The sequence below is a fragment of the Coenobita brevimanus genome, chromosome 25 (assembly GCF_032717465.1).
Source record: "Coenobita brevimanus isolate Jiangsu-jjx chromosome 25, ASM3271746v2, whole genome shotgun sequence".
Classification (NCBI taxonomy): domain Eukaryota; kingdom Metazoa; phylum Arthropoda; class Malacostraca; order Decapoda; family Coenobitidae; genus Coenobita; species Coenobita brevimanus.
This window is the reverse complement of record NC_136978.1, coordinates 34,564,183-34,636,271: the sequence shown is the minus strand read 5'-3', so window position 1 is coordinate 34,636,271 and position 72,089 is coordinate 34,564,183.

Here is a 72,089-nt window from a genome sequence, read left to right as displayed (position 1 = left end):
CTGCTTGAGAGCGTTTAGGAGTAATAAACAAAATAAATCCCTTACGAAAAGATCCAAAGGAGCTTTCTTAACCGACGAGAATACTGCCAAACTGCATGTCCCAAAACATCGAAGAATAGGCATCTGTCATGTAGTACGGGACTGCATGTAGTTAAAATTTAAACATCAAATGATTCGGCATTTCTCTTTTTTCTTGTATACAACTTTTTTAACACATAATACTACGCTTGGTATTGTATATTTTCCGGTGAGAACGATGGTCCTGTACCTTGACATTATGAATATTTTTTGTAGACTGATTTAGAGAAGTGTGAATGTATGTGATCTGCATTGCCTAAGAGAGAGAGAGAGAGAGAGAGAGAGAGAGAGAGAGAGAGAGAGAGAGAGAGAAAGAGAGAGAGAGTTTGTTATTGAGACAGATGGCTGATATGATAGTATGGGAATGAATGTAAGTACAGCTGTGGTTATGTATCTGTATATTTATATTTACCTTCCACTTGACAAGTTCAGAGGAGGGTGTTGTTATCACTGGGAACAGTTGGTGACCGCCCATAGAGTTGGGTGGCAAGATGGCTGGCTGAGGGTTGAAATTTTGTTTCAGGGCCAGAATTCAGAATGTATTCACTATAGAGTCATGAAATTTCACAGAGTTATATGTCTTTCAGTGAACTGGCGCCTTTTGATAGGCAGAACAGTATGTCTTAACCCCTCCAGTCCGGCAGATGTTTTCGCCAGCGCTCCCCACACCTGGGCATTCCCAAAAGAAATTTGCACAATCGTCTATCTATAAACCTTCATATCTCTGTTAATGCTTAACCAATTGCAACAGATAAGGTTTCACATTCTCAACAATCATTGGACTTCAAGTTGATGGCATCAGATGGCCCGTGAATTGCAGACAGGGAGAGTGAGTGAGTGGGGAATGAGGGCAATTTTGGGTGTTTTTTTGCCAGTGTCCGTATGCGTGGCGGAGGTTTGGTGACACAGCAAAGGCTTACACTAGCCCTCCACACTGATATCACTGCGATGACACTTCCAGGACACAAAAAATACACTACAAACACTGTTTTCGTGAATATTTTTCCATAATCTGTCATACTGGGTGCATGAAGGCCGGTCACAGTAGCAACGACCTTGAACTCACGCTGCTTGTCTTCCCTGTTACAGACAGACAGACAGACACTCTCTCTTTCTCTCTCTCTCTCTCTCTCTCTCTCTCTCTCACACACACACACACACACACACACACACACACACACACACACACACACACAGTGAATTATCAGGAGTTCACCTAATTGCAAGGTCCTGCACTCACCCTTCGTGGTGCCTTTGGGAAAGGATGGCCAATGTTTCCTGTTTGCACGGACAGTGCCACACGATCCAATTTGGTGTTCTTGCAGGTACTTTGCAAGACTTGGTGCCGTGTAATAATTATCAGTGTAAAGGATGTGATTGCCACAGAAGTACCTGTCCATTAGTTTCTTGACCACAGAGCCAGAGAAACCATGGGGATCATCCTTCGACAACACTGCATCACTCGCTGTATACACAATGAAATCAAGCACGTACCCAGTTTTGCAATCACACAAGACAAAGAACTTTATTCCGAAACGATGTCTCTTTGATGGAGAGTACTGAATGAAGGCAAGACATCCCATGAACAAAACAAGCTACTCATTGATAACAACCTTCTGAAATGGCCTGAAAAAGGATCGAAAACTTTCCTTCATCATCTCCAGAATCGAGTGAATTTTCCACAGCCTATTGTTCAGATGTGGGCCCATGTTCGTGGAAAAATATAAGTACAGTGGGGCACCAATTTTCGCGCCTAATTGGGTCCAAAAATAATGCGCGAAGGTGGAATTAGCGAAAGTTGGGGCATTGTCTTTATGGCAAAAAGGTTAATTGGTTCCCGGTTATCCTAAAGTAACATCAGATTTTCATTTTCACTTGCAATACAGTACATCAAATCACTATTGTACATTGCATTGTGAGATACAAACAATAAAAACTGTACAGTACACATTATATGAGGAGAAACATACCACAGAGACCATTATTATACTGCCGTTTCTTCACTCCAACACGATACTCTCTTTTAGCCTTGGCCTTTCCTCCCAACTTTGAATGTCCCGGCCACTTTTTATCACCACCACTGCCTCCCGGCCCTCCCCCCACACCACCAGGCCCTTTCCCCACACTACCAGGTATAGTAGAGGCCATTGAACCGTGAGAATCCAACACAATGGAGCTAGCACGCTCGTATACAATGGCGGGAATGGGTGGACAGAGTGTTGACATGACGTCATTCAAGATGGCGGTGGGTTGCGGGTGGGCGGTGCAGGAAATTCAAAGTTCAAAATATTGTCCCAAACCCAAAATTTGTGCGCGAAAATCGATTTTTTTCAAGCGAAAGTGGAAGTTAGGGAATATTTGGTGCATGCCGCGAAAGTGGATTCCGCGAATCCTGCTGTAGCGAAAGTTGGTGCACTACTGTACCTCACAATGTCAAGACAGCGGTCACGTGGCATATACTTACCGAATACTGGCATCTCAGCAATATCGTCCACGAGCCAATAATCATGTATGTTATGTTTTCTGACATGAGGGATCAACATTGTCAGTGCTAACCAAACATACATTTCGCTATCACTCGTTGCAGTCCATTCCTTTTTTTTTACACTCTCTCTCAAGTACGAGGTTTCAGCCCAATTGCAGCAGAAATCCCTGAAACTGTTCACTTCTTTCACAATGAACTCCAACACTGCTGTTGTGAAAAAAGCAAGGAAGAAGTCCACTGCAGGAGAAGTTCCATTGCAGGGAAATTCTGGCTGCACACCTGCATTTGTGTCATCAAGCACAGGTACTTCAGGCTGAAACCCCATCCCTTCGTCCCACACAAAGGTTTCTAACGTACCTATCTGTGGCTCGTGTCATGTCTGCCATGCACGTGACCCGCCCCATGCCCTGCCACGGCTCCTAGCATGGCAGCATGGTGGCGATGCTGGTGATGGTAATCGTGGTGGTGATGGTGTTGGTGGAAGGCGTCGGTGGGCACATGCCTCCCGGCGTGCACCTGCACCAGCATAACCAGATGGGCCAAATTGTGGTGAAGTGGTACATGGTGAGGCAGGCCAATGTGGTGAGGCACATGGTGAGGCCTGTAGTGATGCAGGCCAACGCAGTGAGGCCTGTAATGATGCATGCCGGCATGGTGTGGCACATGGTGAGACCTGAAGTGAGGCAGGTCAGCACTGTGATGCAGGGGATGAGGCAGGTCGGCATGGTGAGGCAGGTGGTGAGGCAGGTTGGCATGGTAAGGCACGTGGTGAAGCCTGAAGTGAGGCAAGTTGGCGTGATGATACACATGGTGAGGCCTGAAGTGAGGCAGGGCAGCATGATGCTGCACCTGGTGAGGCAGGTCAGCGTGGTGAGGCATTTTGTGAGGCCTGGAGTGATGCAGGTCTGTGTGGTGGTGCACTTGGTGATGCATAAAATGATGCAGGGCGTGTGAGTATAGGTGATGGTGATGGTGTATGGGTGGAAAATTCCACCCTATACTGCTTTCATGCCCATCGGCTCAGCCTGCAGCGTTTTCTCCTCCTGCCAGCCTCCTCACTTCCTTCACTTTCTACCTCCCCCGCCACTTTCTCCACTGTGCATATATCACCCTCTGCAGGATCATCAACTGCATCTGACCTTTCATCATCAGAAAAGGCTGATGACCTTGCAGATGGAAAATATCGCCGCACAGTGGAGAATTCACAGTCACTCTCTTCCTCTGATGCATATTTTTCCATACTCAGCATGGCTAAATCTGGTTCTTCAGAGGAGGAGTCACTTTTCTCACTCACAGTCGGTGATAATGGTACATCTAACTCCCTCCCTATTGCGCTATCACTTAGGCCTTTCCTCCGAGAGCCTTTGGACTTCATAGGAGTGGAAGTCAGAGGGTGTGGGCGGTCGATCGAGAGTCGGGACACAGGAATATCTTTATGCGTAGGCCTATCCATGACGGAGGTACGCAGGCAACTGGAGCGTGACTGAGATGCATGTGGGGGGTTGCCAGCGGGTGTGGGTGGTGAAAATAATCAGCTGAGTATTCAAACAATTGTGCGAATTACTAGATCATGTATACATGACCCCCAGACGGCCCTGGAAAGACATATATACATGTCACCCGGACGAGATGGGTTAAATAGTTTATATATATATATATATATATATATATATATATATATATATATATAAAAGAACAAAAAATATTTTTTTGAGAGATTTCAGTGCAACCTGTGCAAGGAATCTGAAGGATCCAAGTTGTGTCCTGAAGGCATTCTCCTTATGGCAACCTTAAAACTGAAAGATTAGGGGGGAGGGGGGGAGGGCATTATCTGCTTCGTTAGGTGTGCAATGAGGTGGGTTGCATGTGTCTGGCTGAGTGGGGGGTTTCAGTAGTATAGTGTTGCCTAGGTTTTATTTATTTTTACACTGACTTGTGCTGGAGACGTCTTCACGTGGAAATACCGATATTACTGGATGGCCCCACTGACCAAGTACAACTACCTCTCTCTCTCTCTCTCTCTCTCTGAGGTAGGCTGATATGATGCAGGATAAGGGCAATTTCAGTCTGCAGGCCATTGTGTTCATGTTCAGATATGTAATAAGGCCTTTTTGAAACAAACTGTCAAAACTGGATAGGATGTTAAACTGACCAGGGTGTAATGTCTTATTATCAGTACGGAGTAACAGAGGTGTAAAATGACTCTACACAAAGAGATGTGGTGATGGAGAGGGATGCCTACATGTGGTGGCACTGATATAATTGGGCAGCTCCATTGACTGGTTATATAAACGTCCCTCATCTCCCTCCCTATCCCCCCAAAACTTGGTGGTGGACTGCAGAAGGCCAACTTCAGTGTCCACCGTCACTTTTAGTTGAGTCTAGAGTTAAAACAACAACTACTACTATTTCTACTACTACTACTACTACTACTACTTCTACTCCTGCTACTGCTACTACTGCTACTACTACTACTACTGCTACTACTACTACTACTACTACAGTGACTACTACTACTACTACTACTACTACTACTACTACTACTGCTATTACTACTACTATGACTACTACTGATGTTGCTGCTATTGTACTTAAACAAGATGGTATAATGTATTTACATAATATGTACAAAAAGTGAAGGACCTCGCCCAACAGACCACCATCGACTGGAAGTGCCCAATATCTTTCTGTATTGCACACATGCACTCATCAGCTGGTGACTGTCAGGCGAGGAACGCGGTTTAATGTAGGGGACATCTATATTAGAAATAGATCAGTGGGATGGAGGACCTATTTCAAATATGTCAACTGTCAACCCTAATTAATATTTACAGTCAATAAAAAACCAAAACCATGAAGTAAAAGAGTCACATCACTCTGATCAGTCCGGTCTCTCTCAAGATAGCCATCAATTTGTCAGTCATAACAATGTCCTCATCACCCAGGAAGGTGGAAAGGGTGAGGGGGACGTCTGCTGCACCACTGTAATCTATAAGTGAAACGCGTTCACGAATAAATCGCCGACAGTGCAGGATGATGTGACAGATAGATAACACCACATCACATATATCACTGTCCGGTGGGAATTGTCTTTCCATATAAGGTTTCATGTGCGTAAGCATGGTGGCATTAAGCCGTAAGTGAGCCAACACTTTTTCTTCAAGGCAACTGTTATGATTTGCAATGTCCCAGTCACCCAGGTACGGCTTACACGTTCAAATATTTAGTCTGGTCCACTGACCTTGCCACAGAAGATTTATTGATTTCTTTCCGAGAGAGAGACTTGACCGTAGATCATGAGGAACGTCCCAAGTCTCCTTGAGCTCTACAGTCGACTTTGCAAGTAAGTCAGCCTGCTCATTGCCGTAGATACGACAATCACCAGGCACTCAGATCAGTGTGAATGACTTGTTGCATGAATGCAACTTATTAACAATGCGGCCCTGGATCTCGTGAGAGTCCGTAGTGCAAGATGCAATTGCCTGAAGGGCTGATTTTAAGTCCGAAAAAATTTTGAGTCATGCCTAGAACTGAGAGCATAGTCTATGGCTTTGTCAATAGCAAAGAGTTCGGAGGTAAACACAGATGTATAAGTCGGCAACCGATACCTGAGGGCACATTCAGTCGACTACACACTTGCACCCACACATTCACTCGACTTTGAGCCATCGGTGTACAAGTGGTGGGACCCCAAGTGACGAACGATGATATTACGAAACAAGTGGTGAACCTCCACCTCAGGCGCCTTGGTCTTAGGTGCTGGGAGCCATGTTACATCAACAGTAAAGCCGGTTGGCTCCCAAGGCACTATATTTTTAATCACCAACTTGTCACAGTCATTGGGGTCCGCACCGAGCTCCTGAGTCAGTACGTGGAGCCGAACGGCAAGTGGCCAACGCACCCCCCATAAGATGGTGATATTGACGCAGAGGGGTACAGGCCACATTGCCGATATTACTTTTTCTATATGTTCTTAGTCCATAGGACAAGGCCAGGTGGTCACGGCAAACACGGAGGGGAGGCACATTCACCTCCACTTCCATTCGAGCTAAACAGGTAAACCAGACGGCTCCAAGACACATTCACAAACATTTATTCTGCAACACATCCAATCCTTTCAACGTGACATCGGATGCTGAACCATACACCTGTGTGCCACAGTCTAGCTTCAAACGAATAATGGACTTATACACCACTAATAAAGATTTTCTGTCGGCACCCCATGTAGTGCCCACTAGGTACTTGAGAACATTTACTGATTTATCACAATGAGCAATCAAATTATTAACATGAATTTTGAAGTTCCAATGACGGTCAAAATGTATTCCCAAAAACTATACAGAATTTTGAAAAGGTACCGCCTATTTATCCAAAGTTAAACACAAATTAGGTACGTTATGATTAGTGAAGACTACAGTGGCACTCTTAGGAACAGAAAACTTAAATCCCCACTGCAAGGTCCATTGGTGGACGGAATCAAGGGCTGCTTGAATCCGCCCAGCCGAAAAATGTGCATTATGGGAAGAGTGCCATATTGCACAATCGTCAGCATGGAATGAGTATTCAAGATTCCTCGGGATGGGAGCTGATGACAGAATATCATTGATCATAGTACTAAATAAAGTGGGACTAAGCACACTTCCCTGCAGCACCCCGTTTTCCTGGATAAATATATCCAATGTTACCTTACGGGGTAATTTGACAGAGAAAGTCCTGTCCCTTAAGAAATTTGAAATAAAAATAGGCAAATTTCCTCTTAAACAATAAGCATACAGTTTCATTAGTATATGTTGCCATGTCATGTTATAGACTTTATGGATGTCCAAGAATACCCCTATCATGAATTCTTTATTGGCAAATGCCTCTGTAATACAATGCTCGAAATTCATTAAATGAGCTAGTGAACTTGTATATTTATGGAAGCCACACTGTTGATCATTTAACAAATTCTTCGACTCTAAAACAAAAAGAAGCCTATTATTAACCATACGTTCCATGACCTTACATAGCCAAGAAGTAAGCACAATAGGATATAATGAAATGGGATTCATAAGACGACCAGTCTCTTTGGGTATCGGTATGACGTGCGCAAAGTGCCATGAGTTTGGGAATGTTCGAGACGGCCAAATCTCATTGTACAATGCTAACATCTTAATCAGATTGTCCTGATTAAGATGCTGGATCATACCGTACGTGATGGTGTCTGGTCCAGGGCTGGTGTCTTTACAGGATTTAAGGGCAAGGAGCAGTTCATCACTTGGTTGTATGTGGAGCCTGTGTCTTATGTGGCAAAGTCCATTATCTGTAGCTCAGCCATGCGTTTATGATGTTGAAAATGCGGATCCCAGTTGGCTGAGTTACTGACATGAGAAAAACTCCTGGCAAGGATTTTAGCAACGTCCACGGGATCGTCATAGATGTTACTATCAGCCTGCAGGATTGTGATAGGGATTTTTTGGCCTTTATTATTTAATATTTTAATAGTGGACCAGACATTATGTAATGGTGTAGTACGATTCACTGTGGACACAAAAGTCCACCAGGAGTCACTTTTGGCCCTTCTTATTATTCTCCTTGCCTCAATCCGTGCTTGTTTGAATGCAATGAATTTTTCCTCAGTAGGGTATAAAAAATCCTGTATCTCCTATTGTGTTTCCTTAATGCTTGTCGGCAATCCAGCGTCCACCAATGTGCTCTATGCTTCGCATGAACTGTAGAAGTCTTGGGAATAGCAGCCTCAACTGCGTGTATCATGGAATTAGTTACATTTTCGACCTTAACATCTATGGTCTCCCCAGATATATCTAAATTGGCGATCCTTGAGAAGGATCCCCAATCTGCTTTCTTATAGTTAGATTTTGGGGGTGGAGGGTCCGAAACGATGTCGCATGTATAAGAAAGACAGATGGGTAAATGATCACTTCCCAGGGACTCGTCATAAGGGTCCCATAGGAAATCTTGATGTATACCAGGGGAGGCCAGAGATGAGTCAATGGCCGAAAAGTTACCAATACAATCATCTACACGAGTCGCTCTACCATCGTTCAGAAGAGAGGTTGGACTGTAGTATTAGGTCGACTACTTGCTCACCACGACCATCGATCCTCAAGCTGCCCCCATTGATAGTGATGGGCGTTAAAGTCGCCCAACACTAACTTATTCCCAGGAAGATGTTCAAATAGTGAATTTAAAGCATCACTATCAATGAGACCATGTGCAGGACAGTATAGAGAGCAAATAGACGGATACGTGTTATTAAATATTACTCTGCACGCGACAGCTTCCAGAGAAGAATTTAGAACCACTTCCATTTGTAGGTGTGATTTGTGGGTGTATATGGCAGCTCTGTGACCTTCATATCTTCTATACGAGTGGTAATGTTTGAACTGTGGATGATCAGGATGATCCTCCGGGGGCGTCTCCTGTAAACAAACAATGTCTGGCCTGTGTATTGAATACAAGATTGTTATATTTTGTAATTTATTCCCAACACCTCTACAATTCCACTGTAATATAGTGAATGCAGCAGTTTAAGGTTTACGAGGGTGGCCAGTGCTCTTAGTCTTTTTATGTTGCCCTCTGACAGGCGAGCGACTACCGGGGGACCTATCCCAGTGATTGGTGACGGAAACCTCCATTTTTTCATCAACAACGAGGGTCCCAGATTCCACCGAGGAAGAGCTACCTTTTCTTTCCCTCACTGGGGCAGGAGCAGGAAGAACATGAGGTCGTGACTTGTTAAGTGTGATCATATTACTCTTACTAGAGTTGTCAGGCTTCTATTTAGGCTTGACTGACTGAGAGGCAGCAGCAGCCTGAGAGTAGGAAGTTGCAACAGGGATGTCATTTTGAGAGGTGGATTGGACAGGAGCTCAGATGGAGAGTTAGAGTGTGTGGCAAAGAGGAACAGGTTCAGGGTCAGTCTGTGTTTCAACAGAACTCATCACGGGACGGGACATTACCGCCAAAGCATAGGACCTATTCGGCAAGCGAGTTGCATGCAACTCCTTCACCTTTTTCCTAGTTTCGTAGTAGGAAATGCCCTCAGTTGCTTTCACTAAGCAGACCTCTTTCTCCTCCTTCCACTTGGGACAGTCCCTAGAGGAAGAGTGGAGTGTGCGTCCTTGCAGTGAAAACAACATACCATCTCTGATGTGCAGTGTTCAGCATCATGTCCCGTGTTGCACATTTGCCACACACTGACTGGGAAGCCCGACAAGTCTTATCACTGTGCCCATATAATTGACACCTTAAGCAACGAAGTGGATTGGGGATATAAGGCCTTAAGTTAACAATTTCGTAGCCAACTTTGACTTGGTCTGAAGTGAAACTTTGCCAAAAGTCAAGACGATAGTAGCAGTCTTCATCCTCACGCCTTCAGAATATCTGGTAATGAGCCGGGCATTGATTACGTCCAGTTGAGCAAGTTCCCGTATGATCTCGTCCTCTTCCATAACCATGAGATCCCTGCAAGTGATGACACCTTTGCAGGAATTCATGGCGTGCGGGATCTTTGGCTCAACGTAATTTTCATGAAACTTAAACAGTTTCATCAAGTCTTTTACCTGGGAGGAGTTGACAGTTTTTACCCGAAGGTCTCGATTACCAAGTTTTTTCACCTGTTCCACCTCCCCAGCCCAGTGATCAATCACTTTCTTAATGATGAAAGGATTGAGACTGCTCAAGGGAGTGGAGCCGAGAGCATGTAGGAAAACAAACTGCGCATTATTAACAGGGATGTCCAGTGGGATGCGTGCCTGAGGCCTTTCTGTCCGGGGGCAGTCAGTCCGTATGACAGTCTGGGTGTCGTCAGGACCACCTACCCCCCTGAAGGAGGGGAAGGCAGCAGGGGCGTCCACCATAGTAACCACCCCACCTAATGGAGGGAGTGGGAAGAAGAAGAAAAAATGAGCAAGGGACAAACAACCCGGGACCAGACACCTAAGGCTGAAATTGCCCTCTCAAATCACTCCAGGGAGGCCCGACTTTGTTAGTTCACGCCCCAGAGCAATCAGTGGGGGGGACCCTCCGTGGGCAGCAAGCAAAGGTTATCTCAGTATATCAGAACAGACACCTACTGTTCCAGACTAACAGGGGAGGTAACTGAGTACTAGCTAATCCTAGACGTCACCAGAAGGGTGAAAAAAAAAGCTAATGCCGGTGAGGCAGCCCTACAAAGCTAGAGAAGAGCGCAACAAAAAGTACGTCCGCACCGTCCATGACCATGCATAAAAGTCCCCCCTCACTGATGGCCCTCCGACATGGGTATCCCTGTCCTCCTGCTGAGTCCGAGGGGGATTTCACCCTGCTGGTACAGTCCACCAGATTTACAGGCTATAAAAGCCCCCCACCATGTCAAGGTGGTTCCTGTGGGGGGACTGCTACTACTACTACTACTGCACTACTACTACTACTGCACTACTACTACTACTACTACTACTACTGCACTACTACTACTACTACTACTACTGCACTACTACTACTACTACTGCTTTTTTTTTTTCGATAATAATCACCTCCATCCATTGGTGAATTATATTGTGAAGATCAAAACTAACCTTGCTAATACAGTTCACCATTTGGAGTTGTAATGTGAAGGTTAACACTAACCCTCATATTACAATCCATTGGCCCCAAGCACGCCAACGGCTGTGGTTACCAACCATCTACAGTACTATTACTATTATTATTTTACTTATTTTTATTGATATTACATTGTAAATAAAGACATTAAACTATTGGAGTCACTGGTCTATGCAACTCGCGACCACTGTAGCTTCGTAATCCATACCCGCCAGAGAGACAGGCCTGAGGGCTGATGATCTTGTGCCTCTGAGACATAGCAGAGCAGACCTCATGAGGGAGAATGAGAGTCGGCATCTCATCCAGGCCATAACAGAACTCTGCGGTTGACGTTTCTTCTCAGAAAGAACCTCTGCCAGTCTCGAATAGAATCTCACTGCCTCTGGACCCATCCCACCTGATGTCGTGAACACAAGGGGAGTGAATCGACCGTGGTCCACATGTTGGATCCTTTCTTGATAATTTCTATTTTTTTCTTGCTCATTCCTCTTGTGTGCAGCTTCGAGAGACAGTTCACGATGACATGCTGCCATGGGATCGAATATCCTGATGTCGAAGAACGCCCTCTGCCCACGTATCCAGAAACCTCGAGCACTGACATCCACTCTTGCATCATTTGATGTGTTTGCTGTTCTGTGGGTGAAGTGCTCACCGTCCAGGGGTAGCAGAGCTGGCTCAATCGTGACATCATGGCATATTTCCTGCAGCATTTTGGCAGTGAGGTCGCGTACTTCATCGTGTCGGATGCAAACAAAGACTCCCTTCTTGCATACCATTGCATGGTTTGCATCAAAGGCAGTGCCACAAGCACAGTGTTGAGGTAGGTTCTCTATTGGCCACCCATATCTCAAGGCTATGGCATCAATAAATTCTTGTTTGTTGAAGTGGAAGCCTTTTGCCTTGAGAGGCAGGGTTGTGAGCCAGTTCGATGCCCCAACCTCCTGTGCAATTTCAACTCTTCTGCACTGGTCCGGTGTTAGATGTTTGATTATGTGCTGCAGTTGGTCTTTTTGTCTTGCTTCGCGCTCCTTGCTTATGTGTGTCTTTATGTCTTTCTGCCTTTGGTGGTCGATTTTACTCGTCTCAACCTGGGCGCAGATCTTCTATGACAAGGATTCGGTGAGCCCGAGTGAATTTTTGTGTTCATAGCTTGCCATGGCTACTGGATTTATAATGCCAAGGCCTCCCATCCTGGGTGGTAGTGCTAGAAGGTCCCTCTCTTCTGGTGTGGGGATGTGGCCATTGGTTAGAGATGGGAGGAATGAATCCCTGATTGCATCCTCCAGTGGTTGTAGCAGCAACTCGATGTCTGGTATGGTCCTCATCACGAAGGTCCACTTGTGCATTACACCATAGGTAAATGCACTGTATGCTGCATGGGGTTCTGTTTTTACGTGGCTGGATAGTGTATGAATTTCTTCTACCCATGTCTTTACCTTGTCACTCACATATTTGTCTTTGAATTCCTTGGTTCCAATCACAGCCCCTAGATGCCTCTGACCTTCCTTAGTGACTATCAAGTTTGTGCCTCTAAATGCTTCTTGTGCATCTTGATAGTAAGCTGGTTTCACGATCAAGATGGACTTACTGGCATTAGGGTAGTAACCTATTTCAGGGCCATGAGATGTTACAAGGTCCCACCATTTCCTCACATCCTCAACCTTGCCAGCACCCGTGAGATCATCTGCATAGGCTACCTGTTTTACATTGGTGGCCTCGTATTTGATCTGTTGTTGCAACACTGTCATCGCCAGGGCGTACATAGCCATGGCAACGGGGTCCCCCTGGGTAGTTCCTTCTGTGGACTGGATTACACCGACGTTGTGAGCCGCTGTCTTACCCACAATGTAGAGGTCTTCTGGTTCTTTGTAGGTGTTTTCCACATATTGGGCAAATGCTGGACATTTAACCTTGATATTGTGCAGCATTGCCTCCCGGTTGATGGAATTAAATGCATTTGAGGCATCAACTAATAATACTGCCTCACAGTTCTCTTTCTCAAATATTTTCCTCATGGAGTGAACTGCTGCCTCACCTCCTGCCGGCTGGCCTGCACACACCTGGAGGTTGCCAACTGCCTGCTTCACATCATCTTTCACCACCTCCATGATGCATTTTCCTATAATCCGTCTTAAGACTTCACCCACCCCGATGGGCCTGCATCCAGTATTCTTATCAAGGGGGATTAGTCTGCAAGCCGTCAGTGCTTCAATGTTACTGCACTGACTAGAAGCCAGCTTCCTCGCCAGTGAGGCAATGGTGTTACATAGGTCTGTTGCTGCCTCCCCAAACTTGATGTTACTGAGGATTACTCGCCAAGATTTTGCATCCAGGCCTGACGGTCCTGCCCCTCCCTGTGTGTGCATTGCCTTCTGCTACACCATATCTCCAGTTATCCTGTCATATATGATGGGACTGGGAGGAGTGTAGTTGCCGTCAAGCTTTGACTGGGCACTTGCTTGTCGTGCAGTTGGATGTTTTTCTTTTAGTTGTTGCATTGTTCCATCTGTCAGGTCAAGTACTCCGTTTGGTGATTCAGCTGACAGGGATTTTGTTGCCATCGAGACCTTCCCCTGTCTCATCTTGCTGCCAAAAATCCTTGCCACATCGTTGGTATTCTGATTTCTTCTGCCTCGGTTGTTTATTCTCATCTGCAAGGCCCTTGCTTCCCCAAGTAGGTTGTCGATTTCACCTCTTTTCCATGTTTCAACCCGCCTTTGGATGGCCTTAATATTTTCTGCAAAGCTAGCTCTCGGGCGGGTCTTGTTGAGGAAGAGATGTGGTATTAGTGCAAGGACCTTAAGAGAGAATGAGGCAATGCGTGAGTTATTGTTGTAGTTGGCTATCAGGCGAGTGATTTCCTTGATCATGTCAGTTGTAGCATTGCATTTGGGAGGTTCAAAAAGGTTACTTTAGGACCATCCAACTATTTCATTATATGTGGTGTTCACCAAGGTTACTGCATTTTCTCGGGATTTGCCCATCCAGTATGTGGGACGACCTTCTCGCACAGACCTTTGAGGCTGTTCTGCTTCCTCGTTGTTTGTCACTACCGTTCTGAGGACGTATAATACCTGGATGATTCTCTCCTTCATGCACTCCTCTATGGTGGTCTTCATCCTGAGTTTCATTTCTATTATAAACCTCCTGATGTTCCTCACCCCCAGCTTCACTACTATTCACTTCCCCATGGTGATTTAACCCACCCAGCGCTTCCATATCTCTTGCATCTTGGCGTCCATCCCTATCCCTCGCTTCACCATGGTGTCTTTCACCACCACGCATGTCCGTGTGATCGTGCATATTGTCAGTGACCGCCCCATCAATTTCCATGTCACCAATCTGTCGCCCGCCATGTTGGAAGCGGTCAAGTGCCGCTTCTGGTGGGCTGTGATTCCCTAACACATTCATACAGAAAGGTCCCATCCTACAGTACAGTATGTACACGGTAACCTATTTGCACATGAGCACCTGATAGCCTACACTTATGCTGCCTACTGGAGCACTGACAACAATACTGTGGGGTGGCCATGGTGTTAAAGTTTTTATACTGTGGTACAGTATTAATAATAATAATTATGGCTACTTTTTGTAGTACGTTTAAATGAGAATTAAATATAATGTTACTAGAACAACTATTTTACTATACGAATTTTAAATTAAGGTTTGATATAAGTGAAGAATGTGCTTGTTTTACTTCTGTGTTTGTAGATAATATGATTAAGTTATGAAGCAGTTTGCTCGTTTTTCCCTAGTTTTGCATATCAGTTAATATCTAATTGTTCTGTTTTATACTAATAATCGACTGAACTGATAATGATATGTATTTAAAGTTTGATATGAAGTAAAACAACGCTTCTTTGTTCAAGGGTTAAGTAGGTGGCCAATTGGTGTGGTGCAATAATGTGGAGCCTTGTTTATTAGTAATGGGTCTTCAGGCGTAAAGGTGTAGGGGTGAGGGTGGTGTGTGGCGTAGCGGCAGTGTGTGTGTGTGTGTGTGTGTTTAGTTTAGTGATATTGGGTCTTCGGACGCTATGGTATAGGGGTGAGTGTGATGTGGTGTGTGGCGTTGGGACAGTGTGTGTGCGTGTGTGTGTGTTGGTGTTGTGACATGTGATGTGTGATGTGTGGTTGTGGTGTGGTAAGATAGAGGCACCTTTGTTTACTAAGGCACATTGGCATTAACAAGGTTTGTTTAGTATTTCTTTTGAATATAAAAGAGAATTTTGAAAGGATTGAGTAAGTAGTTCTAGTGTGTAATTTTATGGAGTTTACATTAGTCCTATTATACAGATATTATATTAAAAATACTCTTATTACTATTGTATTTAATAATAATAGTGTGCTTAAAACTAGGGCACTATGTTTAAATTTGTTATTTAATTGAAGTTATATTTATTAATTTTATATATTAAAATTAAAGTTTTAATTACTACTGTTCTGATATTTTTATAATTATTATTATTATTATTATCATTATTATTATTATATTATATTATTAATAATTTTATTATCATTTTTATTATTATTATTATTATTATTATTATCATCATCATCATCATCATCATCATTATTATTAATGTATGATCCTTGAATCATTTGCATTTGTTAGGGTTTATGATGAAATTTCGACGAGGAAAATAAATCTGACAAGTTGTTTCTTACCCCCCAAAAAAAAATCTGAATAAAAGAGTGTTAGATTCAAAATCTATTCATTCCGAGATGCCTGCATTAACAAACTGTGTTGAAAAGACTGGGGGTCATAGGTAGAGGAAATGCAGATTGAGGAAGACAGAGTTCACGTATTGCTTACATGAATGACTCGACCCTTATTCTCGTAGCTTAAGGAAGCTCCCTAACTCGTTTTTCTAAGCGATTCACTTTGTTTTTTGTACGTTTATATCGTCTTTTGTTTAGCAGAAATCATTCTAATATTGCCATACTCTGCATCAGTAATATACAAATTATTTTAACCAGCTGGACCCGAAAATAAATCGCTGAGGAGGAGGTGCTGGGGAGTGTTCTTACTGAATTAGAATACATGCCTCGGTAAGTCTTGTATTTGCGTGCGGCCACACTTCCCCTCGAACATTGTCGAAAACATTGCTCGTGACATGTTAGAGTCATGCCTCGAACATGTTAGCAACAAGTCACAGACATGTTATGGGCAATGTCACGAGAAAGTCACTGACATGTTCGAAACAAAGGCGAATTAGTCGTGTGGTCCAGACTTGTGAGAGACAGTACCCAGTAACATGGCGATGAGGGATGACCCCTTACTTGCCGCAGCCGCAACGGTTGTATTATGTGCACAGCAGGGACAAAAAATACGTGCTCGTCAGGGATTTTGGGTGCATCCATCACGTAAGGCAAACCCTTATGGTGATGGACATGATTTTGTAAATTACCTCGTTAGAAATGACATTGGCTGTTACCGGTGCAAATAGGGGATACTTCAGAATTTTTTAATTTCTTCAGGATGTCAAAAGCAGATTTTGAAATGGTATCGGTCGCAGGTAATGGTCTATACTTCTGTGTTAGATTCATGTCCGCAGCTCAAAGTCTCGTCCACACCGGTGCTACCAACATGATTCCAGCAGAGTTGCCAACATGTTCGAGACGCTTGTTTTTCATACATGTCTGTAACATTGTTCCAGGCACAGTTAGAAACATGTTGCCAACACGTTTCGAGCAAGTGTGGCCGTACGCTTAGAGAGCTGGTGCTGCGCGTCCACTGTAGTGGAGGATTGATACAAGCAGACAGTTCAGAAGAGCAATGACCAATGAAATATCGATAGTGAAGAGATAAAAGTGCAGCTAATTGGATGATATCGCAATTTGCTTGTAATATAATATACACAGGATCATAAAAACATTCCGTAGGAGGGGACAGATGATATCTTAAATGATCAGCATAACTCTGGGTGTTACAGGTTGATTGATCTGTTATCATATGAAAGCGCATATGATAACAATACTGACTACCTTTTTTACTCAAACCTGATCTAAAACTGCCATCCCCTCCATCTTCAATTCTGAGTTGTAAGAATCAATTGGCACTTGAATATGATGCTAGTCACGAAGAAGTGTTGTGAAAGCATGTATAGTTCAATATTGCCTTTTTCAGCGTATGAACTTTGTGAAATATGGTACAAAGGACGAAAATCTTGACCAAGATTTTGTAAAAAAAAATAGCAAATGTAACAAGCAAGTGATATTACCTCCACATGAGAGCAGGTTTACCAACGTGGGGGAGAATCACTGAGCTTTTGCAATAAACATTGTCTGTATGCACCCGTACTTATTTAATCGCGTGTATACTTACTAAAAAATATTTGAAAACAGCTTGGTACAACAGATTTCTTATTGATCTCAATGGCATTTATCTTGTCGGGATGACTGAGAAGCATTTGTAAGTAATGCCAGGTAAACATATGCTTTACTTTAAGCGGCAGATGCACAATACGAAATAATTTCTTCTTCAAAGTCTTCTATTTTTTTTCTAGTTATTTTAAGGATGGTAAATTAACGTTTCTTGTTAAATTTCCTCCCCTGTTGTTTTTAGCCAACCTCCTTCCGCTGCATCAACTGTTTCACGAGTTTAACGGCGGATATTTCCAACATACGTCTCGGTCACATTTTAGTCCCGCTTCCTAACCTTTCATTTTAACATAACCAAACCAAACCTAACCTAACCTAACCTAGCCTAGCAATTTATCCTAACTTAACTATGTTTAGAGTAAGTATTAGCAAGTTAACAGTTGGTGAGGCATGAGGAACATAACAAAAGCAAGGGGCAAAATCTACAGATAATAAATGCTTACGACCATGGAAAAAGAAAAATACAGAAAACAAACTGGAGTACCGGAATAGCAATTGAATTTGTAGGGTCCTTCTGCTGCATAGAGTAATACATACATTTACCTAATTCCATGATAGGTCATGAGCTCATCTCTATGGTACTTGCAATTGAAGCATTATCAATTCTTATATTTGCTGATTAGATGGTCAGTCTTCAAAATTCCTGTTGGTTGTCTCATACTTAAAGACGATTAAAGTCTGTTATGTTTTCTGTAGTACTCCTCCAAAGATATATGACGTAACACCATCTTCTGAAGTTGTGAGAAACAGATCAAGTCGGTTTTCTATTATAAGGAAAGGTTCACATATTATAGTTTGGACTCAAACTCCTGAACCACCCTCGTCACCGCAACTTGCTCCCTCTCCCCGCCCCAACAGCACTTCACGCCATCCGTACCAGCAACAAGTTACTACCAATCAGAGCAAGAACTGGTCCTTATAAGAATAGCCCTATTCCAACATTATCCGAATTATTTACTAACACTAGCTAACTACGTCTCCACCTCTCTCTCTCTCTCTCTCTCTCTCTCTCTCTCTCTCTCTCTCTCTCTCTCTCTCTCTCTCTCGTAAATCTAGTTATTATTGTTTTTCTGAAAATTTGACTCTATCATTTGCTCTTAAGGCAGTGCTCGTGTTTTACTAATGTCATGTATTGTATTTTCTGCAATATGGCTGCCATGCCTGAAGGATCGGTGAATGATTATTATTGTTATTATTATTATTATTATTACTACTATAATTATTATTATTATTAATTATTATTATTATTATTAATTATTATTATTATTATTATTATTATTATTATTATTGTCTTACTCTGTGGTAGGAGGAGGCGCCCACCTTCCGCTCACTCGATGTAGTAGTGCTTAGGATGTCTGCCCTTTTCTCTCTTCCTTCCTCTTCAGTCTTTCTTTCCTTCATTCTTTCCTCTTCCCTCTGCCTACGGATGACTTTACACTCCTTCTTCTGTCTTTCCTTCTTTCTGACTTTTCCTTTGCCCATGGGTGACTCTACACTGAGTGACAAGCCAAATGGATTCCTGTACACCCGAAAACCGTTTACGACACTGAGTGGTAACCATATAAGCAAAATATGGCGCCTAGTGGTTTAGTGTGTAAAGAAAGGTGCTCCAATTGGATTGAGTAGGTGCAGGTTTATGTCCAAGGGATGGTTGGGGTTTATTGCTCACATAAAGCCACTCAGGGATGAGTGAACCTGATCATTCTCATCTTAAATGTCAGGACCATTTTGCCTAGCCATGGACTCCTACGCTTCTCATGGGACAACATAGGATTGGATGATGGATGGGTGGATGGATTATTGTTATTATTATTATTATTATTATTATTATTATTATTATTATTATTATCATCATCTACCTATTGCCAGACGCCTCAATCCCGTTTGGGGTGGCCACAAACAAATCGCCTCCAAGTCGCCCTGTCCCCCGCCATTTCACTGCCCTGCTCCCAACTCACACCCCCCTCTCTCATATACCTCTCCACCCCATCCCTCCATCTCATCCTCGGCATCCCCCTCCCTCTTCCCCCCTCCACCTCACTCACATACACTCTCTTCGTCAGTCTTTCACCCTCCATCCTCTCCACATGGCCAAACCACCTCAGTGTGTTCCTCATAACGCTTCCTATCACATCCACATCCACACCACAACGCTTCTTTATATCCTCATTCGTCAGCCTGTCTCTCCATGTGACTCCACAGGCTCCTCTTAAATAACTCATTTCCACTGCTCTCACTCTTGACTTGTGTCCTTCCAACAACGTCCAAGCTTCACTTCCATACGTTAGAGTTGGTATCACAATACTGTCATGTAGTAACTTTTTCACTTCCATGCTCACTTCCCTGTTTCTTATCACTGCTTTCAAGGAACCAGCAACCTTTCTTCCCTGCTGTACCCTTTCAAGCACTTCACCCTCCAAACCTCCATCCTTACTCATCACACTACCCAAGTACTTAAACGTACTCACATTTTCCAATTCCTCACCATCCAACCTCGCTGTACATTCACTGACTTCACCTCTCTCAAAGACCATCACTTTACTCTTCCCTACATTCACCTTTAGATTCCGTTTCTTACACACTCTCCCAAACTCATCCACCAACCCTTGCAGCTCCCCTTCATCTTCACTCAAGAACACAGTATCATCTGCAAACAACAGTACAGGGAGTTTCCAAACACTATCCTCTCTCACCAGGGCCACTCCAACATCCACTACCCTACCTTGTACCTCTTTTATTACCCCATCCATGTACAGATTGAACAACCATGGAGACATGACACATCCCTGTTTCAACCCAACTTTGAAAGAGAAAAATTCACTTAGTTCACCATCCACACGCACTGCAGCTTTCGCACCATCGTACATACTCTTCACAGCATTCAACAACTTCCCATCTACTCCATATATTCTTAATACTTTCCACAATCCTTGTCCATCCACCCTGTCATATGCTTTCTCCAAATCCATGAAAGCCGCATACAACTTCTTTCCCTTCTCTAGAAACTTTTCCACTAAAGATCTAAGAATGAATATCTGATCTACACAACCTCTTCCCTTCCTAAAGCCTCCCTGTTCTTCTCCAACTAATTTCTCTGTTCTTTCTCTAACTCTGTCAATAAGTATCCTACCATACACTTTTCCTATTATATTAAGAAGACAAATGCCCCTATGATTACCACACACTTCTTTTTCCCCTTTTCCTTTGTACAAGGGAATAATTATACCTGACTTCCAATCCTCCGGGAGTCTACCTTCCTCCCTGGCCAATCTGCACATCTTCCACATCCATTCTACTACTATCTCTCCCCCATGCTTCAGCATTTCACCACACACTCCATCAATTCCTGGGGCTTTCCCCGATTTAACTTTCTTCATTGCTTCCACAACTTCAGTCCTACTGATTTCTTCCTGTCTTCTCACCTCCCTCCTTCTCCCAGCCATTCCCCAGCCACTTATACTCGCATTACTTCCATCCTCTATGTTCAACAATTCCTTAAAATGTTCTCTCCATCTGCTCACTTTTTCTCCCGTCTCCACTAGTAATCTACCATTTTTATCTTTCACTCCCCTCCTACTATAATAATAATAATAATAATAATTATTATTATTATTATTATTATTATTATTATTATTATTATTTAATAATAATAATAATAATAATAATAATAATATTATTATTATTATTATTATTATTGTTTATTATCATTATTATTACACGAACAGACAGGTAAAAAGCTAGGTAGATAGATATATAAATAGATATTCCAACTATTTTACCATAATACTGAATGTTTTTTTCTTTCTCATTGCTGATTTGGTTGGGATAATAAATGTTAAGTAAATATAGAGGTGTTAAATGCGTGGATATACTGGCAGGGAAGGGGTTCTAATGAGCCGCCTACTTCGACTAGAACACAGCCCTTCATGTCATTGAATTCGGCTGAGCTGATAGTTACCGTTTCAAACCTGTTCCTACGTTATTTAAACTACTAATGTGAATGAAAAATAAAACAAAAAATACAATGCATGAGAATAGGCAAAGGAATTTAATGAGAATTGTAATTTACCATCATTATTACTGTATCTCTATTGTACAGTGGTAGAGTGTGCGTTTTTGTACATGGGAGAACGAGGGTTCGCGCCCCACCAGGGTAATAAACTTTGGGAGTGTTCACCCGGCCGCGTACTGCTTTGACTGACATAAGGAGTGCTGTGGTTGAGCCAGTGTCGCATTCTTTCATTCCCCGAATTCTTTCATTCCCCGAACTGCATCTCTCTGGAACTCGCTTCCCCAGAGTTGTTTTCCTCCAAATTTCAACCCACAACTGTTCAGATCTAACCGTTACAGATATTTTATGAACAGAAGACACCAGTAATCTGGTGTATGGATTATTTTTTTTTACTCATTTGCTTTTCCTTCCTCCGTTCTGTTATTTATAATATATATATATATATATATATATATATATATATATATATATATATATATATATATATATATATATATATATATATATATATGCTTCCACCCAGCTGGCTTGCGTGGGCCGATTGCACTTGCTTCACAGACTACACACACATCCAAAGCCACTCCAACATTACAGTGACACAAGTACTTCTAACCCTACATACAATCTCTACCAGACAGTCAAAGCCACTTGGTAGAGATACATAGGCTGTATCATCCCCACTTCGGTCGGAATAGGCCGGTCCTGCAGTGGACACTCAAACGGCTGATGATGATAATGATTATCTCTATTACAGAGACAAATAAATGATCAAAATTATAGATTGTAGAAGTATAGCTAATTTCTTGTGGGGATAATGGTTTTAATTCTTTCCCTGGACGACACCAAGGAATAATACAAATGATCTGGTGCGTCATTCTGTCTCTGCCTTTTATTTATTTTTTTTTTTTTCCCATATCGACATGATTTTTATTTACCTTAGGAGGCCATTTTCTTCGACGGAAGTGGTTTGTTATTGCCTTCATTAACATCTTACCTGCCAGAGAGCTTCGCCATATGGAAAAAAATCGGCTGCAGGCAACAGAAATGAACGCCTCTCCTAAAAGGTTAAATAAAAAAAATCGGCGAGGTAAAGATGTTAACGGAAAGGAACAGGTTTTAACAGGTGTAATTAATGTAGACTGCTGTTATTGTTGCTTTTGTTGTTAATGTTGATGTTCATGTTATTGATGATATTTATGTTGCTGGTGATGTTATTGTTGTTGATGTTGATGATGTTCATGGCGTTTATGTCCCTGCTGATGTTATTGTTGATATTATTGTTGACGATATTGTTATTGTTTTTTTTCGTTGTCGTTGTTGTTGCTGGTGGACCCAGGCTCATCTGCACGTGTTCTTGGTGAACTGCAGCTTCATTTTGTGTAATCCGTCATTCTTCTTTCAGGGGATAGGAAGGTAGGTCAGTGACGATTATAATACACTGCATAATAGCCAGTGACGATAACCGTGGACATAAATTCTCTCTCTCTCTCTCTCTCTCTCTCTCTCTCTCTCTCTCTCTCTCTCTCTCTCTCTCTCTCTCTCTCTTGGCAGACACGGGACATTCAGAAATGTTTATTCTAACTGGGTATATCTGGTTTAATGATGCTGTATCATCACCACCTTCATTATCATCAACAAAATGACAGGCGCAGCAAAACGTCAGTGTGTGTGTGTGTGTGTGTGTGTGTGTGTCGCTAGGTGGACGGGAGGGAAGACCACGTGTCGTTGCATGTTGTATAAATAACAGGTTGCACTCAGCCACACTCACTCTCAGGAGCAGCTGTAGCGAGGAAAGTCGGGGTTTGGTGAAATACACACAGGAAGGTACGTGTGTGTGTGTGTGTGTGTGTGTGTGTGTGTGTACGCTGATTTTTTTTTTTTTCATTTTAACGCCGCTTATAATTTCACACCTCCATCTAGAATGCTGACTTTTATCAAATAACTGACAGAAAAACATGGCCCTAGTATCAAAGAAGTGCTGTGGAAAGAATGCATAGCCACTTTATTGTCTTTTTCTATCGATGACTCTTGTGAATTATTCTGCGAAAGAGTTAAACATCTGCTCCAAGTTAAAGTGAAAAAAATATGGCAAATACAAACTGTTACTTAACCTCACTCACTCCTTCTCGGTTTATATAAATACGTGACTCGTTTATATTCACCCATATGTTATTAATACATTTTTTGTCTATGTCAGTATTATAATGAATGACATGGGAGGCAACATCAGTGTGCCAAATGTTAAGAAAAAAAAAAACAGAAAAAATGGTAAGAGAAAGCTGTTATAAAGGTTCCTAAGATGACGAGAATACAACTCTTAGGCCCGTTTTCTCGTCACTTAAGGAAACCTCGTGACACCTTTTCCTTAGCGATTTGTATTTTGATACGTCATTATAATTTTGTACGCTCTTGAAACAGAGTATGGTCATACTGGAAGGGTTTATGTTTCCCAGAAGGAGGCAGTAAGGTGTAATAAACTAAATCGCTTAGGAAAAGTATTAGGGAGCTTCCTTAATCAGCAAGAATACCGGCCTTAAACTTGTTCACTTTGATAACCTTTTTAATATGAATGCCTCTTTTCCCTTTTGTTCTCTTTCGTTTTATTCTGCAACAAGGAGAGCATGTTTCCACCCCTGTTTGTTTGTTGTTTCTCTGTTAGCAGGATTACTCAAAAACGAAAAGACAGATTTGGACCAAATGTGGTGGGTAGATAGCCCATGTTCAAGGGAACGATCGATTAAATTATGTGACCGATCCGGATCGCATTACAGATTCTGGATCCGGAAAACCCTAGTCAGTGATAAGGAAACCTAATCCGTTATGAAAAGTGGTTTGGAAATAACGTTGCCCTTGTCGGAGACATGCGCTCCGCTGAGTGCACATCTAGTTACTCCTCGAATGAGGTTGTGTTTTCACCCCTGTCCGTTTGTTTGTTTGATTGTTGGTTGGTTTGTGAGCAAGATTGCACAAAAACTAGTGGACGGATTTCCATGACATAGGCAGAAGAATGGGCCTTGGCCCAGAAGACTCCACTAAATTTTGGTGCAGATCCGGGTAAAGGTGCGGATCCAGGATTAATATATTTTTTTTCAATTTCTTTAACATTGCGAGATAGGACGCTTTTATGTTGGGCCTTGGCGGAGGTATGCGCTCTACTGAGTGCCATTCTAGATCATTTCTGTTATTCCTCTACGGCTTTGCTCAGCTTTGAAGAAACTACAAGAACTAGGGAGGTTAGATGCAGTTTACTAACCTCTTCAGTACTAAAGGAACTCCCAAGAAGAAAAAATAGTCTGATGCCTAGAGTGAAAAAAGACAGCCTCATCCACAATAACAACTTCCGTTCTCCACAGACTCTTGCCATTTTTAGACGATACTGTGATAGTAAACCATATAATTGTTTATAAACGCGGATTTTAGTGAAGACCTGGAACACTATAATAACATTTACTATCACCTTCGATACAAAGGAAAGTTCTTCAGCTTTATCAAATCGTCTGGAGCAGCAAAAAGAAATATGATTATAGTAAATATACCGGCCCTCATCAGATAAAAAAAATGTTGATTGGATAATTCTGCGTGGGCAGTACTGACATCTGAGTGAGTGCATCATGCAACATAAATAATTCACAGTATACACCTACATTTAATAATCAGGCATCATCTGTCGGTAGCTCAGTCGGTAGAGAGGTGGCCTGCAGTCCTACCAGACTCAGGTTTAAATCCCCGCTGGAGCAGGGAACAGGCTAAGGATTTGAATTTAGTAAAAACAGACTTTATTTATCTACCAGAGGACCCGTCGATATGTAAAAATACCCTCGCTAATACCAATACACCACTCCTGTGAAGAGTATGTACAAAGAAGTTAGGGCTACGGTGCGAGTGGATGGTGAGCTGAGTGCTTTCATTTATCTAAATTTGGGACTGTAACGTGGACGTGTGATGTTTCCATGGCTGTTTAATATATACATGGATGGGGTTGTGAAGGAGGTGCAAGGTAGGACAGTTAATGTGGAGATGGCTCTAATGAATGAGGGTGAGATGTGGAATATTCCAGTGTTGCTGTTTGCTGATGATACAGTATCGTTGAGTGAAGATAAATGGGAGTTGCAAGGTATGATGAATGAATTTGGGACACTGTGTAGGAAGAGGAATCTGAAAATTAATGTAAACAAGAGTAAAGTTATGGTGTTTGAGAAGAATGAAGTCACAGAATGCACAGTGAGGTTGGATGGTGAGGATATGGAGAATGTGAGTGCATTCAAGAACTTGGGTAGTGTGATGAATAAGAATGGAAATTTCAGGGATGAAGTGCTTGAAAGGGTGCAGAAGGGATGAAGATTGTTGGTTCAATGGAGGCAATGATGAGAAATAGGGAGGTGAGTATGGAAGTTAAGAAGTCACTACATGATAGTTCTGTGATCCCTACCCTGACGTATGGAAGCGAGGCATGGACCTTGCTAGAGGGGAACAAGCTAAGAGTGAGAGCAGTGGAAATTAGTTACTTGAGAGGAGCATGTGGAGTGACATGGAGGGACTGGTTGACGAATGAAGAAATGAAGGAACGTTATGGGGTGCATGTGGATGTTGCTGAGAAAATTAGGAGAAATACAGAGGTGGTTTCTACATGTGGAGAGAATGGAATATGAAAGACTGACTAAGAGGGTATATGTAGGTGAAGTGAAGGGATGGAGAGGGAGGGGAAGAACTAGGAGGAGGTGAAGGGATGGAGTTGAGAGATACAGTTGGAGAAATTTCCGCGAGGGACTCCGCGTAGAAGGCAGCAGGAGCGGCAAATAAATTGAATTGGTAACAGTGTTGGGGGTAAAGGAGGGGTGGGACGTGTGGGGAAGGTGAGGGATTGGGGGGGGCGTAGTGGGGGTAGCTGTGCGGTGGGAGGGGTGGGACGTGAGGGATGGGGGGGGTAGTAGGAGTACCTGTGTGTTGGGAGGGATGGGGGTGGGAATGGCGAAGTGTTAGAGGAAGGCTTAGCGGCCATTTAATGTCGTAACATAATTTGTTTTTATTTTAAATGAATGTATTTTTATGACAGGGGAACAAACGAAGTAGCAACAAGCTGTAAAGTGATGGTTCATGACATGATAAGAAAGTGGTCAATTCAGTGATCATGCAAAGCTGATATAAACACACAGACATCACCAACACGTAACCTTATATAATGACTCGCCCCCCTTTGGTATCTATAACATCCGTATTGTAACACAGACTAATATCAGACGTTTACCTCAGATACGTCTCAGAAAAGTTGCTCAAACATTCTTAATAGTAACGTAGATATGTAGTGAATGGAAAATAAAATATGTATAATATTCCATTTCTTCGTTGTTTCACTCAAAAATTAGTATTTTTTACCCCAAAAGGCATTAAAGTATGTCAGATTTTAAGACAAATGCATATTTGTTATCTGTAAATGTGAATTTGACATATTTCCTAAATCGTAAGCACATGCCGGCTGCTTGTCAAAAAATAATTTAAGCATAAACCAGACCTAGACTTTTTCGGGTCAATCAATAGCGTCTGCGTGTGTGTGTGTTGTGCAGTGTATAATACTGGGTCTCTCGCTGTCTAACTCTCTCAGTTTATCTCACAGAGACTCATAAATAGGCTTAGAATAATCATGCATTTGCATCTGTGCATTTGCATATGCATATTCTAGCCACTTATGAGCGTAAGTGCATATTTCTACTTTTTTGTTTATTTATACAGCATATTCTTTGAAATTTCCTGGGTATTATAACTTCTTCAACTTTTAATAATATTTAAAGTCATAATATCCATCAGATCATAATGAATTACACTCTGCTTAATTTGCTGTGGTTGGGAAGGCCGTGACTTGATGGTCAGTAGACAACAGCTGAATGAGATGGATTTGTGTATCACCACTTGACTCACCAGAGTCTGAGACGCACGTATGGCCTGTGACTAATATATATATATATATATATATATATATATATATATATATATATATATATATATATATATATATATATATATATATATTGCCAGACGCCTCAATCCCGTTTGGGGTGGCCACAAACAAATCGCCTCCAAGTCGCCCTGTCCCCCGCCATTTCACTCCCCTGCTCCCAACTCACACCCCCCTCTCTCATATACCTCTCCACCCCATCTCTCCATCTCATCCTCGGCCTCCCCCTCCCTCTTTCCCCCTCCACCTCACTCACATACACTCTCTTCGTCAGTCTTTCACCCTCCATCCTCTCCACATGGCCAAACCACCTCAGTGTGTTCCTCATAACGCTTCCTATCACATCCACATCAACACCACAACGCTCCTTTATATCCTCATTCGTCAGCCTGTCTCTCCATGTAACTCCACAGGCTCCTCTTAAATAACTCATTTCCACGGCTCTCATTCTTGACTTGTGTCCTTCCAGCAACGTCCACGCTTCACTTCCGTACGTTAGAGTTGGTATCACAATACTGTCATGTAGTAACTTTTTCACTTCCATGCTCACTTCCCTGTTTCTTATCACTGCTTTCAAAGAACCAGCAACCTTTCTTCCCTGCTGTACCCTTTCAAGCACTTCACCCTCCAAACCTCCATCCTTCCTCATCACACTACCCAAATACTTAAACGTACTCACATTTTCCAATTCCTCACCATCCAACCTCGCTGTACATTCACTGACTTCACCTCTCTCAAAGACCATCACTTTACTCTTCCCTACATTCACCTTTAGATTCCGTTTCCTACACACTCTCTCAAACTCATCCACCAAGCCTTGCAGCTCTCCTTCGTCTTCACTCAACAACACGGTATCATCTGCAAACAACAGTACAGGGAGTTTCCAAACACTATCCTCTCTCACCAGGGCCACTCCAACATCCACTACCCTACCTTGTACCTCTTTTATTACCCCATCCATGTACAGATTGAACAACCATGGAGACATGACACATCCCTGTTTCAACCCAACTTTCAAAGAGAAAAATTCACTTAGTTCACCATCCACACGCACTGCAGCCTTCGCACCATCGTACATACTCTTCACAGCATTCAACAACTTCCCATCTATTCCATATATTCTTAACACTTTCCACAATCCTAGTCTATCCACCCTATCATATGCTTTCTCCAAATCCATGAAAGCCGCATACAACTTCTTTCCCTTCTCTAGAAACTTTTCCACTAAAGATCTGAGAATGAATATCTGATCTACACAACCTCTTCCCTTCCTAAAGCCTCCCTGTTCTTCTCCAACTAATTTCTCTGTTCTTTCTCTAACTCTGTCAATAAGTATCCTACCATACACTTTTCCTATTATACTAAGAAGACAAATGCCCCTATGATTACCACACACTTCTTTTTCCCCTTTTCCTTTGTACAAGGGAATAATTATACCTGACTTCCAATCCTCCGGGACTCTACCTTCCTCCCAGGCCAATCTGCACATCTTCCACATCCATTCTACTACTATCTCTCCCCCATGCTTCAACATTTCACCACACACTCCATCAATTCCTGGGGCTTTCCCTGATTTAACTTTCTTCATTGCTTCCACAACTTCTATCCTACTGATTTCTTCCTGTCTTCTCACCTCCCTCCTTCTCCCAGCCATTCCCCAGCCACTTATACTTGCATTACTTCCATCCTCCACGTTCAACAATTCCTTAAAGTGTTCTCTCCATCTGCTCACTTTTTCTCCCTTCTCCACTAGTAATCTACCATTTTTATCTTTCACTCCCCTGCTAACTTCACTTCCACCCTGTCTTACACTTTTCACCTCTTTCCAGAACATTTTCTTACAGTCCCTCCACTTTACACTCAAATTCCTTCCAAATTCTTCATCCACGCTCTTCTTACTCTCTCTTACTAATCTTTTCACCTCTCTCTTCCTTTCTACATATAACTCTCTCTTCCGCCTCTCAACTTCTTCCACGTCCCTATTTCTCATCCATTCATTGTATGCTTTCTTCTTTTGTGCCACAGCCCGTTTCACCTCTTCAGTCCACCACGCTGTTCCTTGCACCCCCCTCCGTCTTCTCTTCCTTCCACACACCACATCACATGCTGCACATGTTTCTTCTGTAAATATTCTACACACACCTTCCACGTCCCCCATCTGCTCCAACTCATATTTGCCTAATCGTTCCTCCACTTCTCTCTTATACTCTGCCTTTTTCTCATCCTCTTGTAACCTTTCCACTCTCCTTGCAACTACTCCTTCCTCTCGTCTTTCCCTTCTTCTATTCCTCCATCTTACTTGAACTTTAACTCTGGACACAAAGTAGTGGTCAGAAAGTCCACTCCCCCAAACCTCTATAAACTCTTGCATCCATTATACATCTTCGCATCCTTTCATCCACACACACATAATCAATCATTGCCTTCCTTTCACTCAATTCACCATCCACCCTTCTCATCACTCGCCATGTATACCTGTGGATCATTTTATGCCTGAAGAGGGTATTGGCTATCACCAACCCCCTCCCAGCACAAATGTCCACTAACGCACTTCCATTCTCATCTATCTCAGCAGGCACACCCCACTCACCAACTATTCCATCCACCTTCACATTCCCAACTTTACCATTCATATCACCCATCAAAAACACTCTATCATTCCTTCCAAACTTTTCCATGCATACTTCTACATTTGTCCAGAACTCTTCTCTCACTCTTCTAGCACGATCTTGCGTTGGCGCATACACACACACAATCGCCCACATTTGTATTCCAACTTTCAACTTTACCCACACAATCCTTGATCCAACTGATCCATACTGTCTTATGCTCCTCTTCCATCTTTTACTCACAACTATACACACTCCTTCCTTTGCCCTCTCATTCCCACCTACTCCTGCACATATACCCCATCCGTACTCCCATTCTCTCACACTTTCTCCTCTCCATTTTGTTTCAGTTATTCCACATACATCCACTTTCGCATCCTGAAGCACCTGGACAATCTCTCTCTCTTTCACCTCATCATTTGCTCCTCTTACATTCCACGTTCCAATTGCAATGTCCTTTGTCCGGTCCTTGGTCGTCAACGTTTGGTCAGTCCTTGTCCGAGGCTTATTGTTTGTTTTTTTAGTTAGTTGTTTTCCGGGGAGGGGCACTAACCCTCCGCCAACCCTTTTAGTCGCCTTTTACGACAAGCAGGGATACTGGGGGAGTATTCTTGACAGACCCCCCTACCCCCAGGGGGGGCGTTGGTGGAGGATTAGTGCCCCTCCCTGTAAAACAATTAACTCTAAGCCCTTGGCCACCCGTTTGGGATAAATGGCGTCTGGCAATGAATGAATGAATATATATATATAAAACGTGGTAGCTGGGGGCGCTCACCATCCACTCACTCGATATAGTGCTGCTCTCGGGTGTCTACCCTTTCCTGTCTTCCCTCCATTCCTTCTTTCCTATTCTGTCATTCTTTACTTCATTCTTTCCTTGTCCTTCTGCCTACGGGTGACTCTACACTTACGCTTTTGTCTGTCTTTCCTTCATTCTTTCCTCTTCCTTCTGCCTATGGGTGACTCTACACTGAGCGACAAGCCTAATGGTTTCCTGTACACCAGGAAGCCATTTAGTACACCGGGTGGTAACCATATAACCAGATTGTGGCGCCTGGTGGTTTAGTGCGTAATTGCAGCGCTCCAATCGATTGAGCAGGTGAAGGGACGCATGGCTCAATCGGTAGAGAGGTGGCCTACCGTTCTAACGGACCCAGGTTCAAATCCCCGCTGGGGCACAGAACAGTTTAAGGATTTGAATTTCATTAAATCAAGCTTTACTGATCTACCAGAAGACCCGCCGACATGTAAAAATACCCCCGCTAATACCAATACACCAGTCCTGTATGAGACAGCCCTAGCGTGTATTGAATATGGACGGTGGGTGTTAGCGCCGAAGTGGTGACATGAAGAGGTGTATGGTATGTAGGAGGACTGTTGGGCCTTGATAGCAGGCTGTGAAGCCTAGGCCCAGAGTCGAACACATAAAAAAAAAAAAATCAAAGGGATGGTTGGGGTTATTGCTCACGTAATGCCACTCAGGGAAGAGTGAGGTTGGTAACTCTAATTTTTAATGTCAGGACCAAATTGACTAGCCCGGGCTTCTACGCTTCTCATGGGGCAAAGTAGGATTGGATATTGGATGGATATATATATATATATTCGTTGCCTTAGTCCCCGGTGGGGTCGGCCTCTCTTATATGTTGTCATCAGTATCTTCTGTCCGCTGCGTCCTCTTCATCCAGGCTTAACTGCCTCATTTCTTTCTCAATTCCATTTCTCTATCTAATCCTTTGTTTTCCCGTCGTTCTTCTCCCTTCCACCTGACTCCTCCATGCCACTTTCACAGGATCAACTTCCTCCATCCTGGTCACATGCCATACCACCTCAAACGTGCCTCTCTTGCCTTCTCCACAACTGACACAACTCCAGCCTCTGCTCTGATATCATCATTCCTCCTCCTGTCTCTGTGGCACTACCATCAGACATCGCAGCATCGTCATCTCTGTCCTCTCCAGCTGTTTCTCTTCGTTCTTCCTCAACGCCCTGGCTTCTGCGCCATACAGCAATATACTAGAAACTTTTGGAAGATGGCTTCAGGTCATTCCTCCATCCACTTCACACACCACAACGGGGGGCACGTTCCCCAGTTTGGAAAGCACTGGTTTACAAGAACATTGCCAACCAAGTGCTAACCCAACGTAGTCATTGGTAATGACATTCTATCAGTGACGTTTTTTGGCTCTTCGTTCAGTTAATAATATTTGTTTATCCAGACAAATGTTAGAACGCATAGTACTAGATTGATGCATGAAGTTTATCAGAAACTCAGTAGAATAGTATAGTTGGGTTGAGAGACACTTCTTGTTTAAATGTAATGGGACAAAGAAGTCCTTCCTTCCACCTAATTCCCAGAAAGAATTATTATTCAGCTATATCCACCTCAACTGTGAGTTGTATGAGACAATAAGTATGTGATGTTTTCTCTTAGTGTGTGTGGAAGGAGTGGGTGGAGAGGAGAACTGCCTACCAAAATTTAATGCGTTTGGGTGAGTGTGCGTAATTCGCCGGGTTGGTCAGGGTAACGTGACTGGCGTGATCGTCAGCTCATTACCCTCCAGGAAGAGAGCTGAGAGCTCATATAGTCCGATCTAGGGCAAGGCTGTGACCTTCACACACGCACACAACCATTCCCTCCCTCAAGAGGAACAGTAACCTCCCACTTCGTTAGTGAAACTTTCGCAACCGATCCGGCGCGAACCCCCGTCTTACTAGATGGAAAGGCGAATGCATTACCACTACGCCAGTTTTATGTCTGTGTGTGTGTGTGTGTGTGTGTGGTTAAAACAATTGTGTGGAGGGGGCGACCGCTATTGCTAGCATATTTGTAGATATTACATCCAAAAATTCGTAAAACGTTAGGTGCATGCACAATTTGTAGCAATGCAAGTCTTACATAGTGCTGGTAATTTTGTGTGAGTGTCGTGTGTATTTTGTCATATATATCACCGTCTTTCATAGCGACATTATGTCCGTATTCACTTTAGATGACAACTGGAAAACAGACTGATTGTATCTTATTCCTGCCAACCGAAAGGTTACCAGTGACTGTATGTAAGGTAATCTACTGAGTGTGTCAGAGAGAGAGAGAGAGATTATGCACGTTTAATAGGCATACTGGTATAATCACGCACGTATACGCACATAATCATGAAGTTATATAGGCCTATTAAGATATGAGGGATTGGCTCTAAGAAAGTGTTGACTGGAGTTTGCTTAAATTTATAGTCTAGTATGAAGGCCAGGCTCATCCATCAGTAAGCAGGGTAAGTGCCTGTACGACTATGGAAGGATAACAAATTATGCCGTCAGTCTAAAAGATGTATTTTCCTTATTCTGTCAGCGTTCGGTCTTAAGATAATAGTAGCTGCCTTAAACAAATATAAAGTGGACTATTACAGGATGTTAGATTCGGTATTCAGTACAAGTTGCAATGAAAGTTACAGTAGGCCCTATCTTTGTTAAGGAACTTGCATGAGAAGCAGTTGAAATCAGTTCTAAATATTTGTAAATTCTCGGTCAACAATAGAAAGCTTTCCGATGAGGGGACGGAATGACGGAGGCGAAGGATAAGGTTACGTATTGACGATACGTGTTTGCTTAGGTAATGAACTTATACATCACATACTGAACCATCATTAGCAACGTGTTGCCACTACCTTTTATTATTAATAGAAAAATCGTATTGGAACGATTATCTACGCCGAGTCTGTTGACAAAGTTAATGGCTACGTAACCTCTCCCTAACACTCACCTACCCCAACCACAACACTTCCTCTCCCCCATCACTCACCCTCTCCGCAACTCCCACCCCTTGCTTCACCCCCAGCACTGTTACCAGATCATTTCTGTCCGTCCATGCTGCTGCCATCTACACAGTGTCCCGCGCGGAAATTCTCCAACTGTACATAAGGGAGGGGGGAGTTAGTTGGGGGGAGGGCAGTCAAATGGTGGGCAACAGAGCGACTTGGAGGCGTTTTGTCTGCGGCCACCCTTTGCGGGATTAGGGCGTCGGACTGTAGATACAGAGATAGATAAATAGGAAGCATGCAGGGACAGGTTCATGCAAACACATCAATTTCCTGCAGGTAACATCTTCACATCTGTGTTACTTATTTCCTTTTAGCTGATGGCCTCCTTGTGACAGGCTTATGGTAAAACTTGTATGCAGGTGCGAAATGGCTCTGCTCTGAGCGTAATGTTACTGTCGCGGGAAAACTTTATCCTCAGACATTCTTGTTCATAAATCTACTTAATACAGGCAGGAACAGCAGGCTGGGTCTCCTCTATGGACACAACAACAGGCAGTTTCTTTTTTGACGCCAGCAACATCATGTCATCTAAATTTAAGACATATTCCCAAGAAACCGTCCAGCCCTATCAAGTTCAGAAGCATTTCAATGTAGTTAATGTTTGTATTTAACTACAAATAAGTAAATGAATAAAAGCCTGTGTACAGAAGTAGGCAAATAATACTCGTCTTGACTTAATGGCTACGTGGAAGACTGTGATCCCGCGGGGCTCTGGTTTGATTCCCTTCCTCTGACCGCTATTAATTTGCCATCTTTCGTTTCAGACATTACATTCTGACTCGGATTTTGCTTATATGTCAGGGCTCAAGCTCCTTTTCTGTCAGTAATCACTTACTGGACACTGAAAGTCAAATAGTGCTACCTCAACGTCAGTAATTCAAGTAAGTATATAACTAAATAAAGCGTATATTAGCACGAGTTGGTGCGGAATAACACTATAAGAAAAATCAAATGAATGAAAAAATCTTGGAAGAAAAACAGTTATCATGTGATATAATGAGGACGGCGAATTTGAGGAAGTGCTGCTACGCTGAATGCATGGAGAGAGAGAGAGAGAGAGAGAGAGAGAGAGAGAGAGAGAGAGAGACAGACAGACAGACAGACAGACAGACAGACAGAGACTGAGAAAGAGACAGAGAGAGAGAGAGAGGGGGGGGGGGATGATGGACAGGTGCTATACGTGCAGGGAATTAGGTATATCACATATCGACAGGGATGAGGAAACCATGGCATTAATTGGCATGGCTTGGAGAAGCAGCGGGGAACTAAGTAAATATTGGGCCGAATTTCTAATAATAATAATCGACTTTTTTCATTCTAAATATGAGTAATATTTTAAATTACGTCACGGAGCGCATTCAGGACAGTTCATTATGATTTGCGAGTGGAGAATGTGACCTAATTTCTACTTTCAAATTTCTGTGTAATTATTACCGCACCTCTTAAATTCTTGTCTGCCAGAGTATGAGAATGAAGCGAAGACTGTCCAACAGCAGCTTGGTTATGGGTGCTCGCTCGTTGCTCGTGTTGATGTGGCTGGGTGGGGTGTCGGTGCAGTATATGTCTTTCAAGACGGGAGCCAGCGTGTCCTCCATCTACCGCTGGATCCACCAGTGGCAGGATCAAACCTCATTTACAAGACACTGCCACGTCAAGCTGAATAAGCCAAGTTCCCCGAGGACTGGTGCGATTTACACCCCGCGATTGATATGGCCACACTTTCCTCAACCCCACTATTTTTTTAGACCCAGGGGTGGGATGATTGGACATATGTACGGTCGATTAACTCTCGTAACTTAGATATGTTTTTACAAGAAGAACTAAGCAAGGGAAGATTTTGCCCCCGTTTACTTGAATGACCTGTAGAATAACCTGCTGTAATTTTCGTCTCTTAACTTAGATTTATTTATGAAGTTAGAACTTGACAAAGAAGATTCTACAGCCTGCTTGTCCTTCCTACATTACAAAACCAGGGTTACGACAAGGAATTGAACATAAGTGTGCTTGTGTATCCCGATCCATTCCTTCCTGACAAGTGAGACAGGAACACAGCCAGACACTGCCTTCGTTTCACAATCAAATGGATAAAATGGGAGAATTATATCTACAGTACATACCGTAGCTGTGCTCGCTGTGAAAAAGATACAGTTTTTACCTAAAGACGGTCAAGATTGGGCTGAAGCAGATGTGTATATTTACTAGGATGAGAACTGTAATCTGTGGGTCTAATAATTGTCGCAGCCAGCCCTTGCTGTTCAGACACACATTTAAATGGGCACTCCGTCTGCACCACGCTATCCAGTCTTAGGTCTGTACTCGCACCGATCAAGAGAGTTCTCTAGCACCTCTACATTAGCTATTCATTCTTTGATTATGCTGGTTTATAACCTTTTGTATGTTGTTTATGTAAAGTGAGGTGATATTAAAAGGATTTACATAACATAGAAGAGGAAAGTAATGTGATATAAACAAAATAGGTCGTTTCTGAAAAGGTTTTAGGGAGTTTCATTACCCAGTGAGGATATGGGCCTTAGTTATAACTTGCTGGGATCCAGGGTGGTGTGATGAATGTTTGGAAAATTTATATTTTTTAATCGAGTTCCGCTATGGTCACTGAGTGTGAAAAGTGGACTTCATGCTTGTGTCGTGGAATAGGAAGATACAAACCTACCCACGTATTCCTAGCGTATCACGGGAGGTGACCAAAAGTGGGGAGCAGGATCAATTCATCTTTGGTAGGATCTGCCATGACTGCAACTTTTGTGTAAATTTACCTTCAAACTGTGTCTCTTTTGATCAATATTGTAATATGAAAGAATGTGTAGGTGGAATGCAGTGTGTGAGAAACCTTTGTATAAAATTAAACATACAATTCTTTAGCAGTTAATCCTTCAATTTACCATGTTTAAGGTTGCAGGTCCGGATTCTAATGTTCATAATTTCCCAACACACTCCTGATACTTTTACCAGTGACTTCTTGTGCATGGATTTCATCAATATAATTTACTGTTAAGAAGCGGGATTTGCCAGTTAGGTGCTTGAGAAGCTTCTCGGCATTTCGCGTACAGTAGTTCCGGTATCGGTACGAGTCAGAGTTGCCAGTTTGCCTGCTGTTTGTGAGCGTAGTTATTTCATAAGTTATGCATTAATTCTTATGCTCTTTTTCTTTACAATGTTTTATTTAAGTGATTGCTTGTTAAATTATGTAATTGAAGTTTGTATGCTAAATAATTTACAGTGTTATGTAATGTAGGACAGCTTTCTGGTTGTCTCTGAATTGGCAACTGTTGATGTTTGTATGCTAAATAATTTACAGTGTTATGTAATGTAGGACAGCTTTTTGGTTGTCTCTGAATTGGCAACTGTTGCCCGTCGAGAGTATACTCGAAGTTTCGAGAGTAATACAATCTTATATAAAGATGGAGAGAGAAACTAGAGCAGATTGGACTTTGATGCATGGTCGCGGAGGGTGTGGGCATGTTTTCAGCTACTCTCTCCTCTAGTTTTCAGGGCTGCCTCACCGGCATCAGCTTTTTTTTTTTTTTTTCACCCTTCTGGTGACGTCTAGGATTAGCTAGTTCTCAAATACCTCCCCTCCCTGTTAGTTTTGAGCAGTCGGTGTCTGTTCTAATAAACTTTGCTTATTGCCCATGGAGGGTCCCCCCCACTGATCGCTCAGGGACGTGAATTGACACGGTCGGGCCTCCCTGGAGTGGTTTCAGAGGGCAACCTCAGACATAGGTGTTTGGTCCCAGGTTGATTAGCCCTTGCTTGTTTTCTCTCCTCCTTCCCACTTCCCCTGTTAGGGAGGAGTAGTACTATGGCAGATGCCCCTACTGCCTCCACCCCCTTCAGGGGGGGAGGTGGTCCTGACCGACCCCCGACTGAACAACAGACTAACAGCCTCCAGACAGAACGGCCCCAGACTTGTTTGCCCTGTGACATCAGTGTACATAACGCTGAATTTGTTCTTGTCCATGCTCTAGGTTCCACTCCCTTAAGCAGTCTCAATCCCTTCATGATTAAGAAGGTTATTAATGGCTGTGCTGGGGAGGTGGATCAAGTAAAAAAACTTGCAAATGGAGACTCCTCGTAAAGACTTGCAATTCTTCCCAGGTTAAGGACTTGATGAAGCTGTGCAAGTTTCATATCTATGATGTCAAAGCAAAGATCTCAACTTCCATGAATTCCTGCAAGGGAGTTATCACTTGCAGGGATCTCATGGTGATGAGTGAGGAAGAGATCATAGAGGAACTCGCTCAGCAAGATGTCATCGATGACCACTTCATAACAAGATTTTCAGAAGGTGTCAGGACAAAGACTGTGACTATTGTTTTGACTTTTGGTAAAGTATCACTGCCTAGCCATGTAAAAATCGGTTACGAAATTGTTCATGTGAGGCCATACATCCCCAACTCTTTCCGTTGTATGAAATGCCAGTTATATGGGCATGGTGCCAAGACTTGTCGGGCTTCCCAGCCAGTGTGTGGCAAGTGTGCAAGCCAACGTCATGATGCGGACCATTGAACATCTGAGACGGTATGTTGCTTTCACTGCAAGGGCACTCACTCCATTTCCTCTAGAGACTGTCCCAAGTGGAAGGAGGAGAAGGAGGTCTGCACAGTGAAGGCAACTGAGGGCATTTCCTATTACGAACCTAGGAAAAAGGTGAAGGAGTTGCATGCAACTCCCACGCCGAATAGGTCCTATGCTTCGGCGGTAATGTCCTGTCCTGTGATGCGCTCTGTAGAGACGCAGACTAATCTTGTCCTTCTCCCTCCTGCCATTCACAGTACCTCTCCATCGCGGCCTCCCATCCGCTCCAACTCTCTCACTGACATCCATAAGGTTTCAACCTATTCTCAGGCTGCTGCTGCCTCTCCATCAGTACGGCCTAAAGCAAAGTCCGACAAGTCTAGTAAAAGTAACATGACCACCCTCACAAAACAGTCTCGTCCTCATGTTCTTCCAGTTCCCACTCCAGCAAGAGAAAGGAAGGTTAGCTCTTCCTCGGGGGAGTCAGGGAACCTAGTAATTGACAACAATATGGAGGTTTCCGTAAACAAGCAACAGGATAGGTCTCCTGGTAGTCGCTCTCCTGCTGGCAGGCGTCAAAAAAAGACCAAGCACACTGCCCCCCAACGCAAATCTTAAACTGCCGCATTCACTGTATTACAGTGGAATAGGTATTGGGAATGAATTACAAGCTATAACAATCTTGCTTTCTATACACAGGCCAGACGTTGTTTGTTTACAGGAGACGCGCTTGGAGGATCATCCTGATCCTCCACAGTTAAAACACTACCACCTATACATTAAAACACTACCACCCGTATAGAAGATATGAAGGTCACAGAGTAGCCATATACACACAGAAATCACATTCACAATCGGAAGTGATTCTAAATTCTACTCTGGAAGCGGTCGCGTGCAGTGTAAAATTTAATAATACGTATCTGTCTCTTTGCTCTCTGTACTGTCCTCCACATGGCCTCATTGATAGTGATGCTATATATTCACTATTTGAACATCTGCCTGGGAATAAGTTAGTGTTGGGTGATTTTAACGTCCATCACTATCAATGGGGTAGCTTGAGGATCGATGGTCGTGGGGAGCAAGTAGCCGACCTAATACTACAGTCCAACCTCTGTCTTCTGAACGATGGTAGAGCGACTCATGTAGATGACCATACTGGTAACTTTCCTGCCATTGACTTATCTCTGGCCTCCCCCGGTATACATCAAGATTTCTCATGGGACCCCTATGATGACTCCTTGGGAAGTGATCATATTCCCATTTATCTTTCTTATACATGCGACATCATTTCAGATCCTCCACCTCCAAAATTTAACTATAAGAAAGCAGATTGGGGATCCTTCTCAAGGATCACCAATTTAGATATATCTGGGGAGACCATAGATGTTAAGGTTGAAAATGTAACTACTTCCATATTACACACAGCTGAGGCGGCTATTCCCAAGACTTCTACAGTTCATGCGAAGCATAGAGCACATTTGTGGACGCCGGATTGCCGACAAGCATTAAGAAAACGCAATAGGAGTACAGGATTTTTGATAGCCCACTGTGGAAAACTTTACTGCATATAAACAGGCATGGGCTGAAGCAAGGAGAATAATAAGAAGGGCCAAACGTGACTCCTGGCTGTCCTTTGTGTCCACGGTGACTCGTACTACACCATTACATAAAGTCTTTTCCACTATAAGAATATTAAATAATAAAGGCCTACACATACCTATTATGACCCTGCAAGTAAATAATAACATCTATGACGATCCAGTGGACGTTGCTAACATCCTCGCCAGGAGTTTTTCTCATGTAAGTAGTTCAGCTAATTATGATCCGCGTTTCCAACATCATAAACGCACAGCTGAGCTACAGATCATAGACTTTGCCACAGAAGACTCCCCGTACAACCAAGAGTTTATGCTAGATGAATTGCTCCTTGCCCTTAAATCCTGTAAAGACATCGGCCCTGGACCAGACACCATCACGTACAGTATGATCCAGCATCTTAATCAGGACAACCTGATTAAGATGTTAGCATTGTACAATGAGATTTGGGCATCTCGAACGTTCCCAAACTAATGGCACTTTGCGCACGTCATACCGATACCCAAAGAGGCTGGTTGTCTTATGAATCCCACTTCATTTCGTCCTGTTGTGTTGACTTTTGACTGTTTGCCTATGTAAGGTCATGGAACGTATGGTTAATAATAGGCTTCTTTTTGTTTTGGAGTCAAAGAATTTGTTAAATGATCAACAATGTGGCTTCCGTAAATACAGAAATTCACTAGTTCATTTAATGAATTTGGAGCATTATATTGCAGAGACATTTGCCAATAAAGAATTCATGATAGGGGTGTTCTTGGACATCCATAAAGCCTATGACATGACATGGCGACACAGTATACTAATGAAGCTCTATGCTTATGGTTTAAGAGGAAATTTGTCTATTTTTATATCAAATTTCTTAAGGGACAGGACTTTCTCTGTCAAATTGCCCTGTAACGTAACATCGGATATATTTATCCAGGAAAACGGGGTGCCACAGGGAAGTGTGCTTAGTCCTACTTTATTTAGTATTATGATCAATGATATTCTGTCATCAGCTCCCATCCCAAGGAATCTTAAATACTCGCTCTATGCTGACGATTGTGCAATATGGCACTCTTCCAATAATGCACTTCACCAATGGGCCTTGCAGTGGGGATTTAAGTTTTCCATCCATAAGTGTGCTGCTGTAGTTTTCACGAATCGTGACATACCTAATTTGTGCTTAACTTTGGGTAATCAGGCGGTATGTTTTCAAAATTCTGTATAGTTTTGGGGAATACATTTTGATCATCGTTTGAACTTCAAAATTCATGTTAATAATTTGATTGCTCGTTGTGATAAACGAGTAAATGTCCTTAAGTACCTAGCGGGTACTTAATGGGGTGCCAACAGGAAATCTTTATTAATGGTGTATAAGTCCCTCATTCGATCGAAGCTAGACTATGGCAGACAGGTGTATGGCTCGGCATCCGATGCCACGCTGAAAGGACTGGATGTGTTGCAGAATAAATGTTTGCGAATGTGTCTTGGAGCTGTCCGGTGTACCCGTGTAGCTCGTATGGAATTGTAGGCGAATGTGCCTCCCCTCCGCATTCACCGTGACCACCTGGGATTATCGTACGGGTTACGAACATTAAGGAAAGTAATATCGGCAAAGTGGCTTGTACCCCCCTGCGTCAATACCACCACCTTCTGCGGGGGGTGCGTCGGCCACTTGCCGTTCGCCTCCACTTACTGACTCAGGAGTTTGGTGTGGACCTCAGCGACTGTGACAAGTTGGTGTTTAAAAATATAGCGCCTTGGGAGCCACCCGGCTTTACAGTGGATGTATCATGGCTCCCAGGACCAAAGGCCAAGGCGCTGGAGGCGGAGGTCCACCACTTGTTTCGTAACATCATCGTTCGTCACTTGAGGTACACCGACGGGTCCAAGTTGAGTGAATGTGTGGGTGCAGGTGTGTGGTCGACTGAATGTGTGCTTAGGTATCGGTTGCCGACTCATACATCTGTGTTTACGTCCGAACTTTTTGCTATTGACAGAGCCATAGACTATGCTCTCAATTCTAGGCATGACTCATTTGTCATATTTTCAGATTCAAAATCAGCCCTTCAGGCAATTGCATCTTGTACTACGGACTCTCACGAGATCCAGGGCCGCATCGTTAATAAGTTGCATTCATGCAAAAAGTCATTCACGCTGATCTGGGTGCCTGGTCATTGTCGTATCTGTGGCAATGAGCGGGCTGACTTACTTGCAAAGTCGGCTGTAGAGCTCGATGGGACTTGGAACGTTCCTCGCGATCTTCAGTCAAGTCTCTCTCTCGGAAAGAAATCAATAAACCTTCTGTGGCAAGGTCAGTGGACCAGACTAAATATTCGAACTTGTATGCCGCACCTGGGCGACTGGGACACTGCCAACCGCCCCAGTCGCCTTGAAGAAAAAGTAGTGGCGAGAATACGTCTCAATGCCACCATTTTAACTCACATGAAACCATATATGGAAAGACGCTTCCCACCGCACTGTGACATCTGTAATGCGGTGTTACCTATCAGTCATATCATCCTGCGCTGTCGGCGATTTATTCATGAACGTGCTTCACTTATGAATTGCTGCGGGACAGTAGACATCCCCTTCACCCTTTCCACCATCCTGGGTGATGGGGTCATTGTTATGACTGATAAATTTATGGCTTTCTTGAGAGAGACAGGACTGATCAGAGTGATGTAACTTTTTTACTGTGTGGTTATGGTTTTTATCAACTGCAAATATGTATATATTGTACTATTAATTAGAGTTGACAGTTGACGTATTTGAAATACGAGTAGTTCCTCCACCCACTGACCTGTTTCTAATATTGATGTCCCCTACATTAAACCCCGTTCCTCGACTGACAGTCACCAGCTGATGAGTGCAAGTGTGCAATATAGAAAAGTACTGGGCACTTACAGTCGATGGTGGTCTGTTGGGCGAGGTTCTTCACTTTTTGTACATATTATGTAAATACATTATACCATATTCCTGAAGTTACAAATTAGGGCCGACAGCTGACGTATATGGAAATGTTCCTGACTTGTCTGGTTCTCTTTCATATACTGATGTCCCCAACATTAGGTTGTGCCTCGACTGACAATCACCAAGTGATGAGTGCAGGTGTGTAATGTAGAGAGGCATTACATATCTGCAGTCGATGGTGTTGTCTTGGTCGAGGCCTTTCTACCATTAGTGTAGGTTTAGTTATTTGTCTCTTTAGGATTTAGTATAGGTTAGTGATTTGTCAGTTAGGTAGTTAGTTTCAAGTTCTTTAGATGAGGCATTTTGTTTATAATGTAAGGCCAAAAAATATAAAAATATAAAAAAATAATAAAAATAAAAATACCAAAAATAATATATATATATATATATATATATATATATATATATATATATATATATATATATATATATATATATATATATATACATAGATAGATAGATAGATAGATAGATATGTACGTGTGAGTGAAAGTATGTCTGTATATATGCATGGAAGTGTGTGTGTGTGTGTATATATATATATATATATATATATATATATATATATATATATATATATATATGGGTATCTGTATATAAATATATATATATATATATATATATATATATATATATATATATATATATATATATATATATATATATATATATATACATATGGGTAACTGTATATACATATATATATGGCCTTAATGACCAGGGTCTTTGGCCCAATGGTCGATAGGCCAAAAAAAAAAAAAAAAAAAAAAAGAGCAGATATAGTCGGGTTTCAGTTCAGTTTGAGTGGAGTGCAGTATCAGTGCAATGCTGTTAGTGAAGTTTTTGAAGTGTTGCTGGGAAGCATAAGTGTAATTAAAGTTAGTGAAGATTATTTTCGGTACATGTGAATACGGTGAAGTGTTGTTAAGCATTAAGTGTAATAACAGTGTTGTGAAGCATTAAGTGTAATAGCAGTTAGTAAAGTTTGTATAGCTCCAATGTTTGTGAGAACTATGGAGGGAAGCTGGAATGCATTAAGTGTAATTATTTGGATAATAGACTGAACTTTAAGAAGCCAGTGTTTATTTTTGCCTCAGCTGATCTTGTGTGCTGTACACCGAAAGGCTGACTATAGGAAGAACAACTCACTGGGCAACATCCTTCCTGTACTGTACTACTGCTGTTGGAGCCTGTGGCAGTGTGGGACGGGGACGTAACACTGGTGTCAGGAGAGGGATAATTTCAGTGCTACAATGAGTCTAACCATCGACATGGAAGCTGGTGTGAGGACAAGGTCTCAAGCTGGGCAGGAGGAGGAAATTTCCCTGGCGACAATCGTGAAACTAATACAGGCACAAAATAAAGAGCTCAGGAAAGAGCTTAAAGAACAGATACAAGCACAAAGTGTACAACTGCAGGCACAGAATGGACAACAGAAATAACTCCAAGAACAATTACAAGCCCAAAGTAAAGAACAGAAAGAGCCCAGAAATGAAATCAAAGAACAAATGCAGGCACAGAATGAAGAACAGAAAGAACGATATAAACAGCTTCAGGAGGCATTACAGGAGCAACAGAGGGAAGTACAACTGAGGATGCAAGGACAGCTAGATGCATTCATGGGGGAAATGAAGGAAGAACAGCAACAGCTTAAGAAGGAAGTAGATGCCAAGCCAGAGCAATAGAAGTATATGAGGTAAGCAATAATGTGATGGAGTCCAGACAACATGTAGACGACGAACTGAAGTATGTAGACGAACAGTTGAAGATAATTAGTGAGGAAATAGTGACGGAGTGCAGACAGCATGTGGACAACCAGCTGAAGATTAGTGAGGGAATAGTGACAGAGTGCAAACAGCATGTAAGTAGCCAAGTGAAGCTTAGTGAGGGAATAGTGATAGAGTGCAGACAGCATGTTAAGATAATTAGTGAGAAAATCGAGGCTGCAGAGAAATATTGCACTGCTGATCCTCAGGTTAGTATGCAGGGACAGTGTATGGTGAATCTAGATGGTTCCCAAGCATCTAAAGATAGTAATACAGGTTGAATAATCAGAATGTAGGAGATTTAAGTGCTGGACTTAATTATGATGCCTCAGGTTTTAGGCCCCATACCAGTGAAGTGCATGGCTATAATGAGGGTCCAGTTAAAAAGAAACCTCAGGAATTTGATGGTAGAGTATCTTGGGAAGGTTACCGTGCACAGTTTGAGTTACTTGCGGATCAGAATGGTTGGGATGATAGGCAGAGGGCAGTGCAGCTTCCTACTAGCCTTAAGGGTGCTGAAGTGGATATTCTGGGTCAGATGTCAATGATGGAGAGGAACAGTTATCAGTCCCTAGAAGAAGTGCTGGAGCGCAGATGTGGAACCATGTACCAGACTGAGGTTTACAGAGCAAGATTTCGGAGCCGTGTACAGGCTCGAGGAGAATCCCTACAGCAGCTTTCTCATGACCTGGAGAGTATGGCATATATGGCATTGCTTTAACATCCTCTGTCTCAAAAATTTTTCGAGCCTATTCTTAACAGAAAAAAATTTAAACCATCTTTCCTATCACAACCTTCTTTCAGATCGTCAGTATGTGTTCCATCAGGGATGCTCCACTGGCGATCATCACACCTACCTTTCAGACTCCTGGCCATCCTCCTTCCGGGACTTTGGCGAAAGCTTTGCCATCGCACTTGACATCTCAAAGGCTTTCGATCGAGTCTTGCATAAATCTTTAATTTCCAAACTGCCCTCTTATGGTTTCTATCCTTCTATCTGTGCCTACATTTATAGCTTCTTTTCTGGTCGTTCCATAGCTGCTGTTGTAGACGGCCATCGTTCTTCCAGATCTATGAGTAGTGGTGTTCCTCAGGGCTTTGTCCAATCACCAACTCTTTTCCTTTTATTCATCAATGATCTTCTAAGCTGTACATCTAATCCTATCCACTTGTACACTGATGATTCCATCCTTCACCTTTCCACTGGGTTCCCGTAACGTCTATCTCAGCAGTTACTTCAACAAACAAGGGATGAGGCTATGGCACACCTAATGTTTGACTTGGCTCATATCTCTGACTGGGGTAAAAATAATCTTTTTGTTTTTAATGCATCAAAGACTCAGTTTTTACACCTAACAACCCGTCAAAATCTTCCACAGGAGTACTCACCAATGTTTAATAATATCCAGCTCAATCCTGCGTCATCCATGAACATGCTTGGGGTTTCATTCACACGGGGCTTATCTTGGAAACATCAAACTGCATCTCTTGTAAAATCTGCGTCCAAGAGCTTAGGTGTGGTAAGCCGACTCCGTGCCTTCTTTACCCCTGCACAGTTGTTGACTTTATAAACGGGTTTCATTCGCCTCTATTTAGAGTACAACTCTCATGTGTGGGGAGGCTCCCCATGTACAGCTGTTCTCAATAGGGTGGAGTCAAAGGCTGTTCGTCTCATCAACTCTCCTCCTCTTACTGGCTTCCTTCAACCTCTGTCTCTTCACCGCACTGTTGCCTCTTTATCTCTTTTCTATCGCTACTTCAATGGTCATTGCTCCACTGAACTGTCTGCTTACATCCCTCCACCTCTATGACGGATGCATAGCACCCGTCTAGGAACAAACTCATCCCTTTTCTGTCCAAGTCTCTAATGCAAGAGTTAACCGTTACTCCCAGTCCTTCATATATGCAACAGGTCAACTCTGGACCTGTCTCCCTCTGTCTGTATTTCCTACTTCCTATGATCTTGAGTCTTTCAAACGCAGTTTGTCCCGGCATCTTGAAATGAATGGATCTTGAAATTGGCTCTTTTTCGTGTTTTTTTTTTTCTTGGAAGGAACGTATTGCAGGCTCAGCCTTTGGTTCCTTCTTCCTCGCATAAAAAAAGGAATCATATTATAACCACATACATTGACAGAAGCAATCCTCATGGTTCTGGGATAACTCAATCCCCCTTTCCCTTTCTATGCCCTGTCTCATTGTAGGAAGTAAAAAAACAGATGAAGGGATCCCTAGTCCCCTCATCCCGTCCCTTTTAGTCGCCTTTTAAGACACGTAGGAAATACGGTTCAGAATTCTTCCTAAAACAGCCTGGCAGTACAGTTCGGCCAGGTTGTGCCTCAACCCCCTGCCTTAACAAAATTAGGTCATCATTGTCAATTTGAAATATCTGTTATGGCAACTAGTCGCCATTTCGTCACTCCCCTATTCCTGCATACACTAGCCCAATCCAGCCTCCCGCACCCTCTCACCTCTGCCTGCTGCCCCCTCCAGTATCACTATCGCCTCTCCTCCCCACGCAGAGGAAGTTGGAAGTTAATAATTACAGGAAACGAATTACATTAACAAAAGAAAAAACTCACGATTTTATTTCTACGTTTAAAATATTGTATAAGAGTTATCGGCCAACTTCCACTGATGATTTCTATAATGATCTGGTTAAAGAGATCGAAAAGCTGATGACTACAAAAAGAAGCACCAATAAACATCGAAAGTCAAATAATAAGAACAAGTACGTTCACGATAAGATACTCAGAGGGTGGACAAAGATGATCAAAGCTGCTTATATAAAATGGGAAAATAATTGGAGAGACGAAGAGGGGGGAAAAAAACGCTACTTGCAGCATTCCGACTTTGTGGGGAGGCTAGAAAGGAAGCAAGGGCAGAATACTGGACAAAATTTACAAAAAATATAGGCAATACTAAAAATATTAGTGAGATCTGGAAAGAAGTAAGGAAAGTTCAGGGGAAACTAGTAAAACCTATTGCCCACCCAAATCCTAATAATTTTGCGGAGGAGCTAATGGATAAATGGGCAAGAGAGGCAAGGGCTGATCTCATCCCTGAGGATATTAAGGCTGCAGTACAGGAGTGGCAACAAGAACGAAGAGAATCTATTATTAGAGCACTAAACACAGGAAGCATTACAGACATAAACATAACTAAAGATGAATCACTTAGAGCTATCAAACACGGAAAATCTACAGCACCTGGGGAGGATGGGGTAACCTATGACGTTTTCAACTGTTTGGCAAGCATTGAGGATGGACCCTTACTATATCTATTTAATAGAAGCTACAGTGAGGGTCGCCTACGTAGAGCATGGAGAAAGGCAATAATCATTCCGATTCCTAAACCTGGGGGAGGTTTCAGACCTATGTCACTCACATCATGTTTTCGTAAAATGATGGAAAAAATTATGTTAGAAAGGATGATTTACGTTATAGGAGATAAATTAAGCAATAACTGATATGGTTTTGTGAAAGGAAGAGGAGCCACAGATGCCGTCATAAAATGCTTATCCCATGACTCTGACTACTGTAGGACTTTCATTGATCTCAGAGGTGCATTTCATTAAGCCAATGGTGAAATTATTCTCTTGGAGTTATTTAGGATGGGTGTGTCGGGAAGACTACTTCACTGGATTGGTGACTATTTACATGGGAGGCGGGTACAAGTTTCCTATCAGGGAGCCTTGTCTGAGGAGCGTAGACTTGAATTAGGGACACTACAAGGAGAGGTATTAAGCCCAATGTTATTTAATGTCCTAATGAATCGAATTGCTTGTCAAAAGTTAGCTGATGGAGTCAACACAATAATATATGCAGATGATATAATGTTGCGGGGTAAAACCCTTGAGAGTATACAAAATGCATTAAATAATTTTGGAATGTTATCCCGGAAGATGGGCTTTGTAATAAATGAAGAGAAGACTAAATTTCAATGTTGGGCAATGGGTAACAAAACACTAACCATTAATAACAAAAACATTGAGAGGGTGAGAAGTTATAAATATCTCGGCATGTATGTTTCTTACACCACATACAGTAAAGATGCACAAATAAATTAATTAACAACACAGAGTAGAGCTCGAAAGCAACCTTTTAGATCACTGGCCTGGGGTGGTAACGGCGTCGGTGTTCATGTCCTAAAATCTATGTATATTACCACCATTAGGACAATTTTTGAATATGCTAGCCCTGTCCTCTTTTGTTTTGATGAAGGAAGGTTTGGAAAACTTGAAAAATTACAAAATGAAGCAATAAGAATAATTCTAAATTGTCCCAAAAATGCAATGATAGATGCAATGAAACAAGAATGACATTTGCCAACCACCAGACACCATATAGAGGAAATAAACATAATAACAGTAATTAAACATATAAGAAATACAGGGGGTCATGAACTACTTCATGATATAGAAGACTGCATAAATAATGTTAGAACCTTCCGGAGACAAGGCAAAAGAGGATATATAAGACAGACGGTGGGCAAATTACAAAACTACGGTTTAGTTGGCTGCTGCAAGCATGACGGTAAACCCAAACCACTTGCTCCATGGGAAGAAAAAGAATTATATATAGATACTTTGCATTAACAAATAAAAAGAATATGTAAGGTGCAAAGGAACTAAAACGCATCTTTGAAAACCGAATACGCACAATAACCAATGAAAAGACAGGTCACGTGTACTGTGATGGCTCAGTCATGTAAAATGGCAGAGCGGGGTGTGGGATAATAATCAGGGACTAGATCCTGCAACAAATATGTGGATAGATACAGAATATTGCTACAGACTGAGTGATAATATTTCATCAACACAAGCAGAATTACATGAGGTATTGTGTGGGCTAAAAGAACTAAGAGGGGGGAAGGGCGATGTGTGTTTTTTAGTGATAGCAGGGGAGCACTAGATTCCCTCAGTAGCAGAAATCCTATGTTCAGAAATATTGTCACAGAGTGTAAGAATATTATATGTGAATTGAATCGGGCAGGACCAAGTGTTACCCTTTTCGTGGCTACCATCACCTGTGGGGATAATGCATAATGAAAGAGTTGATGAATTGGCAAAAAAAAGGCTACCACAAAAAACCACATTGATATTGAATGTATTAGAACAGTTAAACAAATTAAAACAAAATTAAGAAAGTGTCAGAATGAAAACGAAAATAATAGCATAATAAATAAATACATAATGAGACCTAGTGCCACTATGAAACATTACAAGGAAGTGGCCAGTAAGATACCCTTTACATACGGAATAACTAGTTGTGAATGGAAAGACTCTTTATGTACAAGATTACGATTGGGCTATAAATGTTATTGGGAACTTGGTATCACATGTACAGAGGACGATACTAAATGTAAACTTTGCAGTGAACCTAGATCACACCTCTTAAAACATTATGTATTAGAGTGTAATATACTGAATCAGTATAAAAATGATAATATAGATAATGTGATCAACCAAGTCATATGGATGTTCGAACATGGCAAAGTATTTGAAATGATGAAAAAATGAAAAAAAAAGTAAAGTGTATTATATGATCTATTGTAATGTATAAATGTGCGTATATTGTATATAATAGCAAATGATATGTATTAATCAAACCAGAATTAGGTTAAAGGCTGCCTATGCACCTTTACCCTTTTGGGATAATTTGTATTGTGTATATACTGTTTATCTCAATATAATTAATCAGATCAAATCAAATCTAGCTTTGCCCTCGAATGTCGATCATTAGCATCTAGACGAGCTCGGTTCCAGTCATCTCGCAATAGCACCACAATGCCTGACTGTATGGAGAATCTGTTCACACAGCTGAATTTGAAACATTGCACCGGTTCCAACGATGTCAAATTTTACGAGTATTTATATTTTTAATTTTTTTAATATTTTTATTTTTATTTTTTAAGTGACGTAATTGTGTGTTGAAGATGACCAATTTTCAGCTATTCATGTTTTCCCCCAGCCACAAGGAGTCGTTTCAGTTACACCTGAGTAGCTCAAAAACTTAAATGCTTGCAATACCTTATGCACCATTCGTGCGATATTTGACTGCTCAAATGAGGGCTGTTCTTCAACCATGCCTCCCAGTGCTCGAAACCTACAAATTTGCTGCTTCTACGCCGGACAACCCCTGCATTATGTAAAACCAATGAGGACAATTATCAGGGGCCAAAGCACCCTTTTAGAAAATATCAGCTAACATTAAATTGAAGTGGATCCATTTGGGACCCAACTACAACCGACCTGTCATGTTTCATAGCATTTCTTTTCCAGTTTCTGCTGCGCTACACAGACAGATAGGCAGACAGACATATAAGCAGCTAGAATTATAGTGTATTAGATTGTGAACAACAGTGGTCAGATTCAAAATCCATCACTACAAGGCTCCTCGGTGAATCGTTATAGGAACATCTAGTAACAAAAACAAACTTATTGAAACTGATGCAGTCGTAGGTATTGGTATTAGTTTTTTTTTTTTTTGGGGGGAGGGGCGGGGGTGTAAGATAACAGTAACAACTATGAAGACATCTATATATCTATCTATCTATAACCCGACACCCTAATCTTGCAAAGGGTAGCCGCAGAAGAAACGCCTCCAAGTCGCTCTGTCACCCACCATTTGAATACCCTCCCGCAAACTCACTCCCCCCTCCCTCATATACCTCTCAACTCTATCCCTCCACCTCATCCTCGGTCTTCCCCTCCTTCTCCCTCCCTCCACTTCACCTACATATACCCTCTTAGTCAGTCTTTCATTCCCCATTCTCTACGCATATCCAAACCACCTCAGTGTATATCTCCTAATTATCTCAATCACATCCACATCCACTCCACAACGTTCCTTCACTTCTTCATTCATCAACCTGTTCCTTTATGTCACTCCACGTACTCCCATCAAGTAACTCATTTCCACTGCTCTCACTCTTGACTTGTTCCCCTCTAGCAAGGTCCTTGCCTCGCTTCCATACGTCAGGGTGGGGATCACAATACTATCATGCAGTGACTTCGTAACTTCCATGCTCACCTCCCCATTTCTCATCACTGTTTTCAGTGAACCAACAACCTTCCTTCCCTGCTGTAGGCTACCCTTTCAAGCACTTCATCCCCAAAAGTTCCATCCTTACTCATCGCACTACCCAAGTACTTGAATGCACTCATATTCTCCATATCCTCGCCATCCAACCTCATTGTGGATTCTGTGACTTCATTCCTCCCAAAAGCCATAACTTTACTCTTGTTTACATTAATTTTCAGATTCAACTCCCATTCATCTTCTCTCAACAATACTTTATCATCTGCAAACAGCAAAACCGGAATCTTCCACATCTCACCCTCATTCATTAGAGCCGTGCCCACATCCACTGCCCTACCTTGCACCTCCTTTACAACCACATCCATGTAGATATTAAACAGCCATGGAGACATCACACAACCCTGTTTCAGTCCCACATTTATATCAAAGAACTCATTCAGCTCACTATCCACTTGCACCGTAGCCCTAACGCCTTCGTATATACACTTCACAGCACTCAACAGTTTCCTCACCAGTCCATATATTCTTAATACCTTCCACATACCTTCCCTATCTATTCTGTCATAAGCTTTCTCCAAGTCCATGAAGGCAGCATACACGTTCTTTCCCTATCTCTAGAGACTTCTCCACTAAACATTATGGAACAAATATCTGCTCTACACACACTTTTCCCTTCCTAAATCCGCCTTGCTCTTCTCCAACTAGCTCCTCTGTTATATGCTTAACCCTATCAATGAGTATTCTATCATATATTTTTCCAGTCGCACTAAGATGGCAAATACCCCTATGGTTACCACATCTCTCTCCCCTTTTCCTTTGTATAAAGGAACAATTATACCTGATTTCCAGTCCTCTGGAGCCCTTTCCTCTTTCCAAGCCAATCAACAGAACTTCCATATCCACTCCACAACAATCTCACCTCCATGCTTCAGCATTTCACCACACACTTCATCAATTCCTGGGGCCTTTCCCATCTTGATCTTATTCATTGCTTCCACTGCTTCCTCCCTACTGATCTCTTCCTCCCTCCTCTCGTCTCTTCTTCTCCCAGCCATTCCCCAGCCACCTATACTCCCATTGCTTTCACTCTCTACATTTAACAAATCCTCAAATTGCTCCTTCCATCTCCTCAATTTCTCTCTCTTCTCCACCAACAATCTATTATTTCCATCTTTCACACCCCTACTATTTCCCCTTTCACACCGTCTTAGTTTCTTTACCTCCATCCGAAACAATTTTGTATTCTCCCTCCATTTTACACTCAGATTCCTCCCAAACGCTTCATCCACTTTTTTCTTACTCTCCTTCAACAACAATCTTCACCTCCCTTCTCCTGCTCACATATACCTCTCTCGTCTCTCTCTCATCTTCTCCCCTACCTCTACTCACTAGCCATTCACTATATGCCTTCTTCTTTTGTTCCATAGCTCGTTTCACCCCATCATTCAACCATGCTGTCCCTTGCACACCCCTGCATCTCCTCACTCCACAAACCACCTCACACGCTGTGCTTATCTCTTCCGTGAATGTCTTACATACATCTTCCACCCCTTCCATCTGCTCTAACTCATATCTTCCCAATCTTTCTTCCACTTCTCTTATACTTTGCTATTTTCTCACTATCTTGCAACTTCTCCACTCTTCTCACAGGAGCTGTTTCCTCCTGTCTTCCCCTGCGTCTCTTCACCCATTTTCTTTGCAGCCTTACCTTGGCCACCACTAAGTGATGGTCCGAGTTTCCATTCCCCCACCCTCTCCACACTCTTGCATCCAACACTAACTTGTCTTCTCATTCGCTCATCCACACACACGTAATCTATCATTGCCTTTCGTTCAACAAGTTCACCGTCCATCCTCCTCATGACTCTCCATGTATACCTGTGGATCATTTTATGCCGAAAGAGGGTGTTGGCTATTGCCAGCCCCTTACCAGAACAGTTGTCCACCAAAGCACTACCATTCCCATCTACTTCAACTGGCCAACAACTCCATCCACTCGTACATTCCCAACTTTGCCACTCATGTCTCCAATCAAAAACACTATCTCGCTCCTCTCAAACTTGTCCATACATGCTTCTACAATTGCCCAAAACTCATCTTTCACTCTTGCCACTCCGTCTTCTGTCGGCGCATACGCACATACAATCGCCCAAGCTTGTATACCTACTTTCATCCTCACCCATACAATCCTTGCACCCACTGGTCCATACTGTCTTATATACTCCTTCCGCTTCTTCCTTATCATCGGACATACTATACTCCCTCTCTTGCCCTTTCATTCTCATTAGCTCCTGCATATATTCCTAAACCGTATTCCCATTCTCTCACCCTTTCACTTCCCATTTAGTTTCAGTCAATCCACATTCATCCACTCTTTCATCCTCAAGCACCTGAACAATCACTCTCTCTTTCACATCATCATTCACTCCTCTCACATTCCATGTCCCTACCCTTAGAACGCCCTTTGTCCGTTCCTTAGTCGTCAACGTATGGTCCGTCCTGGTCCGAGGCGCTTTATTCGCTTGTTTAGTTAGTTCTTTTTACCGGGTGGGGCACTAACCCACCATTGGAAAAAAAAAATCATTTAACGACACCAAGCAGGCATCACACTGAGTGGGTTAACTGATACAGAATGGCTTGTTCATTACTCATATTAAAAATATAATTTACTGTTCTAAGTCATTTTATTTTACCAGGAAGGTGAAGGCAAAACGATGGTCACTGGCCCTGCCCTGTTTGTGATGGGGGTTGTGGCGGCAGCTGTAAAAGGATCCCTGACTTCCACATTCCTTACCCAGCACTCAGGTCTGTTCAAACTCACTTTTACTTTATCATTTTTTTGTTGAAATTAAAACGCCTATATTACCTAGAACTAGGGCTTTGTGTGTGGAATACAGTGTAATTGAAGCGGAACACTGCAATACTTGATTAATACTGTACCCTCTTTACTGTGTGTGTGTGTGTGTGTGTGTGTGTGTGTGTGTGTGTGTGTGTGTGTGTGTGTGTGTGTGTGTGTGTGTGTGTGTGTATTCACAGTTTGTAAAAAGATGTCACATACATGTTTATATACATTTCTTCAGTAATTTCTCGTGCATTTCATAGTTTTTGTTGTCTGAGTACTGGTAATGTAGTTGAGAAATGAGCCAGAAAAGGCGGGAGTGCATATCGTCAATCTTCAAGTACTTATGGCTGACTGAAGTGCCAGACTGGGGCTTCGAAACATTAAAGGGGAGAAAGAATGTACCGTTTATGACAAAACTAGAACACCAGACTTCAAACAGGGACGTGAAAATCCTGAACGTCCATATACATCTTCCTACATGCAGCCTCTTCCAGGCCAGGTCATATGTATACATCTTGTGCCTCAGGGTTAGAGGAGTCGTGAGGGATATATAGAGCGGCTCGAGTTCGATATCTTTCTATTTTAACTATAGTATTACAAAACACACACACACACACACACACACACACACACACACAGTTTGCAGAAATGACCAGTTGTGAGAATATCGAGCCGTGAAAGCACCTTCACTTGCATGCATCCCGAACTCACCTCGCCACTGTAGATGGCGAAGTTCATTCGAGCTCCGTGCAAGTCAGGATGCTTTCACAGTACGATGTTATCACAAAACACATAGTATAGGATACAATGACTGTAAGGATATAAAGAAAGTGTGAAATGAAATCTGAAAAAGATTTAGAGACCATAATAGAAGAAACCCAAACAGTTGCATAGGTTCAGAAGGTAAGGGGCAGCATAGCGAGACTAAAGGATGGAAAAGAGATTCATGAAAAAGGAGAGGAAAATAATGAAATAATTAGCAAGGGGTTAAAATGAGTATTTAAAATGAAAAATTAATCGATGTAACCAAATGAGGAGGTGGTGACTCAGCAACTGACCATGACAGTATTTGGGAGAAATGAGATACCACAAATGAAGAAGGATCTGAATGAGAGACAGACAATGGGACCAGATGGGAGACAGAGGGTTTCTGAACAAATGCGTAGACCAGTTGGCGCAACCAGTGCACGGTCTAATTAAATGCTCGTTGGACAGAGAAGTATAGGAAGAACGCTGGAAGAAATATACAGAGCCACTTTCTAAAGGAGAGGCTACGGAGCATTCATTTACTCGTGTTTATAGACTGGTACTTCACCGGCATATTTTGTAAAATTTCTGACAAATAATGAGAAAAAAAAGAAGGATTTTTCTTTAAGAACAAGATAATAACAACACAGCAGTTTCAGTTCAGGAGTGGATTATCTTGTGTCACTAACCTACCTGCACTGCGTTTCTACAGGAGAATGGTGGATATAATACAAGAAAGGTAGAGCTGGGTAGCCTGTGTCTTCCTGGAACTAAGAAAGGCATCCAATAGGAAGTCACACAGAAGACTGCTGCGGATAATGAAAACTACTGGAGGCGATAAACTATTGAAATGGATGGATAAGTAATTAACGGGAAGAGGAATGACAAGAGTTATAATGGGCAAATATTCTCAGAAGGGGAATCTAGTTATTGGAGTGCCTCAGGGTTCAGCGTTCGTTCTTAGTCTGTTTTTGGTATTAGTAAATTACATGCCAGTGGATTTAAATAGTAATGAATGTTTGCAGGTGATGCTAAAACATTAAAGTATATCCAGTATGATGCAAGCTGAAAGGAGTTGTAATTTGATTTGGACAAACCGTGTAACTTAAGCCAAACTTGGAAAACATATTTCAGTGACAGCAAGATGCCATGTCCTAGGGATGGGCACAAGAGGCAAAGATGAAGCTAAAACTGTGAAATGGGAAGTAGAAGGATTAGCTATGCATAAGAAGAGAACGACCTTGGAGTAACGATAGAGGATAAATAACCTATCAGCAGCATATACACTGAAAACGGGGTAGGTGGAGGCGGTGGCTTGATCGGTAGAGACGTGGCCTGCAGTCTTACCAGACCCAGGTTCAAATCCCGGCTGGGACAGGGAACAGTTTAAGGATTTGAATTTCCTAGAATCAGATTTCACTGATCTTCCAGAAGACCCGCCGACATGTCGTAAAAATACCCCCACTAAGACCAATACACCAGTCCTTTATGAGACAGCCCTAGCATGTATTCGATATGGATGGTGGGTGTTAGCGCCTCTAACTATCGTCCAATTGCTTTAACATCCTGTATCTCAAAAGTTTTCGAGTCTGTTCTTAATGGAAAATTTTTAAAGCACCTTTCCTCTCACAACCTTCTTTCTGATCGTCAGTATGGGTTCCGTCAGGGACGCTCCACAGGCGATCTTCTCACCTACCTTTCAGACTCCTGGTCATCCTCCTTTCGGGTCTTTGGCGAATGCTTTGCCAGTGCACTTGACTTTTCAAAGGCTTTCGATCGAGTCTGGCATAAATCTTTAATTTCCAAGCTGCCCTCTTACGGTTTCTATCCTTCTATCTGTGCCTTCATCTCTAGCTTCCTTTCTGGTCGTTCTGTAGCCGCTGTTGTAGACGGCCATCGTTCTTCTCCTAGATCTATCAACAGTGGTGTTCCTCAGGGCTCTGTCCTATCACCAACTCTCTTTCTTTTGTTTATCAGTGACCTTCTAAGCTGTACATCTAACTCTATCCACTCATACGTTGATGACTCCACCCTTCACCTTTCTATTTGATTCCGCAACATCCATCTCAGCGGTTACTTAAACAAACAAGGGATGAGGCTATGGCACACCTAATGTCTGACTTGGCTCGTATCTCTAAGTGGGGTAAAAATAATTTGGTTGTTTTTAGTGCATCAAAGACTCAGTTTTTGCACCTGTCAACCCAACAAAATCTTCCACAGGTATACCCACTAATGTTTAATATTACTCAGCTTAATCCTGCATAATCCTTGAACATGTTTGGGCTTTTATTTACTCGGGAGTTATCTTGGAAAGATCATATTACATCTCTTGTAAAATCTGCTTCCAAGAGATTGGGTATGCTGAGCCGACTCCATTCCTTCTTTACCCCTGCACAATTGTTGACTCTATACAGGGGTTTTATCCGCCCCTGCATGGAGTACAACTCTCATGTGTGGGGAGGCTCCCCACATACAGCTCTTCTCAATAGGGTGGAGTCAAAGGCTTTTCGCCTCATTAACTCTCCTCCTCTTACTGACTCCCTTCAACCTCTGTCTCTTCGCCGCAAAGTTGCATCTTTATCTCTTCTATCGCTACTTCAATGGTCACTGCTCTTCTGAACTGTCTGCATGCATTCCTCCACCTCTACAAAGGGCGCATAGCACCCGTTTAGCAGCAAACTCTCATCCCTTTTCTGTCCAACTCTCTAATGCAAGAGTTAACCATTACTCCCAGTCCTTCATTTATGCAACAGGTCAGCTCTGGATCTGTCTCCCTCTGTCTGTATTTCCTGTTTCCTATGATCTCCGGTCTTTCAAAGGCAGTGTGTCCAGGCATCTCAAAATGATCGGATCTTGAATTTGGCTCTCTCTTGCATTTTTTCTCTTGGAAGGAACAGTTTTGTGATCTCATTGCCTTTGGTTCCTTCTTCCTCACATAAAAAAAAAATGTAGAGGTGTATGGTATGTAGGAGGACTACTGGGCCTTGAGAGCAGGCTGTGAAGCCTATGCCTAGAGTTGGACACAAAAGAAAAAAAAAAAGGAGTCGCTCTATCAGCAAGTAAACAAATCCGTGAGAAAGCTGTCCTTATTTCAACGAAATTCTGAAGGAAAAAGCATGTTGCCATCATCCAACCTTGGCAGAGAGCTAATGTAAGAACTAGTCTTTAGTACTGTGTCACCTGGGAATTCAAGGTTTTTCGGACTTTATCAGTATTTTTGATATGAAAACCCATACACCTGCCCAGTCCCCTCCGGTTGGAAGTCCCCGTGGCTGCACATGCGCAGTGCAAGAAACATGACGTGTACTGTAGTATCGTCATGGCTACGTCACTCTGCCCAGGCACACGCACCAACTCCACATGACTGATGAAGGTGCTGACAATGCACTGAATGCTACCCTTTTAGGGTGATATGGAATACTCTGGACCTGTCACCCTCGCTAATCTTGAGGTCGACCTGAGTGACGACGATGTCATGGCTGATGAAGCTTGGCCCCCACTTGACCTTCATAGACACCAGTGCTCCACATCTACTACAGTTGCAGTAATTCCCAGACTGCCTCAAACTGTAGCTCCCCACCATGTCACCAAATGCCTCATGGAACATGCTTCAGATACCAACAGCGAACCATCGTCTCCTGCTGCAAAAACATCCAAGTGCAATGAGACTACTCAGTGCAAGGTTTCTGACGACATTCTCCCTCTCCTTGCATGTTAGAACACACTTTCCCTGCCTGAATCACTTTTTCCAGCATTTGCTCCACGGGTTTACAGTAGTACATCAAACGCCTCTTCAGAAAGTACCCGACTGTCATTATGAAGCTTGGTTATCTGAGGACATCAAGATGTTCTGTCTCGATTGAGAGCTAGCTGAGGTCAAGATGTCTGCTGTCACCCGCTGCTTCGTTTATATCTCAAGACGACATGCGGACATCATAGACAAGGTCACTTGTGGTGAGTTCCTGTCCTTGTTCCTGAATTTTCAGGACTCAGTCGATAGGCCCCATTAGTTCCCTACCTACCTTATCACACACTACCCTGTCGGCATTGACCCTTCCTCGGCCAAAAAACTCCCTGACATCTACACTGCTCGTCACTTCCATCAAAATGGATGTCCATCAACCGGTTTGCTATCACCTGGAGTCTCTGAGACCCTACTCTGCAAGTTGCCAACTTCGGTTTCCTCCCTTGTCTCCAATCCTTTGTGCGACACAGAATGAGGGACAAACAGCCATGGCACTTCAAATGCTGGAGAATCTGACATATATCACGCTACTGCTCTGCCTCAAAGTGCACATGGTGTGTTGCCAACCATGCTTGTATTGCAACTTTTCACCACCCACCACTGTGCTGCTACTACCGTACTTTTACTTTGGAACCGCTACCTAGCCAGGAATGGTCTCATTATTTACATTCATTCTTGTTTATCACATCAGCTTCTCCACTGCTCTGTAGATAATGACATGGCCATTGAACTTTTTGAGGTCAAGTATGTGATGGTAGGACCCTCTTATGAAATGTCTATTCTGACCCTGGAAGGATTAATCTCCCTGCCCTCCCTACTCCTACAATTCATGGCATGATTTTCATGGGTAACTTTAATGACTGACATTGTGCTCTGGGTGACCTCCCTCCTACTCCAAATTACAACAGGCTTCCTTTCCTTAAATACATTTGCCTCTACCAACTCACTCGCTGAGAGACTGGTGTTCCATGTGCACTTGTGGAAGCACTCTTATTGACACCACAACAAACTGGCTAGTGGAATCCCACATCAGGTGTTATTCCATCTTTACTTTTTTCTTGTACCTTGTTGCCCTCAGCCTCCACTATTCCATTCCTGCTGGACCTTCCCCTCCTCACACTCGCACCTGCATTATCATTCCTTCTAAGTACTACTCCATGTTCATCTCATACATTTACAGCCTCCTCCCCACATTTGATTTATAATCGCCTGATCACTTATATTCCTCCCTGGTAAACCTGATCCATGACTTCCACAGCCACTGTGTTACAAGATCACACATTAAAAGTCGCCCTAAAGCTCATACTTGGAAAATTGATCAGCGCATCCTCCAGGCAGAAAGGAAGGTGATGGAAGATGGTCTCTCTTTCCAGAGGTAACCAACACCTGACCATCTGCAGCAGTACCAGGCGTCAAGAGACGATCTACTTGCCCTCCAGCAATGTGTCCATACTGAATCCTGGTGCAGGTTCACAGATAGTATCAACTATCAGGCGAGTGTTGGGTCCATGTGGCATTTAATAAACAAAGTTGTCAGGGAGAAGCCCTCAAATGCTTTCCACCACAGTCCATCTAAGTACACAAAAAATTTTATTAATACATGGTCTGAACAATCACAAGCGCACAAATTTCCTGCACATTTTCAAGATGCGTTTTCCTCCCAGCAAAATGTCTGCACTCTCCATCTGATGGCTGCATTACTGAAGGCAGATGAACATGATGATGTGCTGAGAACTGAGGACAAATTGTAATATGCTGTCATTAGGAGTAAGGCAACAGCCTCCATGGATGATGGTTTCATTTACCCTGTTACCCTCTTGAATGTCCCTGACAGCTCCCTGCTACAGTTCTACAATCTTTGTTTCTGTAAGGGATATGTGCCTAATGCCTGGACCTCCAGCAGTATGGTGCCCGTTTTGAAACCTGGTCCTGAAAAATTCAGACCAATTTCCCTTACTTCCTGCTTCAGCAAGGTGCTCGAACGAATCATCCTTACCTGCCTCATGTTTCGGCTGCAGGACAAACTCACCCACACTGAATGGTGTTTTGGCACAAAGAAGTACACATTCCTTTCTACTGGAACTCCATATCGTCCTCTGCCCCACCATTGATGTCACAGTCATTGATCTTAAAAGTGCCTTCGATGTTGCAAACAGACTTCATCCTTGATCAGCTGGTGGAAGTTGGTGTCCATGGAAACTTCTTGATATGGAAATGGGATGACCTTCATAACAGAACCTTGCCTGTCGTTTTTAAGGGCTCATCTAGCTCCTCCATTGCCTTCAAACCCAGCACTCTGCCAGGTGGTGTTCTAAGTCCGTTTCCTTATGTACCAGTTATTGTCTCTTCTTCCCAACACTCCCGAAACCACTGTTACTTGTTACACTGATGATATCTGCAATCACTTCGGCTCTCCAGAAGATCTTCAACACTTCCCCCAAGCATTCTATCGGTCGACTTCCAGTAGTGGCCACATTCTCTCCCCTGAAAAAAGTAGAATATTCTCTCACCGCAGCCCAGGAACGCTTCTAGAATTCACTGAAGGAAATAGTTTCATCCCCCTGTGCCTGGGTGCACCTGTACGGATTACTCAAAACCATACCTGTAAAACAACGTCTTCATCCCATCGTCCAAGACCTCCAAGATCAGCTGCAGCAGCGCTTAATTCCCCTCTAAAGGCTCACCACCAACACTGCTGGAATCTCCATCCCTAAGGCCAGAACTATCTACATTGTATTCTTACGGTCAATCATTGATTACCTCTCCCCTGCTCCCAGTCAATTTCCGGCGACATCCTTGGAACCTGTTGAAATTTTTCAGAACAAAGTAGTGATACAGCCTGAACTTTCCTTTTTTCCACCAGAAGAGTCAGCATCCAAACAGTACTCAATCTTCCTTCCCTAGTTGAGAGAATATTCACCAATGTGTCTTACTTAAGCATCAAAAGCCTTCACTTTCCCCATCTTGACCCTCATTCTCATGTCATCAGGACTGCACTTGACCCTGTTGCACCTCGACCTCTGCTTCAGCCTGGCGTCCACATCCTCGTTAACACAGCCTGTTCCATCCTACAAAGACGTGATATTAATGTTCCCGTGGGAGAGGTAGATCATGGTTTACCTCTCTGGAGGAGTGCTCATCTTGAAGTCTTCTTTATTCCTACCTCCAAGGCAGACCTACTGCTCCTCCAGAAACAACTACCTCTTGACATCATTGCAAGAGTGTCTTCCTCAGTTCCTGCCATGAACCATCTTTACATCGGTGGTTGCCTGTAAGCAGATGGGAGTGCTGGATGCGCCATCTATTCACCCGATTTGGACCCACCTGAGGGAGGCTGGGTTGGCCACAGACCACTAACTCATCTACCTCTACCTACTGTGAGCTACAAGAACTTTTGTATGCAGTTAGTCTCCTTTCTCAATGAAGACTGAATGGTGTAGTTATCTGTTACTCTAAGTCTCCCTTTCAAGCCGTCTCGTCTCCAAAACTCACATGCCAGCATTTAATTCAACAAATCTAATGTCAGTAAGTTTCTGTTCATGAAAAATCTCTTATCATACTGTCATTGTGGATTTCTTTGCATGTCCCAATTGCAGCCAATGACACTGTTGATCTCGCGAGAAATGCCTGTGGACTACCTCTTCCTGATGATGCTACATCCTTCCACCTCTGCTACAAAAAGAAGATGCATTCAGCATCTCTTCTCCCTACTGTACACTCCATTGAAGGAATGCTGAATGGACACAGATTGTGTCCATCCAGCACTACAACCTTTTTCGTCTATCTCCTCACAAGTATCATCCACATCGACATTTGGTCTCAAAGCAGAGTGTTGTGTGTGATCGATTGTAGCTAGGATATCGCCCTGTCTGGCAAGTCTCTGAGGCAGGGAACATGCCTCACTTCTGCAAACTGTGTGACCTTCCTACCGCCAACTGTCTTCAGCATTACACTCTTGATTGTCTCTCAGTCAGGGACCTACCTCCTCCGGGACAGTCCCAAACTGATATATGTAACTGTCTACTCACAATCATTTACATATCATTCTCGTGAGACATCAACACTTTGGTGGATGCTGACTCCTGTATTGTAAACTCAAACATATAGTGCCCTGCGAGACACGACTTCCTTAGTACATAATACTTGGCCTCATGGTCATGTTACTGGGTTTGTCTCCCTTTGGCAGCAATAAATTGATTGAAAAAAAATTACTGAAAACTAACAAGAGTGAATGTTAATTATATTCGTGAAATTTTGAGGGAGGCAGTGATATGACAATCACATCCTTAAATTATAATTGAATTAATGGCACTCTCAACTTGTTTTCCAGACAGCTACGGCTGGAGCTCATGTACTCCTAAAATTAATTTTAACCAAAGCCTCCCATACTATCCATTGCAAATCCCCGTAGTCATGCTGTTAAAGAAACGTGTTAATTAACCCACTGCGTCCTGGCAGATTTTTAACCAATGATCACTCCCCCCAGTCCCGGCAGATTTTCGAAAAAAGTTTTTGGCTAAAACCTCTGTTTTTTATGAGAAACATCGAAAATTCAGAGTGAAAGTGCTCACCTGAGCTCAGAAATGCCTGGTAGAGGTGACTCTACCCTCACCTAGTACCAAGTTCTCTCGAGCCAGGCTCCAGAGAAGACATTTTCTATGGGAGTGATAACTATTCCAAACGACTCAGAATATGTAGATAATTATATATTTGGTATGAATTTATATGCAGTACAAGAGTGTATTGTTTTTCACACAGTATAGGCGATATAAGCATTGTTTCACTCACCAAATGCAGCAACATACTGCACTTTTGACGTTACCTCCCCATCATTTCTGATCATTTCTTCCTCTGGTGCCAGGAAAACTTTGTCCTACATATTGTCATCAATTGAAGAATCACTCTCGCCTTGAATTTTGTACCATGGTGTTACATGATTTTACTGGCCAGGTCACTGGTAACAGGTGAGTTGTCGAGACAATGGCTTGCGGGGGGAGGGGAGGTCACGTGGGGTAAGGCATTGTCCCAGCCTGGTCTCAGGTAGAGGAAGGTTTCCCACGTATACGCTCCAAAAATAACGCGCGAAATTTGAAAAATGTGGAAATGGCGGCCCTTGCAATTGCAGCGCATCTATAAACATCAACGAGAGTCACAGTGACAAAATGTTCGGGCGCATATGTACGTCAACAGGACGGGGCAGGTTAAGTGGAAAAGATACTGAAGATGGCCACAAGGATAATATCAAGCTTGAGGGAACTGTCTTTATGGAGAGAGGCTGGAAAAGCTGAAATTATGCACCCTAAATGAGACAAAAGAGAAGAAGAACAATAAGAACCTACTATAGTGCCAAAATCCAGCACAAAGCCAGATCACTGGCTACAAGTTGTGTATACTGGGTGAGCCAGGAGCACAGACGTGACGTGGTGAAAGAAATGGATCAATGGAAGAAATATATCATATTACAGATGGAGCTACTGAAGTAGAGAACCTAATAAATGTTAGAAGACCAATGGAGGTAAGGAATGACATAGTAATATTGAAGGAAAAGTTCTGTGATTCTCGAAGGATGTCTTCAAGAAGGGGGGTATTTTGGAGGTGAGACAAGAAAGGAAAGAAATACATTGCTGTATGGCGTACAGAGGACAATCAAGGATAATGTGGCATAAGGAGAGGATGATATTGCAATGAGTACCTAGAGGAGGGCGGTCACCAGACATCAAATAAGAGTGGGTAAGTCTAGTATGACCAAGTCTAAGAGGAGCTAAAGCAGTCTCCCACCTCCTATTATGGTAGCAAGGGGTCAACCAGGGAGAAATAAAGGGTTTAACAACACGGAGTTTATTGATAGTTGATAGATTCTAAACAAGAGTGCCATTGGTGTTGAAGGAAGAAAGGTAGGGCGGGAAGAAAATCAGAGACTGGAATGAAGAAGGAAGGAGAGGCATCTCCAACAACAGCCGTGCGAGCCAGATGATCAGCACGTTCACTGACCGCGATGCCCACATGTCTTGGGACCCAACAGAAAAGGACTGCCTTACGACGAGAAGAGATACGGAACAACCATTTCAAGATACGAAAGACTAAAAGGTGAGAAGCAGAAGGCGAGTGATGAATGGACAGAGCACTATATGAATCAGAGAATATTACAAATGAGGGAAAGGAGGCAAGACAAATATACCACAACGCAAACAAGAGAGCATATAACTCTGCTGTTGAAACATTCGCATAAGCTGGAAGGCTAAAATGATAAGAGGTGTCAGGAAAGAGAACCTCAAACCCAATACCCACAGGTTTTGTTGAACCATCAGTGTATATAGGGACTGCAGAGGAATAGCAGGAGAGATAGTCGGAGAACTGGGAACGGAGAATGAATGAAGAAGAATTGGACCTGGAATAAAGGAAAATGGAAGGACAAACGTGAGGTTGCAGAAGTAGCCATGGGGGAAAAAGACATGTGTAGAAAGAAAAAAAAACATTACTAACAGTACAGGAGGAGTGGAAGAGGAGAGTACGAGCTTCAACTGCAAAAGGTGGCTTGATCCTAGGATATGAGGAAAACGTGTCTAAGTCAGGACTAGGAGGAAGTACTGTAGAGAAGGGGTATGAGGAAAACAGTGCAACTTAGCATAGGAACGAAGAGAAAGTAATGCACGACGGCGGAAAAGTAAAGGGACTCTTGATTCAGTATACAGACTCTCAACTGGGGAATATTTAAAAGCGCCAAGAGCCAGACGCAAATCGTGATGATGCACAGAATCAAGTTGTTGGAGGACAGTGTCTGAAGAGGGAGAATAAACTTGGCAAGCATAATCAAGTTTGGAGAGAATGAGAACACTCTGGAGGCGAAGGAGAGTAGTCTGATCAGCACCCCAAGATACGAGACAAAGTTTGTAAGAGACGGAGGCATTGCAAGGCTGAAATTTTCAAGGAGGCAATATGATTCTTCCAAGGAAGACGGGAGTCGAAAAGAAGGCCAAGAAAGGAAGTTGAGGTTTCGTGTGGGAGAGCCATAGAGAAAAAGAGGCAGTTGAGAAATTAGATGAGAGCTACTAAAAGTAATAGCGTGAGACTTAAGAGGAGAGAACCAAAAACCATGAGAAGTAGCACATTCTGAGGCAGTGGAAACTGCACGTTGAATAAGAGCACCAGGGACAGAGATCAAAGTTTGAGGCATATATTGCAAACTCATTTACATATAAAGAATGCAAACACCAACTGGGAGACAAGAAACAATCCCATTAATAGCCAATAAAAGAGAGTAGTGCTAAGAACACTGCCTTGGGGAACACCTTCTTTTTGTTGGAATGGATTCGAATAAGTATGCTGAACACAAACTGTAAAGGAACGAACCGATATAAAATTAAAAAAACAAAAAACAAAAAAAACAAGGTTACCATCAATGCCACAAGAACGAACTGTGCTTTAAATATGGTAGCGCTAGGATGTGTCAAAGCCTTTTCAAGGTCAAAAAACACATCGACAACAGATTGGTGAGTGGCAAACGCTGAGCAGATATATGTCTCTAGTTTTAGGACGGGAGTTAAGGTACCGCAAGCTTTTTGAAAACCAAACGTGAAGCTGATAAAAGCTCCTCGGATTCTACGAGCCACAGATGAAGGTGATTTATGATATGCTCCAACAATTTGCAGAGACAACTAGTAAGAGCAATGGGGTGATAATCTTCAGCGGTATGGCCTTGTTTTCCTGGCTTAAGAAACGGGAGAATGACGACATTAAGAAAATAGAGAGGAAATACCCTTTATTCAGATACGATTACAAATAACTAATAATAAGACCAGGGCCTAGGGGGGAAGGCAACGGAGCATATTATAGTGTATGCCATCAGGACCCGCACAAGTGCTCTTACAAAGGCGAATGGCGGAGGACAATTCATGAAGTGTGAAAGGCGCATTATACGACTGGCTAGATGACAGCCAGAAGACAATGGGCGTAAATTCAGTAATAGCTTTAACCCATCGTTGGTCCTGTGGGGTAATCAAATATGATTAGTCTGGTGGGGTGTTACAACACGCCAATACAAAAATAGGCTACATGTGTTACTAACATGTAAAATATATTCATACTGCCGCTTCAGCATATCTCTGCAATCACTAATGAAAAGACAGAACGTCTTGTAGGCAGTGTTTATTAACCCTTTCGCACACGCATAAGTTTTATAAGTTTTGCCGATACACAATTTTACTCCACCCCCCCTCCCTGCCAGCCCGTCCGCGCGCCTATGATAACACATATTCTTGCCTTATTTTCGGCACCCAAACCTCTATATATTGCCATGAAACCTACGTATTTTATTCGCAGACGTTTGTTCTACCCGATAAGCGAAAAAATATACAGAAAAATACGAATAAAAGTACATTAGGCCACCGTGAATAAACATTTCCGAACGTCAATTTCACTTCCCAACATCTAGTTCGAATGTTTTCCATCATACAGAATAATTTTATTAGAAGTTTTGATAGAAAACTTCATCAGCTTTCTAATGGGAATGTTCGGTTATGATACGATTTGTAATTTTCGAGAAAATACCCAAAATCTGAAAGCCATTAAAAAAAAAAAAATGATTTTTGTGCAGGGAGCCTTTCTGCAAAAGTTTTCTTGCACAATTTTTGTTTTTATTTTATAATCCTGGGTAGAATTCCATGGGCTTTCTCATGGGCTGCGCCGATTTTTGATAGGCCTAATAGTTTCCGAGTAAATCGCAAAAAACTACTGGGTACTCACGGCCATGCTGCACTTTCGTCATGTGCGCAATATAACCTTTATATTCCTGCCTATGAAACAACGACTTTTCATCAGAGATATTACATTGTTATGTCCTGTACATACGTAGTATTCACTGATCTTTATCATGGTTCATACAGGAAATCGATAAGCCCAATAGTTTTCGAGTAAATAGACGACAAACATAGAATACTCCTCGTCGCCCACAAGCGAGATAAAAACACTCCATTTCCCTGCCTCACCCACACCTACATATTTTTGCTCGTTAGGTTTTATTGTTTTCTTTTTTTACTCAAGGTATACACGTAAAACATCAAGCTTTTTGACAGTGTTCTCAGAAACTCGACATGACGACCAGTTTTTTTGCTAGGTAGTGATACTGAAGCTGAACTTTCTTCCATCTCATATGTGTATATGTAAAAAACAATTTATTTGTGTAAAAAATAGAGAAATATAGAACTAGGTCTATATACAGATCAACAAAGTAAGGGATAACTCACTTCCTTCAGAGGTGTTGAGATGTTGACAAGACCTTGAAGGGTTTGAGGACGAGGAGTTATGTAGTGTGTGTGTGTGTGTGTGTGTGTGTGTGTGTGTGTGTGTGTGTGTGTGTGTGTGTGTGTGTGTGTGTGTGTGTGTGTGTGTGTGTGTGTGCGTGCGTGTGTGTGTGTATGTGTGTGGCGTATTTTGTTCTCTCCTCCTTGCATTACACATGTGATGCACACAATAGATTTCTCCACGAACATTTGCTGCACGACATATGTATATATGTGTGGTGTATTTCTTGTCTCTGATCCTTGTGCTAGGTTTTTGCTAAGTCAGTCAATGCATGCAATATTTCTCGGGGAACACTCGCTGCACCATTTTACTCGTATCTTTCACACTAGACCATACGCAATATAGCACTGTCTGAGATTGGTACAATACCCTTTCACTGAAGTCCGTGATTGTGTGGTGAAATTGTTGTCTCTGATACTTGAGCTAGGTTTGAGCTAAGTCAGTCAATGCATGCAATATTTCTCGACGGACACCTGCTGCACTATTTTATACGTATATTTCACAATGATCCATATGCATTATAAAACACTGTCACATGATTCCATCCCAGCGTCCTCTATTATTCCCTTCCTGACTCTATGGCGTACGTGACCGCTTGTTTCCGTAGCGATTATGACATATCTCTATGGCATACATAATGCCTGCTATGGTAGGTCGGTAATTTCACTAATCCAGGCACTATATGTTTCACAAATTATAAGTACTGGCTTCATTATCAAGGTAAAATACTCCTCACTCCAGAGGAGTAGACTGTAGCACCAGTCGAGCAGGGCAGGACTCCCGAGGTGGATGGAAAGCTGATGACAGGGAGAGCTGGAGCTCCCGTTTCATCAACCCTCAGGACTAGTTCCTGACCATCCCCCTTTGCTGAAATTTTTCAGTGTCTCAGTAACACAGAGAGTAGGCCAGCATGCTCTTCAGTACAAGTTTCTCTAACTATCTACACCAAACCACATGCACAGTACACACTACACTTCCTATTTCAAAATTCAAAAGAAAATTATGGCTACCGAACACAGACCCTCGGAGTCCTCAGGAGGGGGGGACTCTAAATGCCCCCATCTTCAGCCCCTCTCCCGGTGACGACTTGGGCTACCTGGAACCACTGTTTGACTCACTTCTTCTTAATTTCCCCAACATTCGTGTCCTTTCCTCTAACTTTCGCTCTGTTGAGCACAATTTCTTCTCCTATAAACCTCACCTTCTCATTGTAACTGAGACTCAGCTGTCTGAGGCAACTGACAGCAAACCCTTTTCTGTATCCTCCTACTTTCTCTATACTCATTTCAAAGTCAAAGATGGCTGTTGTGTTTATATACTGTATGCAACGACTTATCTTGCTCTCGTGTTCCTGAACTCGATTCTTCTGAATTATCTACACTCTGGCTTTGCCTATCCTGTCATTCTCTGACTAAATATATCTGCGCTGTTTACTTATTCCCTAATTCTACTGACTATCAAAAATTCTTCGACTATCTTACTTTTACGATGGAACACAATCCATTTTTCCTTTCTCTGAAATCTCCATTTTAGGAGATTTCAATGTTCACCACCACCTTTGGCTCTCCTCTCCTTTCACTGATCCACCTGGTGAACAAGCCTACATCTTTTCTGTCCTTAATGGCCTAGAGCAGCTTGTACAGCACCCTACCCATATCCCTGACTGCCTTGGAGAGAGCTCCAACATACATGACCTCTTCCTTACAACTAATCCTTCTGCTTACACTGTTAATCTTTTCTTTCCATTGGGCTCCTCCGATCACAATCTTATCACCTTAACTTGTCCTATTGCTCCGGTATGGCCTGTGAACCCTCCAAAGAAATGTCGTCTGTGGCACTTTGGAGCTGCGGATTGGGAGGCCCTCAGGCAGTACTTCTTTGATTTTCCCTGGAATGATTTTCGTTTCCATGGCCAGGAGCCATCTGAGTGTGCCTTGCAGATTACAGAGGTTATTCTCATGGGCATGGAAGCATACATTCCTTTCTCGTATCCTTTGACTAATGCAAGAAAGCCTTGGTTTAATCATGCTTGTTCTAATGCTGTCCGCAACAAGGAGAGGGCCTATGAAAGGTACTAGAGCCAACCCACCCCTGAATCACATTATCCTTATGTTTTTGCCTGGAATCGTGCTAAGTCTGTTCTTCGCTCTGCTAAAAATATATAATTTCATCCATACAAAATGCTCTCAACTCTCCAACTCGAAATTTTCCTGCTCCTTCTGGCACCTTGCCAAAAACCTTTCTAACAACTTTACCTCATCATCCTTCCCTCCTCTGTCCTACTCTGATGGTTCTGTAGCTATTTCTTCTACTGATAAAGCAGATATCTTCGCTCAGACTTTCTCCTCCGATTCCACCTTAGACGATTCCAGTGCTGTTCCTCCATCACTTCCGCCCTCTGACTTCCTCATGGCTGACATTAAAATTTCTTCAGCTGATGTATTATCTGCCATCATAGGCCTCAATACTAACAAGGCATATAGGCCTGATGGAGTCACTCCTGTTGTTCTCAAGAACTGTGCTTCTGTGTTTATACCCTGCCTAGCCAAACTCTTTTGCCTTTGTCTATCAACTTGTACCTTTCATGCTTGCTGGAAATTTGCTCTCATTCAGCCAGTCCCAAAGAAGGGTGACCACTCCCAACCCTCTAACTATCGTCCAATTGCTTTAACATCCTGTATCTCAAAAGTTTCCAAGTCAATTCTTAATAGAAAAATTTTAAAGCATCTTTCCTATCACAACTTTCTTTCTGATCGTCAGTATGGGTTCCGCAGGGACGCTCCACTGGTGATTCTCACCTACCTTTCAGACTCCTGGTCATCCTCCTTTCGAGACTTTGGCGAAAGCTTTCCCATTGCACTTGACATCTCAAAGGCTTTCGATCGAGTCTGGCATAAATCTTTGATTTCCAAGCTGCCTTCTTATGGTTTCTATCCCTCTATCTGTGCCTTCATCTATAGCTTCCTTTCTGGTCGTTCTGTAGCCGCTTTTGTAGACGGCCACCGTTCTTCTCCTAGATCTATCAACAGTGGTGTTCCTCAGGGCTCTGTCTTATCACCAACTCTCTTTCTTTTATTCATCAATGACCTTCTAAGCTGTACATCTACCCCTATCCACTCGTACGCTGATGACTCCACCCTTCACCTTTCCATCCGGTTCCCGCAACATCCATCTCAGCAGTTAGTTCAATAAACAAGGGATGAGGCTATGGCACACCTAATGTCTGACTTGGCTCGTATCTCTGACTGGGCTAAAAAAAAAATCTGGTTGTTTTTAATGCATCAAAGACTCAGTTCTTACACCTATCAACCTGACAAAATCTTCCACAGGTGTACCCACTAATGTTTAATAATACTCAACTTAATCATGCATCAGCTCTGAACATGCTTGGGGTTTCATTCACTCGGGACTTATCTTGGAAAGATCATATTACATCTCTTGTAAAATCTGCTTCTAAGAGATTAGGTGTGCTAAGCCGACTCCGTTCCTTTTGTACCTCTGCACAATTGTTGACTCCTTACGTGGGTTTTATCCGCCCCTGTGTGGAGTACAACTCGCATATGTAGTCCTAATAGACCCAGGTTCGAATCCTGGCTGGGGCAGGGAACAGTTTAAGGATTTGAATTTCTTAAAAAGCAGACTTTTCTGATCT